Here is a 72,089-nt window from a genome sequence, read left to right on the forward strand (position 1 = left end):
CCCTGGATCAAGTCACATTATAGGAGAGCAGTGAATGACTTTAAGTGAATTATGCTCTGATGTCCTCCTCTTTATGCACCATGTGAAGTTCCACCCTTTATGGGGCACTTATCTGTAAGTGACTATATTTATTAAGGGGATGTTGTTAAATATGATCCAGACTTGATAACCCAGCAATTTCACTTTTAGATATGTTACCAAGTGAAACTCCTGTGCATTTTTAGCAGGAGTCATGTACACAATATTCACAGTACCACTATTCACAATAGCAAAAACCTCAAAATAATCCAAACATCCACCAAAGAGAGTAAATGAAGGAACTGCGTTATAGTCACACAATGGAAGTTTATTAAGGAATCAAAACAAATGAATTATAGCAACATACAATAGTATAAATGAATCTTAGAAATACAATGTTAAGTGAGGGAATAAGTCCTAAAATCACATACAAAATGATACCCATTTTTATAAAGTTGCAAACAATTAAAATAGGAGAGAGTAAAATTTTAGGAGTACATATAAAATGCTATACATATATATAAAAAGAAAACCAAGGTAATGAGGAGCATGTGATACAGGATGATGGTTACTTTTCTTGGAGGAGTCTGGATTGGGCTGGGTTGGGAGCATAGAGGTGGTATAGGTTATTGTCAAGGTCCTAGCTCTGGTCATCTGTGGTAGATTCACAGATGCTTATTACATCATTAAAACTCACTCACTCACTAGAAGTGGGAAGAAAAGAACAATGTCCAGTCTAACTCATAAAATCCCCTTAATGAGTGCCCTTGGGGAGATTTCTTTAAAAAATCAGATTTGAGAAACTGGAGCTTCTCCTGAAAAATCACAGTTTTCTATTATATTAACTCTAAGAATTCTCTTTTTCCTTTGGCTGCTAGAAGCCTGAGTCAAATTTACAGGCCATCTTCAGTAAGTATATAGGGCTTATGGTATACATTTCTATGTCTAATTTGAATCCTGATTTCATATTACCCTACCTTAGTTTCTTTTAGTTTTGATTTTTTTAATCTACTTATTTAAAAAAACCCATTCTATTGTATGCATTTCTATGAGCCTCTATAAATTCCCTTTAACTAGGCAGAAGATATAAATGAATGAAAATAGATTTATCTGTTATTGAAAAGTATCCAGCATCTATTGCTTGAGAATGAGGGTGACATTTGGCGATTAGTTGTGATGTTATTCCATAGGTATTGTGTTTGTTGTGTTTTGCAGTTGGTAGGAAGGGGAAGTGAGCAAATTTGTTAAGATCAGTCTGGGGGAAATGTGCTGGATAGGTTCTACTCAAATACATGTTTTTAAAATAATAACTTTAAGTACTGTCTACCGCACTATGAGAGTCCTATAACCTAGATATTACTAAGTACTTATATTTTAAGACAAGTGGAATAAATTAAATTCTAACTTCAGAAAATGGTGTGAAGTAATCAAGCCTTGACAAATTGGCAGAGATTGAGAAGTAGAATTGTTTCTTTCTCAAGCAGATATATAGTTACTGATAAAAGCCAGATCTCAGTTATTGGAAGTAACATTTCCTTGAGTCTGGATTGCTGGTCCATTGACAATAGCAATGTGAAATGTGACAATGCATTTGATTATCTGCAATGGATAACCTCCCACATTGGAGGCATAATCTAATCAGAAAACTGTATGGTTCAGAGCTGGTTTCCTTTCATGGTTCCCCCACAAAAGGTATTTAATGATCTAGACACAGAGCCACTTGATACAAAATTAAGAAAAGTAGCATTTCTTTCTCATTAGACTATATTTAAAAAGTATTTTAGATTAAAGATTCTAATAGGAGATGCTGTGTTTGAATTCCTTGAGAAATTTATAAGTTTCTGGAAAAAAATATATCTGTAAAAATTTTCTGATGATCAGCTATAATCTAGTCACTGAATGTGACATCTTCAAAATTATTAGTTAATAAAATTTCTCTTTGGTATGTGCTTATAACCTTTTTATATTTTGGAATCAAATAATTTAGCTGTTTCTTAAGATTCTCAGTATTTTGGCATGTGACCGAATTAATTAAATGGAATAATATTTCTAAAAAACAAGTGAAAGCACAATTTGCTTTTAAGTGAGCCAAATAATTTTGGAAGATAATTTCTTCAAAAGTAATTTTATTTAGGAAAAATTATAAGTTTAGATGTCTGTCTTCATCACCAAGACATATCAGAAACCCAATGCAGAAGAAAGCATTTCTCAAATTCAAGAATGTGTGAAACAAATTGCTGGCATTTCAAAGCACAGTTGACACAGATTGGTTAGTTTAGCTATGAACATGGTGCTAATTAGAGTGAAATCCACAAGTTCTGTCATTTAAAAGATCTAGCTGTGTTTCTTCATACTGCCATAGATAGCATCACACTTATCTATTAAGATAACAAGTATTTATTAAATACTTTTTATATGTGAAGCAAAGTGGCAGGTATTGTAGAGAATATGAATATGAATAAAATATAATTCCTGCCCTTAAGGAGCATATGACTCATTGATAGGGATAAGACAAACAGATGAGAATACTGCAAGGATGCAATGGTATAAGAGAAGTATAAGGTGGAAGGACTCTTTCAGTTTTGCTCATCAAACAGGGTCTTTATGTATTGGACAAGCATATGTCCTGGTTTGTGTGGGATACCTCCAGTTTACATCTATTGTCCAAGGATAACTATTAGTAGGCCCTCTTACACTCTTTAAAGCATTCCAGTTTGGAAGAAATATCACATGGTTATCCTATTTAGGGAGAAAACATTTAATATTGGTTTTGAAGATTGAATATAATTTCAACAAATGGAGTTCCATAGTATCGGGACACCAAAAATGAATTGGTCAGTTCATCCCGGAGATGGACAGACACCAGGGAAAACACCAAAGAAAAACCAGGGTTGTATTAAAGATGATTATTCATTTGTGGACAAAGTGAAGGAAGCAACACGCAAACACAGGGACATGAAATGCGTCATACCTGGAGAAGTGCAAGTAATCGATGCTAATGGATAATTGGCGAGAAATGAGCCTGAGGAAATTGTTCAAGGTTCTACAGGCCTTGAAGTAGTTACATACATGTAGTGTAACTGTGTGACTTTTTCTTTTGAGCAATAAAGATAGTAGTGGTGGGGTGTTATTGAAACACTTTAGATGGTGCTTTATTATTGGGGTTTTAATTTAAAAATTTGGTGGCGGCATGAACGGATAGATTGGAAGGGTACAAGCTTGGAGACATTATGACCAGTTAAAAGACCATCACAATAGTCATGATAAGAAAAAATCAAGGTCTGGACTAAGATAGTGACAATAGGAATGAAACTACATATCAAGGGATAAGACAGAAAATGTATTTCAAAAATAATGTCATTTAAATTTTGACCTACATATAATTCTGCTTTTAAAAATAATTTAAACAAAACTTCATGAATTATACAAACTTAACTTGATTTTCATGACCTTAGAAAAATAAACTCTCTTTTTACTGACCAGAATGGAATTAATCTTGCTATGTCAATGATGTTAGGAACTTTGTAATTCAATGCCTTGTTCTTCATTACCAAGCATGGCAAACAGAATACATTATAATCTCAGATGAACTCCTTAGTTAACATATGTCTGTCTATCTATACATGGAAAATGAAAGGTAATATAAAATTATGATTGTATATGTATAATTTAGGGTGAAAAGCACTGAGACATTTGCAATGAAAGCAGGAGTTTTAGAAATGAACTACTTGGGCAGTAGCCTCAGTTCTACTGTTTATTCTGTTTACAGCCATAGCCTAAGAATACAGGCTAATAAAGGGAAATGGACCTTTGAACAAAGCAGACTCTGATGGGAAAGGCCTTAGGGGTTTGTCTATTTCTTCTGCCTCCCACCTGATAAATAATCTTGTATAGTGCCTGGACAGAAGGAAGGAGTGAAATTGTATTTCCTTAACTACATAGAGGCCATAAAGTTTGGGATATGTTCTTTAGGTTGATCCTAAAGCTGCAATATTCTTTGAGCCCTGGATGACTCATAAAAGTGCACTAAAATCTTAGATTTGCACTCTCCTGGTCTGCCTTTAACCAAATGGCTTGATTGCTTTTTAAATTGCTTTTTCATGACCAGAGTACGACTAAGCAGCCATTTTCTTCTTTGTAGAATCTCAAAGAAATAGGCCATATCTATATGTGTAGCAAACGAATTACAGAATTGAAGCAATTACTGAATAATTGAAGAGAATAAACTTATTGTTCTGAAATATGTGAATATTTGAGAAAAGCAAGGCCCTGTTCTGCTGATTTATGTTATCTAAATGATTTCTGTTAATCTTTCATTTTGCTTGTTATGCACAGCTAAATGTCTGCTCGATGGCTTAATTTAGTTTTGCTTTCAAATCTCATTCCATGCTTTCCGACGATCTTTACTTTCTTGTGAGATATATATCCTTACAAATCGAAGATGCTATGATTTTTTTCCCAATGATCTTAGACTCCATCTAACCCTGTTATTGGATTCTTCCTTAACCTACCCCTCACTTTAATTATTCAGATATCCCAAGAATTAACTTAATATTTCACACTTATCTAATTCAAGTAATAAATAATATTAAATGGAAAAAATCCATTGAAGGAAATAAAAGCACAGAAAGTAGGAAAATGTATATTCTTTATTGAGTACCTATTATATGGATGGCTTTTTACATGAATTATCCAAAATAATCTTCATAGTGACTCTAGAAAATAGGTATCACTATCTCCATAATATACAATGAAATAACAGAGACTCCAGAATAGGGATTGGATCTAGGATTAGTATGTGTTGGTACTCTGTACTACCAAACACCAGGCTCTGCCCCAAGCAGGCTTTTGAACCTATGAGAGGTAATGGAGTTGATTTGAACAAGTAGATTGTGGAACTGGTCTTACCTAATCATCTTCTTGAAAGGTTTGCATTTTGTTATCATTCCCTGTATTCCAGCATATCCCCAACAGAAGCAGAATAACCCTTCAGTTTTGTAGTGGCAAATGTGGGAAGATTGGCATTTTGTGGAATGCCACTTGAGAAATGTTTGTCTAGCAGAATGGGTATGCAAAGAAACACTGGTTTTTCTTATTCCAAAAAGGAAAATAAGTAGAAATCACCTCAGGTCTCTCGGACTACTCCTTCCTTTCTTCATAAAACAGGATGTCTCATGTGTTGGATTGTCACTAGGTGTCTAATAACTGTTCACATAGAAATCGCCCTATAAATCACCAACATGCTATTGAGCTCTTTGAGGTAATTTAAAAATTAAATCCAGTCAGAAGCGCACTAATATATTAACATTTTTTTCTCTATTGTGTCTCAGAGTCAGATTAATTATCAATTCAGCACTGAAAAAGACATCGGGAAGTTGCCTAAATAAATAGTTGCTTGTTTTTTACTTCACGATAGATACACAAACATTTTGGAAGAAGCTTAGCTAATACACAGGGCCGTGAATATTAGTTTTAGAAAGAAATAGGTAGCACCAATTCTTTTTTTTTTTTTTTTTTTGAGACGGAGTCTCGCTCTGCTGCCCAAGCTGGGGTGCAGTGGCGCGATCTTGGCCCACTGCAAGCTCCGCCTCCCGGGTTCACGCCGTTCTCCTGCCTCAGCCTCCCAAGTAGCTGGGACTACAGGCGCCCTCCGCCACGCCTGGCTAATGTTTTGCATTTTTTAGTAGAGACGGGGGTTTCACTGTGTTTGCCAGGATGGTCTCGATCTTCTGACCTCATGACCCGCCCGCCTCAGCCTCCCAAAGTGCTGGGATTACAGGCGTGAGCCACTGCACCCGGCCGGTAGCACCAATTCTTAAACATGGCCAGAATCTCGGCTTTAAAACATATTGATTTTGGTCAGATTGAAGAGAGTTGATTAGATCATATATCAAGTTTATACTAAGCTTTATTTTTATTTGTATTTATTTTTATTATACTTTAAGTTCTAGGGTATATGTGCACAATGTGCAGGTTTGTTACATATGTATACATGTGCCATGTTGGTGTACTGTACCCATTAACTCGTCATTTATATTAGGTATATCTTCCAATGCTATCCCTCCCTGCTCCCCCAACTCCATGACAGGCCCTGGTGTGCGATGTTCCCCAGCCTGTGTCCAAGTGTTCTCATTGTTCAATCTCCACCTATGAGTGAGAACATGCGGTGCTTGGTTTTCTGTCCTTGTGATAGTTTGCTCAGAATGATGATTTCCAGCTTCATCCATGTCCCTACAAAGGACATAAACTCATCCTTTTTTATGGCTGCATAGTACTCCATGGTGATTATGTGCCACATTTTCTTGATCCAGTCTATGATTGATGGACATTTGGGTTGGTTCCAAGTCTTTGCTATTGTGAATAGTGTCACAATAAACATATGTGTGCATGTGTCTTTTTTATAGCAACATGATAATCCTTTGGGTATATATCCAGTAATGGGATGGCTGGGTCAAATGGTATTTCTAGTTCTAGATCCTTGAGGAATCGCCACACTGTCTTCCACAATGGTTGAACTAGTTTACAGTCCCACCAACAGTGTAAAAGTGTTCCTATTTCTCCGCATTCTCTCCAGCATCTGTTGTTTCCTGACTTTTTAATGACTGCCATTCTAACTGGTGTGAGATGATATCTTATTGTGGTTTTGATTTGCATTTCTCTGACGGCCACTGATGATGAGCATTTTTTCATGTGTCTGTTGGCTGCATAAATGTCTTCTTTTGAGAAGTATCTGTTCATACCCTTTGCCCACTTTTTGATGGGTCTCTTTTATTTTTTCTTGTAAATTTGTTTAAGTTCTTTGTAGATTCTGGATATTAGCCCTTTGTCAGATGGGTAGAGGGTAAAAATTTTCTCCCTTTCTGTAGGTTGCTTGTTCACTCTGATGGTGGTTTCTTTTGCTGTGTAGAAGCTCTATAGCTTAATTAGATCCCATTTGTCTATTTTGGCTTTTGTTGCCATTGCTTTTGGTGTTTTAGACATGAAGTCCTTGCCCATGCCTATGTCCTGAATGGTATTGCCTAGGTTTTCTTCTAGGGTTTTTATGGTTTTAGGTCTAACATTTAAGTCTCTAATCCATCTTGAATTAATTTTTGTATGAGGTGTAAGGAAGGGATCCAGTTTCAGCTTTCTACATATGGCTAGCCGGTTTTCCCAGCACCATTTATTAAATAGGGAATCCTTTCCCCATTTCTTGTTTTGTCAGGTTTGCCAAAGATCAGATGGTTGTAGATGTGTGGTGTTATTTCTGAGGGCTCTGTTCTGTTCCATTGATCTATATCTCTGTTTTGGTACCAGTACCATGCTGTTTTGGTTACTGTAGCCTTGTAGTATAGTTTGAAGTCAGGTAGCATGATGCCTCCAGATTTGTTCTTTTGGCTTAGGATTGTCTTGGCAATGCGGGTTCTTTTTGGGTTCCATATGAACTGTAAAGTAGTTTTTTCCAATTCTGTGAAGAAAGTCATTGGTAGCTTAACGGGGATGGCATTGAATCTATAAATTACCTTGGGCAGTATGGCCATTTTCACGATATTGATTCTTCCTATCCATAAGCACGGAATGTTCTTCCATTTGTTTGTGTCCTCTTTTATTTCATTGAGCAGTGGTTTGTAGTTCTCCTTGAAGAGGTCCTTTACATCCCTTGTAAGTTGTATTCCTAGATATTTTATTCTCTTTGAAGCACTTGCTAATGGGAGTTCATTCATGATTTGGCTCTCTGTCTGTTATTGGTATATAAGAATGCTTGTGATTTTTGCACATTGATTTTGTATCCTGAGACTTTGCTGAAGTTGCTTATCAGCTTAAGGAGATTTTGGGCTGAGATAGGGGTTTTCTAAATATACAATCATGTCATCTGCAACCAGGGATAATTTGACTTCCTCTTTTCCTGATTGAATACCCTTTATTTCTTTCTCTTGCCTGGTTGCCCTGGCCAGAACTTCCAACAGTGTGTTGAACAGAAGTGGTGAGAGAGGGCATCCCTGTCTTGTGCCAGTTTTCAAAGGGAATGCTTCCAGTTTTTGCCCATTCAGTATGATTTTGGCTGTGGGTTTGTCATAAATAGCTCTTATTATTTTGAGATACATCCCATCAATACCTAGTTTATTGAGAGAGTTTTTAGCAAGAAGGATTGTTGAATTTTGTCAAAGGCCTTTTCTGCATCTGTTGAGATAATCATGTGGTTTTTGTCTTTGGTTCTGTTTATATAATGTATTATGTTTATTGATTTGCGTATGTTGAACCAGCCTTGCTTCCCAGGGATGAATCCCACTTGATCGTGGTGGATAAGCTTTTGGAGGTGCTGCTGGATTCAGTTTGCTACTATTTTATTGAGGATTTTTGCATCAATGTTCATCAGGGATATTGGTCTAAAATTCTCTTTTTGAGTTGTGTCTCTGCCAGGCTTTGGTAACAGGGTGATACTGGCCTCATAAAATGAGTTAGGGAGGATTCCCTTTTTTTCCTGTGGATTGGAATAGTTTCAGAAGGAATGGTATCAGTTCCTCTTTGTATCTCTGGTAGAATTCAGCTGTGAATCCGTCTGGTCCTGGACTGTTTTTTGGTTGGTAGGCTATTAATTATTGCCTCAATTTCAGAGCCTGTTTTTGGTCTATTCAAAGATTCAACTTGTTCCTGGTTTAGTCTTGGAAGTGTGTATGTGTCCAGGAATTTATCCATTTCTTCTAGATTTTCTAGTTTATTTGCATAGAGGTGTTTCTAGTATTCTCTGATGGTAGTGTGTATTTCTGTGGGGTCAGTGGTGATATTCCCTTTATCATTTTTTATTGTGTCTATTTGATTCTTCTCTCTTTTCTTCTTTATTAGTCTTGCTAGTGGTCTATCAATTTTGTTGTTCTTTTCAAAAAACCAGCTCCTGGATTCATCGATTTTTAAAAGGGTTTTTTTGTGTCTCTATCTCCTTCAGTTCTGCTCTGGTCTTAGTTATTTCTTCCCTTATGCTAGTTTTTGAATGTGTTTGCTCTTGCTTTTCTAGTTCTTTTAATTGTGATGTTAGGGTGTCGATTTTAGATCTCTCCTGCTTTCTCTTGTGGGCACTTAGTGCCTTAAATTTCCCTCTCCACACTGCTTTAAATGTGTCCCAGAGATTCTGGTATGTTGTGTCTTTGTTCTCATTGGTTTCAAAGAACATCTTTATTTCTGCCTTCAATTCATTATGTACCCAGTAGTCATTCAGGAGCAGGTTGTTCAGTTTCCATGTAGTTGAGCAGTTTTGAGTGAGTTTCTTAATCCTGAGTTCTAGTTTGATTGCTCTGTGGTCTGAGAGACAGTTTGTTATAATTTCTGTTCTTTTACATTTGCTGAGGAGTGCTTTACATCCAACTATGTGGTCAATTTTGGAATAAGTGCGATGTGGTACTGAGAAGAATGTATATTCTGTTGATTTGGGGTGGAGAGTTCTGTAGATGTCTGTTAGGTCTGTTTGGTGTAGAGCTAGTTCAATTGCTGGATATTCTTGTTAACTTTTTGTCTCATTGATCTGTCTAATGTTGACAGCAGGGTGTTAAAGTCTCCCATTATTATTGTGTGGGAGTCTAAGTATTTTTGTAGGTCTCTAAGGACTTGCTTTATGAATCTGGGTGCTCCTGTATTGGGTGCATATGTATTTAGGATAATTAGCTCTTCTTGTTGAATTGATCCCTTTATCATTATGTAATGGCCTTCTTTGTCTCTTTTGATCTTTGTTGGTTTGAAGTCTGTTTTATCAGTGACTAGGATTGCAACCCCTGTTTTTTTATTCATTTGCTTGGTAGATCTTCCCCCATCCCTTTATTTTGAGCCTATGTGTGTCTCTGCATGTGAGATGGGCCTCCTGAATATAGCAAACTAATGGGTCTTGACTCTTTATCCAATTTGCCAGTCTGTGTCTTTTAATTGGGACATTTAGCCTGTTTACATTTAAGGTTAATATTGTTATGTGTGAATTTTATTCTGTCATTATGATGTTAGCTGGTTATTTTGCTCATTAGTTGATGCCATTTCTTCCTAGCATCAATGGTCTTTACAATTTGGCATGTTTTTGCAGTGGCTGGTACCGGTTGTTCCTTTCCATGCTTAGTGCTTCCTTCAGGAGCTCTTGTAAGGCAGGCCTGGTCGTGCCAAAATCTCTCAGCATTTGCTTGTCTGTAAAGGATTTTATTTCTCCTTCACTTATGAAGCTTAGTTTGGCTGGATATGAAATTCTGGGTTGAAAATTCTTTTCTTTAAGATCATTGAATATTGGCCCCCACTTTCTTCTTGCTTGTAGAGGTTCTGCTGAGAGATCCATTGTTAGTCTAATGGGCTTTCCTTTGTGGGTAACCCAGCCTTTCTCTCTGGTTGCCCTTAACATTTTTTTCCTTAATTTCAACTTTGGTGAATCTAACAACTATGTGTCTTGGAGTTGCTCTTCTCGAGGAGTATGTTTGTGGGATTCTCTTATTCTCTGTATTTTCTGAATTTGAATATTGGCCTGCCTTTCTAGATTGGGGAAGTTCTCCTGGATAATATCCTGAAAAGTGTTTTCCAACTTGGTTTCATTCTCCCAGTCAATTTCAGGTACACCAATCAGACATAGATTTGGTCTTTTCACATAGTCCCATATTTCTTGGAGGCTTTGTTTGTTTCTTTTTACTCTTTTTTCTCTGAACTTCTCTTCTCGCTTCAATTCATTCATTTGATCTTCAATCACTGATACCCTTTCTTCCACTTGACTGAATCAGCTATTGAAGCTTGTGCATGTGTCATGTAGTTCTTGTGCCATGGTTTTCAGCTCCGTCAGGTCATTTAAGGTCTTCTCTACTCTGTTTATTCTAGTTAGCCATTCATCTAATCTTCTTTCAAGGATGTTAGCTTCTTTGTGATGGGTTCAAACACCCTCCTTTAGCTTGGAGAAGTTTGTTATTACCATTTGTCTGAAGCCTTCTTCTCTCAACTTGTCAAAATCATTCTCCGTCCAGCTTTGTTCCATTGCTGGCAAGGAGCTGCGTTCCTTGGAGGAGAAGAGGCGCTCTGATTTTTAGAATTTTCAGCTTTTCTGCTCTGGTTTCTCCCCATCTTTGTGTTTTTATCTACCTTTGGTCTTTGATGATGGTGATGTACAGATGGGGTTTTGGTGTGTATGTCCTTTCTGTTTGTTAGTTTTCCTTCTAGCAGTCAGGACTGTCACCTGCAGATCTGTTGGAGTTTGCTGGAGGTCCACTCCCGACCCTGTTTGCCTGGGTATCACCAGTGGAGGCTGCAGAACAGCAAATATTGCAGAATGCCAAATGTTGCTGCCTGATCCTTCCTCTGGAAGCTTAGTCTCAGAGAGGCACCCAGCTGTATGAGGTGTCAGTCGGCACCTACTGAGAGGTGTCTCCCAGTTAGGCTACTCAGGGGTCAGGGAGCCACCTGAGGAGACAGTCTGTCTGTTTTTAGATCTCAAACTCTGTGCTGGGAGAACCACTACTCTCTTCAAAGCTGTCAAACAGGGATGTTTAAGTCTGCAGAAGTTTCTGCTGCCTTTTGTTCAGCTATGCCCTGCCCCCAAAGGTGGAGTCTACAGAGGCAGGCAGGTCTCCTTGAGCTGCAGTGGGGTCCACCCAGTTCGAGCTTCCTGGTGGCTTTTTTTACCCACTCAACCCTCAGCAATGGTAGATGCCCCTCCCCCAGCCTCACTGCCGCCTTACGGTTCGATCTCAGACTGCTGTGCTAGCAGTGAGCGATGTTCCATGGGCATGGGACCCTCTGAGCCAGGCGCAGGATATAATCTCCTGGTGTGCCGTTTGCTAAGACCATTGGAATAGCGCAGTATTAGGGTGGGAGTGTTCCTATTTTCCAGGTACCATCTGTCATGGCTTCCCTTGGTTAGGAAAGGGAATTCCCTGACCCCTTGCACTTCCTGGGTGAGGCAATGCCCCGCCCTGCTTCAGCTCACACTCCATGGGCTGTACCCACTGACCGACAAGCCCCAGTGAGTTGAACCTGGTACCTCAGTTGGAAATGCAGAAATCACCTGTCTTCTGTGTCACTCATACTGGGAGCTGTAGACTGGAGCTGTTCCTATTCGGCCATCTTGGAACCTCTCTTAAGCTTTATTTTTAAATATTTACTGAGTAGATTAATATTATAGAAGAGGAAACATATTGGGCATAAATAACACAGTGGCATTTGGAAGATGCTTGCCTTGGTGTATACATACATGATGTAGCCCAGCTATTTAAATCTTGTCCTGAACCTCAGTAGTTCTTGGGTCCATCTCAAATATTAGTTATTTTGACCTCGGTACTTTTTCTACAAAATAAATACAAGCGAAGTCAGCTCATCTCTGCTGGCAGTCTTTCCAGATGTAGTAGCCCTTGATTTACTATAGGTTTGAAAGTTACATATGATATTTATACCCTACATTAGCAAAACTCATTTGTTTTCTTGTATAATCTGCAGGATAGAGTTCCTGTACAATTAAAATAATTTAGACTTGAAAGTCTTTGCAACTTATGTATTAAGCATAAGGGAGGAAAAGAGCTGAAGATATTTGAAGATGGTCATGAAAAGTAAGGAGGCCAGAGGTGTGAGTTACTGAAGAAGAAGCTGTTATTACCATGGCTAGGAGTACAAGGTTAAAGCTAGGGTGAGCCAAAAGAGCCACCTTCAATTTCTATTCTGTAGATTTTACATTTTACTCTTCTTAGTCTAAAGAAGGTCTCAAGGAATAATAATAGCAAATATTACTGTGTACTATGTGCCAAGCGTCTTTCATGGGAACCATTCCCCACTTCACAGATCAAAATACTGAGGCATAGAAAGGTGAAATAAGCTATCAGAGATCACACAAATTAGTGGATTCACAATTAGAATTTAGGCTATTGATTCTATATCTTGTATTGGTAACCTCTACATATTGATTATGAAGAAGCATTTTCATGTTAGTTTCTCTTCTCAGTGCTCCTTACATGAGGGTTATCCTGTTAACAACTTCTTATCATTTCTGTTTTAAATCTTTAATTTTAGTTTTACTATAATATCCTTTTCTGCTTGTTTACCAGCTCACTTCCTTTTTCTTATTTGGTGACCATCAGGGAGAAGGTGTGGCCTTTTTTGGTCATAGGAGGGAGTGTGATCTGACACCAGAGGACTTCATATAACATTGCAGCATTAACATCTTCACTGGCAGGTTCATGGACTTTCCCCCTCCTGAATGGTAATGTATCTTCTTATCTGAATCAAGGATGCAGATATAATCTTACATAATCCTGTTTCTTTAGCTTTGTTCCCTATTTGGATTATCAAGGTTTAAATTTTATTATGGGAATGCAGTAAAAAAACTTACAAAGTCTTTGGAATTGTGCAACTTCTGGAAAACCATAATATATGCCTTAAGATTGACTTCTTTAGCACACTGATAATCGAGACAGATGCTGGTTCTGTCCAAGGGCAGAGGCTGTCCCCTGAATACACTTTTGATCAAGACCTAAAATATTTCACATAGTCCACCCACACTCTGAGGAATGCAGACCGATTATTCAAAATTTAGATGCTAGGAAAAAGGAAATAACACTCTGAAGCTTCTAATGAGAGTGTGTACAGTGATCCATCTGTAAATAAGGCTTGTGTACTGTATAATCGTTTGGATTTGGAAGGAAAAGAAGGATTATCTACAGGCCTTTCTTGCAGATGGTGCATGGCCCTCATGGGGAAATATTTGCATGCTACTCAGGTTATAACTTCATTGGGTCCACATTTTCATGACAGTAAGTGTTGAGCCATCTGAAAGCTCTGGTTAAAACCATAGCAAATTCTTTTAGAAAAAGGTATACTGTCACATCCACTTGATGATTTCCTTTTATTGGTAGTAAGCTTAATAAACCTGGAGACATGTTCATTTTATTACCTACTTCCCTCCCTTTTGAGAATTTTCTTAGTAAAGATTGTGTTCTTTATTTGCAGCATTTTAACAACTTGAAATGAACAATGCCTCATGTCTCTGCAGGGTGGATATAGCTCTAACTCTCCAAAGCTGCTGAGAATGTTGAAACCTGGGGTGCCTTTTGAAAGACATAAATTTGGACCCTGAAGTTGTAGTGGGGAGATGGGATAGGAGAAGTTCCTATAATCTTAAGTGGAAAGACTTGCAGTGTGGAAATTGCATCCCAAAAGGAAGTTGAAGAAAAGGAGAAACTTTTGTGGTAGAAAGATATCTGGGTTGGTGGTTAAGGTTCTGCTGTAATTAGTTGTGAGAAAGTCAGCCAGTTACTCTCTGTGAACCCTATTTTTAAAAAAATAATAATAATCTTCCTATTTCAGAAGTTTGATGCAAGAATCAAGTAGACTCGTTCTTTGTGAATCAAGTATTGAAATACATTCTCATTAAAGTGTGTGCATGGGATTGTGCTAAGCACTGCAGGGGGCGAGATACAAATAATACTTAGAATCTCATCTCAAGCTAGTAAGGCAATAAAATAAGCACCTCAATAAATAGAACTAGTAAATTGCAAAATCAGTAATTTGGAGACTGGTTTTCACCACTTGAGACATGGTGTCTCTAGAGCAGTGGCTCTCAAATCTGGCTGTTCATTAGAATTACCTGGGAGCTTTAAAAACAAATAATTGTCTAGGCCCCAGCCCCAGAAATTTTGACTTAATTAGTTGGAGATGACTCACCTTCCACTTTCCCCTACATTATCATTTTTAAAAATGTGCTTTACATGTGTTTTATTTGCATCAGAATTGCTTAAAGGGTTTATTAAACCTCAGATTGTTAGGCCTCACTCCTGTATATTATGATTCACTAGGTCTGAGGGCGGGGGCAAGAATGAACATTTCTCACAAGTTCTGTGATGCTGATTGTCTGCAGATCATACTTCAGAGTCAGTGCATTCGTTTCATTTTCCTGTTAATGCTGTGTATGCAATACATATATATATTTTTTCAGGCTGAAGGAAGCAGGTGGACACAAAAGTCCATTCTTTGGTACAATTTTATAGTTGAGAAAGTCAACACTGTGTGGCCAAATGAACACAACTGCATTTGATCAAAGAGATAGTTGGCTGACAGAAACAAATTTCTTCATACAAAGGTTGGTCGCTTGCAAATGTGCTAGTCTGAAATTATCCTCTAAGAAAGAAGACATTATTTAGGGGACACCTGGTAAACAATAACATGTTCAACAAAAGCACATTTTGAAAGAAAATTTTAGATTTGGAAGGAAATTCAGATTCCTTTTCTTTGTAAATATCTCTCTAAGCAACAGAATGAGTGATTCACCTTTCCAAATCCTTGGGTATCAGAATAGCTGAAGCAACATAGCATAATTTTCAGAAATAGACCCCTATTAAAGTTTCACAGCCCATGTAAGATGCCAGTAAGAAAATGTGCAAAATTGATCATCACATCTTTATTACTTATAGAGGCATAGAAGGGCACTCAAGGTTGATTTGAGTGTTAAAATGTATGAATTATCTATTTCCTGAAGAGTGTAAATCCTAAATGTCCATGAACATCAATTATAGGAGACTCTAGGGCTTCAGTCACCTTAAATTAGGAAAACGAGAAATTTACCTTGTCAATTTCTTCCTTACGGTGTACAGATGAGAACTGAGGCTTTGTAGGTGTATAGATGGAATAACATTCAGTGACTGGATAGAGCTCAAACTGTTCTATTTTATCACTTTTTTATTATAAATATATTTTATAATATAAGAGAATAGGCTGTTTGCCAGGGCGTCCTTTTCTGTTGTTATAACCCCACCAATCACGGATTGACTGGGAAAAAGGGGGTTTTGAATATCTACTAAAGTCAAAGGAAAATTTCGGTAGAAAGTTTATATCGAATAAACTTTTTTTATGCATAAAAAATAAAAACCAGCAGTGTGTCAACTTGCCCTTACAGTGGAATAGATAAAAACGAAGCAAGTTTTCATAGACTTCTGTTTCTGCATCTAGAGTTGGGCAGGTGAAATATCCACCGTCTTTCTTGACCTGAATCAAGCTCAGAGTGACAGTGTTTAAGGTAAGAATATTAAGGAAGACTGCAGATGGCTTAATAGGATAGAAATGGAGATCTAAATTACAAAGCAGGCATTATACTATATATTATATAGCCAATAATGTTCAGAAAGGCTTTTATAAGGACACACTTAAAATAAGACAGTAAGAGCATTATACAAATTATAAAACAAATACTAAGGTTGTATCGAAGGCTTGTTCAAATTTTATGTCTATCAAGTTTATGATGGAAAGGAACTTGCTACACCTAAGTTCTGTTTTTAAACAGGGACTTAAAACACTTGTAAACGTCTTTCTCAGAGCTGGATGGACTCTTACACTGAGTCAAATGAGTTGACATAGTGGTAGTACATGTGAAGTTTGGTACTCCTGAGTATTTAGGTTGGTGCAAAAGTAATTGCAGTTTTGCCATGAGTTTTAATACATCTTTATTCTGGAGTCTTTGAGACACCGTTCATTCTCTTCTGCATCTCTTTTTATGTCCCCTTGTTGTTGTCCAACATACAGGCTGCTCTTCTTTCGTGGGGTCATTCCCTTTTCTCTGAGTCCACACTCTTCTTCAGTTATTACAACATAACTTTAGCAACAACTTTGCTGTTAATGATTCCTGAACTTTATATTTCAGACCCAGATCACTTTCTTCAACCTAAAAGTACAACTGCTGCCTGGATAGTGCTTGGTTAGCTCTGTTTTGTGGGCACCTGAATTCAATGTCATAACCCTTAAAGCTTGTTATGTCTTCTGCGTTTCCTGTTTTGATTACGGGTGGCATGATTCTTGCTGCTCAAACCAAAACTTGAAAACCTTTTTAAAGGACTGTCGCTCCTCCACCTCCTTCAAATGGCCATTAGCTTCTGTTAGATTCCACTCAAATATATCTTGGAGTTGTTATCAGTATTTTTCTTTAAAAATGTTAATTTTGTTAAATTTTAAAAAGACAGAAAAGTTCAAAGAAGAAAAATAACAATTATTAAAAATAACAATAACAATAAAAAGAACAATTATCTTCTTCCCATTCTTACCACTTCCACCACTACCATTCTGGTTCCATCATCACCTGAATTATTCCAATATCACTGCTCTGCTTTCTGTTTCTACCTTGCTTCTTTGTGGTCTAGTCTCCATACAGCAGACAGAGCAGCACAGGCAGAGACTTTAAGGCAGGCTGTATTTGGCATCTTTCCAGACCACAAAAAGGGTCCAAAGGGATGGTGGTAGAAGATGAGGTCAGAGGAGTTGGGGGGTCAGGATAGAGAGCATGGGACAGTTGTAAAGGACCCTATAGACCAATGTAAGCAGTTTGGTTTTTTTGTCTGAGTGAGACAAGAAGTGGTGAGAGGATTTTTAAACAGGGAATAATTTGACCTGACTTATATTTTTGTATTTTTCTCAAGTAACTATAAACAACAACAACAAAAAAGATATAAGAAACAGTGACTGAAATTATTTCCTATAGTGCCTTTTGGCTATCAAAGAAGAATGTAAATAAAAAATATAGTTAAACAGAGATCCTCAGTAAGTGGAATAAAGCAATGCTCAACTTAGATTAGGGGATAGTTTTAAAGCAAAATAGCAATTTCCATTGTCCTGTAATGTGCAATAATGTCAGACTATTAAAGACACTAACCACCTAAAGTTTATGACAAATGGAAAATTAGGATAAAGGTTTATTTCTTTCAATTTAAAAGTTCTTGTAGCTTTGATGACACTATTGAATGTTTGTCTATCAAATGGTAAGTGAGCTTTATTTAAAACATCTCACCTAGATCAATGCTAACAGATATTATTGTACCATGTAATTAGATAAAAACTAAAAAAAACTGAGAAAGCATTCATAGAACATCAATAAAAATATGATTTATTTATATTATTTACATAAAAAGGTTAGGCCAAGAACACATATTAGAATAAAATTGTCTTTCCCAAAGGAAAATGAATAGACCTGTTATTTGTTGTCTTAATATGATTAATGTAGTAAAAATTGGCCTAAGAGTTTGAGTTATGAATTTTGATTGCTGTGTAGATTAAACTAGTAATTACCAAACTTAATTCAAATTTTCAAATCTTTTGGATTATGAAGACATAGCCTCAGATCAAAGTGGGTAAATATTTTGATTAAGCAGTTACTGTAATAATATCTTAAGCAATTTTCTCCAAATAGTATAGAACAATATTTGAGACTCTTATTTTTTTCTTATAATATACTGTCTTAAGTGATCCACTCAACACTATAACTCAGGAACATTTCTTTTTAAACATCATTTTGGGCTACCTTTAGAATAAAACAAGGCAAGACAGATGCATAAGTTCACTTCCTTGTCTTGTTTTGGCTGTGAAATAATGTGCTGCTTGATATTCAACCCACTATTTACATTTCAATCTTCGGGATCCCGTAAGACTCAACATTGACTCTCATTTCTCTAGGACTTTCTCATGCTAGTTCTAGAAAATAATTTACAGTAGGAGTTTCTGCCGACTAATAACTGCACTGTCAGTAGCAGATAGCATGAAGATGATCTGGCAAGTCTTTAAGTAGCCTACATTGGTCGTGTAGCAAAATGCCATTTGGTGCCATTCAAGTAAATTTTTATTTGAAGATCTGATTTTTCAACACTTTGTCCATTCACCTTACTGGTTTAGTGCTACTTCTGCCTATTGTCAAAAGGGTCCCTTGCTTTTTTATGTTGGTATGTTCAATTTACTGAATAGTTTTTGGCTTGTAATTTAACCATTTTTGGAAATAAAACAATAATATCTCCCTGTAGAAACAATATGAAACTAAGGAAACTCACTGGGCCTTAAAAAGTTTCCTCGATCCTCAACATTGTGTTCCCAGATGGATGTCACATTACTCATCCTGAATGTGTCGTTAGCTTCTCGAATCTGATTTATATATCTGTGGAAGTTGGGCATGTTCCCACTGCTACTGTGAATAGTAAGTTTTGAAAATTTAGCCAATAGCATCAAGCTGTTTGGTTATATAAGCAAGGATAAAAAGATACTTTGAAACAAATAAGCTATTTTATTATCACATTAAATATGTATGTTGTAACATAAAATATCTCAAAGTTTTACAATGTACATACACAAGGCTCTGAAGATGTCTCTTTATAGTACAGAACCTCATAAACTGTTCATGTGACCGGGAATATCCATCTTCCCTTTGTGGTCTGGGGAGATAACTGAGTGTAAGGCTGTGTATAATGCAAACAGTTCTTTCCTCAAGGCATTGCTCTCTGAAATAGTTCATTCTAATGGCTACTCTCATTTATGTAGTCACTGTACTGTTTTTGATGGATCGTGATGACGCTGAGAGATGCTCTGAGAAAGATAAGACACTGTGGCAGAGTGGTTTAACAAGTGTAGAAACTTCCTCTGCATCACAGAATGGATGCTGGATTCAGGCTATGATTCCGTGTTCAGATCAATCTGCATGTTTTGATTGATTTGTCCAATGGAACTGAAAATTACCCCCATCCCCACACATTAAAAACAAAAAGCTCCCCTTTTAAAAGAGTTATGTCTAGAAATACTGCTTTCTTTGTGTGTTTATATAGAACCTTGGCCTACCAAGGATATCAAACACTGTTTTTGTTTCTTTACAGCAATCTATGCATAAAAATGTTTTATAGGCATTTTAATTTATAGATCAGGTAAAATTTGACTCATCAACAGTTCAATAATGCTACTTTTAATTGGGCTTAAACTAAAAATTTTAGTTATAGATAATGGGAATAGGTAAACAGTATCATAAATTGCTTATGTCACCATATTTCCTGCTACTACTTGTTGCAAGTTATAATTACATGAAAGAGGACAATGTCTGTCTGTCTGATTTTGCTAAACCACTGGAAAAGGGTTAAATAGAATGAAAGTCATCACTTTCTCCTGAAAGTTGGACTCATTCTACTCATTTAATGAGTCGAATTCTATGATCATTCGTAGGTGGAGGTAAAGCAAGAATATAAACTGGAAAAAGTAAAAAAGAATACTGGATCCCATGTGTAAGAAAACACTCAAGAGAAAAATATTTATCTATTGATGCTTTTTCTAAATAATTTCTGACAACAATTTAACCAATTACTTACCTCCTTCCCTGGACCCCAGCTGCACCAACATAGTTGACTAAAGTTGAACAATTGTTTTGCTAAATAAACATTGTTAAAAAGTTAATGTTGGAGAAAAAAAGAAGTCACTCCAGTCAATTTCAATACTTTTATATACATATAAATGCATTTATAAACAATATATAGCATTGTTTTTTTCTGTGCTTTGAATGTACAAAAAAGCATACATAGCTTATTTTTCATCAGTATTAAGATTTGTGCTTGTCGATGTAGATTACTTTTAATCTTTCTCAAATGAAAAACAACTTTTTTAAAGAGTTAGTGCTGCTTTTCTGGAAATGAGGTGCCAAAATTCCTATCTCATTCTAACAGTAACTGTCTCATCATCTCTATAATAAAATAATTGCTCAGTGCAGTCAACTCATTGGGGAAAACAGTCAAACTATTTCAAAAAAGCAGATAAAAACTTGCAGCAGGCCTTGACATTCTGTACCAAGAACAAATCTGGGCCCCTCCTGCAGTTCCCACTTCTCCAGGACCCTGAGTTCTCTTGATCTTCTAACTTCCTACTGAGGCTTCATCACTCAGTATCTGTCATTGGTCTAATCTATTCCTTTTCCTTCTTTGCCCAACATTGCGGTTTAGATTTGCTTTACAACCTCATCACCATGGCAAGAGTGCTTCCCGTTCTGTCCTGTAATTTGGGACTCAGAGGAGGCCCAGAAACTCCTGGGCTTCTCCTGCTTCTGCTATTCCCACCCCTTTCCCTCTTTGAATTTGTAGCCAAATATATAAGTACCAGTGACAGTTTTGCAACAATTGATGCCAAGGTTATTTGGATGTGGAAATCTTAATATTTCTCTCTTTCTTATCAATTCCTCAATGGACAGTAACTTCGAGTGAGCATTTTTGCATGTGAAAATCAAACCAAGAGAAAGAAAGAAGCAGATAAATGAGATGTGTGTAAAGTACCTAACACAGTACTTATCATGTGGAAAACTCCCAACAAATGGAAGTTATGAGGATCTAAATATAATTAAATGGTAGAGCTTGTTTTCAAGTTTTGCTTATTTTTATATGTAGAGCTTGGATTTAGACTAGTAAAAATCAGGACATTTCTTTTGTTTAGGCTAATAAAGAACAGGGAACTGCTTTTTTACTCACTGCTCTTTTTTTCCTTCTTATTGGAAGTGATCCAGAGGCCTAAGAGTATTTCCATGCCAAGTTCAAGAAGACAGAGGGAAGAGAGGAGTGAGAGGCAGGGCACGAAGTGGGGAACGAATTGACTCTGCACCTGCAAATGCCTAGCAGGTACCATGGAGATGAAAGTCACTGATGACAGCTGCTGTATAGAAAAGAGAAAAAATTGTTGGACAAAGGACAGGGAAAATTTGTTCTTGATTTCTTTTAAAAAAATGTATGAGAGATGGAAAATATACTGTAAATATAATACTTTAACTCATATTCTATGGCTTATTTTTTAAAGAACAAATATTATCTGGAGCTAAGTATAAAAAAAGAATTCATTTTCATAACTATCACAAAATTTTGTTATAATTGCATACTTTCTGAGTGACCTTTAAGATATGATAATGTTTGAAGTTGGCTTTCCCACTGGATGAGCTGCAATTGTAAGGCAACAGTTATAATAGCTCAGGTCACAGGTGGAATAATTGAATGTCATTAACAATGACATTTGATTATGTTTCTTCATTTTTTCAGATTATATGTCAATTTCCATGTGAAATGAGAGACCATGGGGATTCATTATTGCTGGAGTTGATGGTATTGCAGTTTTACAACCATCTAATAAATTAGCATTTAATACTGAGAGATTTCATCTTAAACTTAGAGGATTGCTTTGTTTTAAAGAAGATCTTTGCAAGGAGAAGCAACGGAAATCAGTCAGAAAATGCAGGAGATAAAAATCCTATCCAAGAAAATGGATCTTGGATCTTTGCATTCACTTGATTTGTCAGAATATTATTCTGTGCTAAAAAATAAAAAGGATTAAATGTTAAAAATCACTGAGCTGCAATTCTCTTGAGTTCACCAATTTTGTACTCCTCTGTTTCCAGTTTCTTTTCACATACTTCATTCTGCGTCCTGATTAACCTTGTTCTTTTTGAGCTCATTTCTGATACCAAAAGAATTCATAAACATAAAGTTCTATAAGACTAAGAATTCTCTTAGAAGTACAGATTCACATGAACATCAAAGAAAAAAAATCACATTTTCCCCCCATTTGGTTTAATTATTATTTTATTAGGTCAGGCATGACTTAGGTTAGAACCTTTGTGGTGTTTCTTTTTTTTTTTTTTTTTTAATTCCATTTAGTTAAATGTTGACACAATATTTTTGGAATTCTATATATTTTGACTTTTCCATTAACCTAGGTCTATTTTGGAGGAGGGAAGGGGGTAGGTCATCATTTCTATTTAAAATTGGAATCAATTGCAAATGGCTAGAGTATGTGTGTGTATCTCTCTCTCTCTCTCTCTCTCTTTGTATGTATGCGCATGTGTTTGTGTGTGTGCGTGTTTTCATGTGTGTGTTGGCATTGAGTATACCAACAACTGGCTATAATGAGGGTTTGTAGTTCATCCTTAATGAAATGTATATAATTTCTAACTTTATAGAGGTAATTATAGAGTACTTGGCATTATTGTTAAATCTATTTCTTTGATATAGAACAATGCATTTCTCAATTCTTTACTAGTAATTCATTTCCTTTAGGAAAAAATAAAGGACAGAAATTAGTGTCATCAAAGGTGCAGATGAATATATAATGTGACATTTTACATTTTATTTATCAACATTTAGTCCTCTGAAAAGTGTCTAGGCCTGATTAATTTGCCATTAAATGAAAAATGGGCTGTTTTCAAAATAGCTACAACATTGTATTGCACTGACATGACTTCATGCTTGTCTTATCAACAGCAAGAGATTAGGAGGATTCATAGTGCACATGGAAATGTCGACTATGGTACTCTGATGTTTCAGTGAATGTTTGTTACTTGAATCGTTATTCAGTGGTTGCTTTTAGTTCAGGATTACATCTTTAACACATTTGATAAAAGCTCCTTGTGGTTGTTTGGGGGCTGTGGGATTTGATATATTTGGAATACTTGTCTGGTCATCCACATCTTTTATTTTTATGGCAAGTAGATTAGATTCAGGGCCATTATCACTCTGCCACTATATTCAAATCAGTTAATTATGTTGTTTTCAAAAGAATTTTAAAAGATAATATAAAGTTAGTTATGTTTATAGCTGTATGAATCCATGCTTTCAAGCATGTTGCTGTTTGATCCTGAGTGACTAACACCAAATAAAAGTGAAGGTGATTCTGAAGTAAAAGCATACTAGGTGTTATGAGTGGCCTAGGTGGCTACTTGGTAGATGCCTCTGAAACATTCACATCTGTGTCAGTGGGCATTTTTGAAGCAGCTGAAGGCTGGGATGGCATGATCAGAATATGTACTACAGTTGTACACTTTGGTGGCGGGAACATTGTTGTCTTCTTAGATATTTCTATAGCCCAACAGATATTAAGATGTAGAAGCCATTATATATGTTTAGAATTTTTCATTTTTTTTCATTTGAAATCCTATTTTTTTTAACAATTCAGGGAGAAGGGGAGAAAAACATTGACAAACTAAAGGAGTGACACTGATCCAAATATTGGTTATATATATGGTATTTTAGGCATATATAATATATAGTTTTCTGTAAATGAACGTTTATTGTACAAATCTTTCCTTGTGAAGGTAAAGTAATAGATCTATTTGAAACAAAAACATGGCTAACATTTTGCCACAGTTTCTTTCAATTTATCTAATTTGTGGCAGCACCATTTGAACGTAAGTTGCAGATATCATGAACCTCCACCTGTAAATACTTTAACATCTGACTTATATACCATAATATCATTGTCACACTTTAGATGATAAATAACTCAACAATATTATCTAATATACATTTATATTCACATTTTTGTAATTGTCCCCAGAATGTTTTTGAGAACTGAAGCAAATGTTTTCATATATTTTGTCAAGTGAATCAAGTTCTGATATCAAAATGTCATAATTATATTTTCTTGAAATAGTCATTGGCCATTGAATAGGTTTGAGTTTCCATGGCCCCAAGCTGCCAACTGAACCCACTAGAGTAATTTGCTGGAATGAGAAATGCTAACTGCCAAAACTAAAGAATGTTAATCAGCAACCAGGCTGACCGTGATTTCCAACGTGCTAATCACTTGGAAAAATTGCCTCTCCTTGGCTCAGTCTATAGATAATTACTAATTGAAAAGCAGCTAGAATGAGAAGGTATATTAGCATGTTAATAGGTCTTTGTGCCCAAAGGCTTTGGATTATAAATTATGAAGACTGCATTAGCCAGATGGGCAGGATTAATTAGCATGCTAGTATTACCTGGCATCCTATGGTGGTTGAGAGTAAACAGTGACCATAATCATTTCAGCATAGTTTGCTATTAAATCGCTTGCTTTTGGTAGCTAGGAATAGAATTTTATTCTGTAGTTAGAACACTAACCAAGAATCAGTAATTCTGGATGCTAATAACTAGCAAAGCATTTAGTCCTTTTGTGCTTTGGCTAAAATCAATCTTCCTGTGCTCGATTTCCATCTCTAATAAATGAGAGCTTTATGACAGAGAAAAAAGAACTAGCACTGGAATTCCAGAGGCTTATATTCTAATCTTGATATTGGAGAACTCATTTAATCTCTTCATGCCTCAGTTTCCTCATCTGTAACATAAAGAGGCTTAACTAGAAATTCTTTAACATCCTTTCCCGCTTTGAGATTTTATGGAACAATGTAGACTCCTGCCCAGTAACAGATCTGGAGAGGAGAAATAGGCTAAAAGCCAATAGGTTTCACAAGAGCAACTGAAACCAAATGAAGATAATACCTATAAAGAAACATATCAAGGATGACTTTATATTTCCCAAATCATGCAGACTGCCATATTGACTTCCTATCTGGATACCTTCCAAGGTAAGTAGGTGATTGTTTTGTTTATTCTTTTCTAGAACTGACTGATACACAGGTACTGTAAGAATCCTGGAAGTGGAAAAAGATTCCAATCTCAGCTCATCAGGGAGTACTGAATGCTCTCTTAAGCTCAATAGGAAGAAGTGAGGCTACTTTCAGGTTTCTCTATCCCAATGGCTTCAATTGTACTAAGGTAAAAACTATTTGACAGAGTATAATTTTTCTGCAATTGTGACATGAACAGTCCAGTTTGTGTCAAAAGAATATTTCCCTCAATGAGTATGTGGCTTTCATTAGAGATATTTCTAATATTAAACATAATAACTAACATTTAATGAGCACTTACTATTTGACATAGAACTAAGTGCTTTCCAAGGATTATTATTATTATAATGAATCCTCACAAATATTATGACATTGGATTCTCAATAGCCTCACCTAATAGACATTCAACTAAGGTAAGGGACAGAGCTGGGATTTTAACCCCGGGGCATGCTCTGTTTTTTTCTGGTGCTGTGTCTCAAGTTACAGAGGCTTGAAGTCTTTTCTAAGTAATACCTACAGCTCCTTGTCTCCCAGAAGAGACCTGTTTTTAGGGAATCCTTAAAGCTTTTGTCTTCCCTTCTTGTGACTACTTCTATTGCTTGCAGCATATTCCTCAGCAACTTCTTGGTTTTCTGGGCAGAGTGTTGGAAATTATGTAGTAGGATGGATTTAAGAGTTGGAGGGTTGATTACTGATATGATTTGGCTCTGTGTCCCCATCCAAATCTCATCTTGAATTGTAATCCCCAGGTGTTTAGGGAAGGACCAGCTGGGAGGTAATTGGATCACGGTGGTGGTTTCCCCCATGCTATTCTCATGATAGTGATTGAGTTCTCAAGAGAGCTGATGGTTTTATAAGGGGGGGTGGGAGGGGGCGGCTCTTCCCCCTTCACTTCCTCACTCCCTCCTGCCATCTTGTGAAGAAGGTATCTGCTTCCCCTTCGCCTTCCACCATGATTGTAAATTTCTTGTAAGAGGCCTCCCCAGCCATGCAGAACTGTGAGTCAATTAAACCTCTTTCCTTTATAAATTACCCAGTCTCAGATGGTATTCTACAGCAATGTGAAAGCTGACTAATACCGTTACCAAGGTCTATTCTAGTTCTGAGCATCTTCAACCCACCTGGCACTCATAGCATAGATTTGGGTTGTGATAAGCAGTACTTTAGTGCTGGCAGTTAGCCTCATTTCAGCATGATGCCCCTCACCTGTCACTTTGACGGTTACCATTTAGTTGGTGGAATTGATAAAGCATGTTCCAAAATAAGGTGTGTTGACGTGTTAACTTCTATAGAAAGTCACAATGAGAAAAGAGACATCTCTGCTTATGACCGTTGTTTGGTCAGAAGCTCAACGCCATCCTCCTGCCATGTATTGTTGGCTGCCCAGGGTACCTTTCCCTCCACCTGGTTGAACAATGACTCACTAGGCAGCATGACACTTAAGTAGCAGAACTCCGTTAAGGTTTCAGTTTTAAAGACTTTTTTCTTCTCAATCAAAATTTAATCATCTAAAAGACTGAAGGAAACTTAACAATTATATTTAAAGAACTATTTTGTTATTATATTAGTGGTATGTCTATAAAATACACAGTACTGCACTGTTCATTTTCAAAGTGCCCTGGGATCTGACCCCAAAATGGCTCTGCTTCCATTGCTCTATAACACTGATAACCTGATTAATTATTAGTGGTAATAGTAATACTAATAATTAACATTTATCAAATATCTCCTGTGTGTCAGGCACTGAGCCAACTATTTCACAGGTGTTATGTCCACTATGTCACTCAACCTTCTAACAACCTGATTAAATACTAATATTATCCTCATTTTTAAAAAAAGAATTTCTTTTTGAAAGAAAACTAAATTATCAAAGCACTATACACACATGCTGAACACTGAAGAACTTTCAGTGAAAAGCACCCTTTCATGCTGCTGCTGCTCTACCCTAGTTCCACCCCCATCCCCAGAAGAAACCCTCTTAATTATTTCTAATTCTTTGGGTATTTATCTTCAAAACTCTAGATATATGCTAATACTTCTGCTTAATGAATTTACTTGACTCTCTCGTACCATTCTGTTTATACGAAATGTCCAGAATATGCAAATCCAGAGACGGAAAGCAGATTCCTGGTTGCCAGGGGGCTGGGATGTGGGGGAATGAAGAGTGACTGCCTGTCTACTCAATGGGTGTGAGGTTCCTTTTAGAGGAGATGAAAATGCTCTAAAATTAGATAATGGCAATGGTTATACAACATTGTGAATGCACTAAAAGCTACTGAATTGTACTATTTTAAATGGTTAAAATAGTGAATTTTATGTGATGTCAATTTTTCTTCCATAAAACATGAGATGTCTGTCTGGTTAGAAAGTCACCTACATTACTGTTTTACTTATCAATGTTTCATGTTTATGTTTTTATTTTTAATTATTTTTACCCAGTTTTTATTTTATTCATTTTTAACCTGATTTTTAACCACAAAGCAACAAATAAATGTCAGTACTATTTTTATATTTAATGTATGTGTTTATAACTAAAACATAATTGTACATATTTTGGGGTACAATGTGATGTTTCAATGCATGTATACATAGTATAATAATCAAATCAGAGTGATTATTATACCCATCACTATAAACATTTATTTCTTTGTGATGACAACATTCAAAATCTTCTCACTACCTTGAAATATACACTACATTGTTATTTGCTATAGTCACCCTACTGTGTAATAGAACACCAAAACTTATCTCTCCTGTCTAACTGTAAGTTTGTACCAGTTGGCCAACCTCTCCTGGTATTCCTTCCTGCTTTTCCTCCTCAACCACTGGTAACCATTATTCTCTGTCTGTCTATGAAATCAACTTTTTTAGATTCCACATAAGAGTGAGATCATGTGGTTTTGTCTCTCTGTGTCTGGCTTATTTCACTAACACAATTACCTCCAGGTTCATTCATGTGGCCACAGATGACAGGATTTCATTCTGTTTTATGATTGAATAGTGTTTCTTTTTAGGGTTGAGGACATCGAGGTAAAAGAGGCCGACTTTCCAAGATCACATAAATAGTAAACCTTGGATTTAATCCTATGTAATCTAACTCCACAGACCACACATGTAACTGCTCTTCAACACTTCCCTCCAAGGTATCAATTTTGGTGGCTGGAATTATGTATGTGAAAAAGCAATTAGACCTTTTGAATAATCTTTCAGTTGTCTAGAGACAGAAAATTCCTCTCGTACATGTGAACTTTTACTTTAAAAATGCTATTGCATTATAACACCATGATCACCCAAATTATCATTAGACATTATATGCCTTACTACACATGCAAATAGGAGTGTACTAACGATTGAAGAAATGCTATTAGGGATTTACGAAAGTAGAACCAATCCAGTTTGGTGCATGAAGGGTTACAATAGCTTTTTTCTGATGCATCTTTAAAAATGTGATTTTGGAATTAAGCAGTTCCCGGTTACTGTTAGATTTATGCATGACCCTTGACTGCTAATAGTATGAGCCAAGTGTATTCTATTAGTGATCTTAACAGCAAAGCGAGGATGTACAATTGATTGCTGGTGTTGATTTATATGTCTAATAAGCAGCTGGAAGTAAAGCATCTCTGTTCCGTTTCCAAAAATGATAGAAATGGCTTGCTTTTATCATTGCTAAGAAACAGTGGGAGAGAAGAGATTCACCCTTCCCTCCCAGAGCCAGTGAATCAGTGCTAGGAAATGATGTCAAATATCATCAAAGGCCCAATGTATTTAAGCAAGGAGGAGAAAATGGTGTCTCAGAAGGGGAATGTTTTTCTCAAAAGCTTCCAGTACCTTTGTTTTGATACTGGGACTGTTTTGTTGTCTGTTTCAATATTTTTGTTTAACATTCAGTAATTCCAGCAAACATTTATTCAGCGTTAGACTCCTACAGTGAAACCACTGAGCTAGGCTTGGTGGGAACAACAACGGGTAATGAAGACATAGATACTCTTGAGAAATTTATGTCAGATTGGCAGGCGAGGTGTACATACAACATGGAACTCCCAGGATTGTTTGATTCATGATAGAATTTAACCAAGGTCTGCACTCCAATGCAGATGACAAGTGCTAGGAGACTCTATAAACAGTTTTTCTTTTGCCATAATCATATAACATTGTTTCTGTCTTGATTTTCCCCACATTACCCAAAATACCTTCCCTCAGCACATCCGTTTTCAAACACAAATACTCCTTTTGAAATGTGTTTTTGGCATTTCTTTTTAATAGCATGGACATGGATGATGTTTGGGTCCACTTTTACTAGCTTTTGGACCTTCACTGAGTTATTTAATTTCATTAAGTCTCAGCTTTTTTATTTGTAAAATGAAGAAAATAATACTAGTTACCTCATACAGTTTTTATGTGAATTAGAAGAGATAGTGTAAGGCACTTAGCACATTGCCTAATACGTGATACTTAGTGATAGCTTTTATTATTACTACATTAAACAAATTGCTAAACATAAAAAAAAAGATTACTTCTGACTCCCCAACTCAGCATCTGATATCGTTTTTGTGTGTTCCAGTCTTTGATTATATATGGAAATTCTTAAACATAGTTGCAATTTCTCCATTAACTCAAAACGTTGATCTTGCCGATGGCAAGGTTTTATCTAATGTACTTCCTCAGCCCTGTGCGCACAGTGGGAATTTAATAATTATTTGTTGACAAAGTAAGTCCTCTTGTGACTCTGTCTTCAGTTACCTAGAGCTCTCTCCTGACTTTCTCAGACAAATTTCCTGAGGGGTTGCTTGCACCTTTGAACTCCCAGACATTTCATAAACTGAGATTGGCCTTTGGCAGCCATCACTGTCCAAAGCAGCACTTATCGAAGTCATGGTCCCTTCCTTGTTCCTAATTCTGAAGGACAATTTCAGTCTTTACCTTTTTATTGACCTTGGAGGCACTTGGAGTGCTGTTAACTCTTCCCCCTCCTCCTGGAAATACACTCTCTGGGTTTTCCTGTCCTGTCTCTATCCCCTAGTTTTACCTTCTCCACTTTTACAGCCAAAGTGACTGTTATGAGTTAAATTTGTTCCTCAGGATTTATATGTTGGAGTTCTAAGTCCCAGTAACTCAGAATGTGACTGTTTAGAGATAAGGTCTTTTTATTTATAAGATAATTTTGAGGTAATGTGGCTAAAACAAGGTCATTAGAGTGAGCCCTAATCCCCTGTGACTGGTGTCACATTAGAAGAGGAGATTGGGACACAGACACAGGGAGAAGATGACTAGTCCCAGCGAAGGAGAGAGGTGCTGCTTTTCTTGGTACTTATGGCTCCTTCTGTCTGAAACACTCTTGCCCTCCCTCCTCGCCTTCCCCCACACCTTCTCTTGGCTAACTCTGTGGATCCTTCGGGTCTCAGTTTGGAGGTGCTTGGAGGGCTCTCCTGAGCTCTGCTGTGTTCTTGTAATTCCCTATATTTACTTCTATCTGGTGCTTATTGCACGGCTTATTGCCTGGCTAATTATTTGTCTTTCCTTCCTGGGCCATAAACTCCTTGAAGGCAGGGAAAACATTCTCTTCACTTATATTCCCTAGAGATGGACAGGATACTTGATGTACAGTAGGGTCTCGAGATGTGTTGGATGAATCAATGAGATTTTATTGCTTAGCAGAAGAAAAAATTATTTTCCTAATTGTGGTTGTGGTTTAATAACACAAAGACTTGGTTAAGAATACAAATGTTAAAGTTACTTTAATTCTGTAGATCTGCCTGATTTTGAAAATTGTCCATTACAGAAGAAACTTATTCTTGGTGCATAAATGAGCCACTTCCTCTACTTCTCTTGAAGATAAAATTCTCAGCCTCTGACACTTTTGTTCTGTGAAGTACCCACTGCTGCAAGAAAAATTCAAGACAGATAGCATATATGTGTGGAAGATAATTTTATTATCTTTAATTATATTTTATGCCTGTTTTTCATCTATGTAAAACCCAATTAGAAAAGAATCAGATATAAATGTGTTATTTTGGAAGCAATCAACTCGCCTTATGAAGCTACATAAATAAGAAAGCATTAGAGAAATGGGTCCAAAAAGAGTTTGGTTTTCATATGGTAAACCTAATTGTTATTCTTAGTATCTTGAGGAACCAGCAAACAACAATTGCTGACTTAGAACATGTATTTTTTGTGTGTGTGCTGGTGAAAAGAGAGTGGGTGACTTTGTGCTTAAGACAACTCTAGAAGTGTCCTTTTGTGGATGCCAATTCTGCAAAACTATTTGGGACTCTGGATATGTAACTCTTTCAAAACCTGGGTATTAGAAGTTTGGCACTGCACGCCTTTCAGAGGAGAAGGCTCTGCGTTCGGTATAACTGCATGGCTCTAAAGAACGGCAATGAGCAAAGAATGAGAAATAATTTAATCCACTATTGATTAACATGTTTGTTGTTAAAAGCTAATTTTCTGTAACAGAAGAGATGCAGCCCAGGGTTTCTGGAGACTTTTAAAAATACCTCCAGGCACAGTCAATGTTTACATTTTCTAAAGTATCCCACACACTGAAGAGATTTGTAAGCATCCAACTAAAGAGAATCAAAATTAGAACTTAGCAAAAATGTACAGATCACTGGTATATATTAAATTTTAATTAGAAAAATGGAGACTCCTACAAGTAAATTTCATTGTATTAGAGGTTATCTCACATTTTTTGAAGTAATAATAAAGAAAATCAGGGAAAAACATATCTTTTCAGTTTGAAATTAACAACAAAAACCAAAGAACCAACCTCTAAAAGCTCTTTTAAAAACTCTATTTTTAAAAAATATCTGCCTAGGTGAGTTTTTTTGATCCATCTTGTTGGCCATGCTTGACTGATGGATGGTACCTGTAAAAACTGATGCACTCTTTGGTGTATGCGTGTTCTCAGAGCAGAGTTATATCAGGGCTCGATGCTAAAGCATGCTGTAGTTACTATTATCAAATGCTGAATCTCATTTTAGCTATTATAAAAGACTCCTAGTATTAAAACACTGGGTTTATAGATGATAGATGAAAAATGCGTTTTTCAAACCATGGCCTTTGTGGTAGAACATGACTTGCTTACTACGGAAATATCTCCAGCTGCCTAGAAATGTTGCCTAGCAACCCCTGGAAACACAGAAAAGCTAATATCTCTGAGTTGCTTGTGAGTAAAGGGATTATTAAAAATATCAGTTAGAGAAAAGGGACTGCAAAGTTTGTTATTGGGCCTGACAACAACTGCTCCTTCCGAGTTTGATAGCATCTCTGTGCCCTCTTTCTCATGGAATTTCAGATGTTTCTATGTGTTTCGCATGAATTATCTAGTTTCTAAGTCTCAACAGTGCAGCGAAGAGGGTGACTTGTAGAGGTCATGCCTGTGCTGTCAGAGGACTCAGCCCCGTTCCCCCAGCCCTCAACTGGAAACTGTTCTTTGCCTTGGTGAGCAGCAGCCAGCCAGCCACGGCAGCTTTGATAGCTGTCGGCTTCCTTCAGACCCAGCAATTTCCGGGTGGCTGGGAATGATTTGTAGTTGCTGCTGCCCTGACTGTTCTGTTTATTGGCCAAGGCTGGGTGGGGCAGCTTGCTCTGGAAGAGCACCCTGAATACCCGTCCTCTGATCGGATGCCCTGGCTCTGCCCATAGACTCCACTGAAGGGATGGCACAAAGTCTCTTACCTCTACACCAGGCAGACCTGTGTTCTGTGTTGTAAGCAAAGTAAGACGGCAGACTAGGTTCAGGCTCGACTCTCTTCAAAGTCTCTGCTATTCTTTTTCTCACGGGATTCAAAAATTATTTAGCTGGGCAAATGCATTCTGTGTCTTAGTCAGTTTGGGCTGCTGTACAAAATACCATAAATTGGGTGACTCATAAATAATAGAAATTTCTCACAGTTTTGGAGGCTGGGAATTTCAAGATCAAGGTGCTGGCAGAACCGATGTTTGTCTTCTGGTCCATAGAGGGTCACATTCCTTTAAAACCTCTGTATGGTGACAGGGGTGAATGAGTTCCTTTGGCCTTGTTTATATAGGCACTAATCCTACTCCTGAGGGTAGAGCCTTCCAAAGGCCTCAGCTTCTAATACCTCCTGATACTATCACCTTGTGAATTAGGATTTCAACATGAATTTTTGGGGAAAACAAACATTCAGAATATAGCAATGGGTTCTTGATTCATGTGACAGAAAGTGAATCATTCTGAATTAAGTAAGTGAGTGATATTCAAGCTGAAACTGATAATAGCTTTAAGTGTGAACATAGTTTCCTGGTCAGTCTTGAAAAGCCAATCTCCATCAGAATCTGAACTACTCTTAAGAACTGTAATAGCAATAGTAACCAGCTCATACTTCAAATTTCTACAGTGTTATAGTCTATAGAATATTTGGACATTTGCATTCTCATGTGATCTGACTGCTTGCTTGCAAGGATTACTGTTAGCTCCATTTTATAGCAGTAGAAGTTGATGTTCAAAGAGGTAAGATGACTTGTGACAGCAAAGGTAGAGAGATTCCAAACTCCGAAGCTTGGGCCAAATCAACATCTTTGCTGTGGTTCCAACCACAGTCAGTACAGGACTTTTTGATGTATGCAGAACCAAGTGAGATAGTTTCTCCCACTAGCCCATTAGCAGGTGCTGCTAATGGGTTCCAATCCAGGGCTTTGATCTTGAACTTCTCAGCTACCAACAGGAGTAGTGTGAGAAGTAGGAAGTGATATTCTAGAAGTAGGAAGTGATATTCAAAGTAGGTAAGATGATATTCATTTTCTAGAAGTAGGAAGTGATATTCAAAGAGGTAAGATGACTTTTTCAACGTCATTAGTATGTCATTTCTTGAACTAGGGATTTCTGATTTCCAGGCCACTGTTATTGTTAGTAAGCATTTAAGATGAGGTTCACCTATCATAGAAAGTAGAGACTTGAACAGTATAAACATCCACAAATTGGAGGCATGGACCTCCTTCCTATGGTAAAGCTAGATATGATCTACTTGACTTGCCCCAGTGACCCCGTACCTTTCATGGAATGTGCACATATGCCATAGTGACCACCTTTCAGTCATAGCACAACTCCTGGGAACTGAAGCCTGCTTGCTCTAGACCCACCAATTAGAACTCCTTGAGGAACATCTGTTAGGGCAATGCCCTGAACCATATGAAAGACAGAGGTACCATAAGTCCCTTACTCTCTTTCTTGCTCCCTACCCACTGATTGAGTGTGCATGTCCTGAAAGCTCCCCTTTCCCATTGGCCCTACAAGATGTGCTGCCCTCTTCCATCTGGGATTTGTAGGTAAGAAACTGCTTCTGCTATTTTATGTTTTGCTGTGCTGCTTCCTCTGTCTCGCCTGACCAATACACCTGAACCTAACTTCTTTCCTGGCCAGGACTCTCTTAGAGAGTGGCTATCCACAGGTCAGACAAGAGTCCCACAAGGGTGTCTGCTAGAATGAAGATTTTCCTGTGTGAGAGACACCTCGTCATGGGTTGAACATTTGGGTATTAGGCTATCTATGAGAATAAAGAAGTACCCCGTGAAAGCACACTGTAAGTATCCATGACCATCTACCCTGGAGTCCTGTGAGTGCAGCACTGGAATTTGTACCACTTTCCAGAGGGAGACCTCAAGACCAAATTAGAGGAAAATATAACAATTGTGTACTAGAAATTTGCTGAGAGAGTAGATTTTTAAATGCGTTCACGCACACACATACGGGATATGTAGTTTGCAGACTTCAAGCCCCAGTAGTATAAAATATAGCATAATTGGGCAGATGTGAAGCTGAGAAAGATGAGTAAATAACTAGCACAAATGCTCATGAGACAAATTGGCCTGTAGTTTTCATTCTCATAGTGAATTTCTTCATTTCTTTTAAACATCTCTTTATTTTACCATATATTTAAGGTATACAGCATGATGTTTTGATATATATAGTAAAATGGTTACTATAGTGAAGCAAATTAACATATCCATCATCTCACAAAGTTACCCTTTTTACACACCTGTTAGGATGGCTGTTACTAAAAAGTCAAAAGATAAATGTTGTTGAGGCTGTGGAGAAAAGGGAACAGTTGTACATTGTTGATGGGAATGTAGCTTGGTGCAACCATTATGAAAAACAGTATGGAGGTCTCTAAATAAATTAAAAACAAAAGTACCATATGGCCCAGCAATCACCTTCTGGCCATATACTTGACGGGAATAAGATCACCACCTTGTCAAGATATATGCACTCACATGTTCTTGTAGGGCTCTCACCTCAGTACTTTGCTGCCTCCAGGACATGGCTGTGAAGGAACACATGTGGCTGACTGTTTGGAATAGAGTCCCTCATTTTAAGGGTTTATTTGAGCTCAATTGTTTTAAATAATTAGGGTGGATTATATATTAATTTACTTGTATTCAACTGTAATAACATCAAGACCTGGACTGTATTACATTTCTTCTCCTGTTCAATACTTCTCTTAACTAAAGTGGGTCCCTTCCTCCCCACCCATATATCTCTATCTAGCTATATACCTATATCTAGCTATATTTCTCCACTGATATGCAAGACCTTGACATAGACCCATACATATATGACAAAGAGATTATATTTTATCGCTTTCTAGTCACCTATAGTAGGAGCCTTCTGTTAGCCTGCTTATCAGCTTTGGCTCACTCAGTCATGGACTCATTATAGTCTCAGGAAACCCTCAGCGCAAATAACTTTTACTAGATCGTCATAGCCCAGGATTTATAACACTGTGGTCGAAGGACACTGGCATCATTATCATCTGAAGATCTTTTTATCTTTCAGACTTCTGAGTATACACCTCAACCTAGTGAGCCCTAACCTTATGGAATGTGAAATCCTCCAATCTGCTTTCTTATCAAACTGCCCAGGGAACTCCAGAGCAAACTGAAGTTTGAGAATCACAAAGGGGCATCTTATACCTCTTCAAAAAATTAATTGCATGCATACGCAGGCTTCCTCCCTTCTCCACTTCACGTCTTCCCTCTTTTCTGCTCCATGGTACCTGGAGGAGAAACCTTAAAGACCTTCCTCACTTTTTCTCCATTTGTCTCTTGCTTTTTGTTGTTACCAGTTCTTGCTACTGCCTCCTTCTCATAGGAAGAACCACAGTTGTGCAGGGAAGAGCTATTTGCTCCTTGAATGTTTGAAAAGATTACATGGCACTTATGTATCTTTCAACTTGGTAATTGTCCAAAATGGTCACTGAAGAGGCACTGTGCATACTTTACATGCTGCTGAATTTCAATTCCACAGACATCATCAGTCATTCCCCCTTCTGGGCTGGATGTTTGTATCTCTATCAGTGAGAGTCACCAGACCCCGAATAGGAACATTCACTGAAGAAGGTGTTCTTGTCGGCGTTGGTAGAATGACAAAATGAGTATAGGCCTGCAGCACTTTGAGACTCCATCAAACTGGCCTCTCAATCTCTCCCCACTCATTTCATTTTTGTTTTTGCCTTATTTTACACCCCAACTGCCATAGGCACTACCCTTACCCGTTCTTGAATCAATGCTTTTTTGCAAGCTTCCTCCAACTCTTCTGATATCCATGGTAACCCGGCCATATCTAGCACAGTGCCACAAAGAGGTCAGCTCATGTGACCCCTTGGGAGGGCTTGACTTTATCCTTACAATCTTTGTGTGTGGCTGTTTACACAGAAACTGACAGAGCTCTGAAGAAAGAAGTAGGCAAGTTATAGTGTGCAGGGCCTTGCTCCTCTGCTGCCATTTGAGTTCAATCACTTTGTACTTCATCTCTGATTTCACTTAAAATCCTTACATGCCTTGCAGGGTTTAGTTGGCTGTTCACAAATACCTGGCATACACCTTTTTCCCTCTACTCATCCACACAAACATTTCCTGGAGTGTGTTTTTGCAGTTCCTCTAGAGACTCCTGGTGGACGGAAGTGGAGTGGGGAATGGTACTGAGGTTAACTTGGGTCAAATTGCATATTCTCTTCCTTTTGGAATATCCCAGTAAGGAGTCATTTAGGAGAAAAATATGGTTAATTTAGCCCAATTCAAAATTATTTCATCACAAAACACTAACATGGGGTTCTTTGGAACATAATCCTATAGAATTCCCTGGGGGATTTTGTCATGTAACTGCAGACTAACCCTAATCTTGTTTGTATTCTTTCCTCCTTAGATAAACTACTGGGCATTGGTACTCTATTAGAACAAAGATAGGAAAAAAAAGATTAGATGGACTTTGCTTAGAAAGGACTAACAAACTTTTTCAAATGCCTTTCAAAATGACTATTCCTTCCTTATCTCACCCTGATATTGTAGGTTATTTCTCATGCTGTATGAACTACTTTTCCTAACCATCACCCCTCTTGTGTTCTTAAACATTCTCTCTACTCCAACCACCTGCTGCTTCGTGTACTATCTGTTTGCTCACTTCTGTGACCTTCTTTATTCATTTTCCCGTGCTTACACTGCCCCCTCTTCACCTCTGTCTCTTTCATGAAACTTTCTTGGCTGACACCTCCCCTTCTCTGTGCTCAATTAACCAAAGAATTCATTCAACATATGCCAATTATGTGAAGGACTGGGTTGGGCTCTCAAGATACAGTAATACTGAAGGCAGACCTGGGCTCTGTTACTATGGAAATGGGATTCTCTAGCTTCTGAACCCCACCTCACTTTACTTCCATTACCCTTACAGTAATTGCTTTTACTCATTACCTCTTTTTATAATTTTAATTTTGAAACATTTTCAAATGTACAGAAAAGTTAAATAGTATAAATGACTCAAATATATCCTTCCCCCAGAGACTCCATTTTAGCCTCCTTTATAACAATGGGATATGATCTGGGACAGGACCTTACACCCAGCTGTAATGTGGCTGAAATTTCAAACCTGAAGCAATTCTTTAGTTTTTTTACTTTCCATGATGTTGAAGAGTTATGAAGATTAAAGGCCAATTTGGGTCTGTTTAATGTTTCCTTATGATAACACCCAGAATTTTTGGCCAGAATTTCACAGAAGTGATGCTGTGTTCTTACTTCATCCTCTCTTGGCAGCTGTTTGCCTACTTGTCTCATTGTTGGAGAAGTTAACACTGATTCCTTAGTTAACATGATGTCTGACATTTTTTTTTTTTTTTTTCTGCTGCAAACCTATCTATCTTTCCCTTTGTAACAATAGGTATTTTGTGGAGAGTCACTTGGAGACTGTGTAAAATCTACTTATCCCAATTTTATCTACCAGTTTTAGCCTCCATTGATGTTTCCTGCCTCAGTTAATTGTTAGCATAACAGTTTGCCAAATGCCATTATTAGTTGCCATTCAGTAGTATGCAAAGATGTATGTATGTGTATATGTACATATGTATTGATATAAGTGTGTACTTAGAGACTTACATCGATGAGTTATGATCCATTACAATGATTATTTATTTTGATGTTCAAGTTGTCCCCGATTTGACCAGTGACAGCCTCCTAAACCTGATATACCAAGATGTGCACAAGCACGTCTTCTTTCCTTGCCCCTAAGCACCCTGGAATCAGCCATTTATCTAAGATGTCCTGTTTTTGTTTTTTTAAATGGAGAAGTGGCATTCAAAAGTCAAGATCTGTGTGCTTGGTATGCTTTATTGCTATTGAGATGTTGCTGCCCCTAGGCCCTCTCAGTGGTCCGAGAAAGGAAATCTATGCAAGTATATACATACAGGCATACACACCTACATAATATATACATATCTGCGCACATAATGTGTCATACGCATGTGTATATACTCATTTTCATCTCTCTATATCTCTGTATCTAGCTATACACTGAAAACCATGAGTTCGTCCAGACAAACTTTAATTCCAATCTAATGCTGCAGGGGTTGTTTCTCCTTCCCCCTTCTCAAATTTGTACCTCATGTTCTCTGACAGTGAAAAGCCTAGTTATCATTATTCTTGATATTTTTACTTATCTACTCAATTCTCCAATAAGTAATTTCCTGACCTTGCTGGGGTGCTGCCCTGCTCTGACCCCTTCCTTGTGTGGTCCCTGGCTGTTCACACTGGGATGCCTTACTGCCAGGGATAGTGGAGGGAGGGCAGCCCCATCACCTGTGTGTGGTGTGTGTGTGTGTGAAAAATAAGACTTAAAAAATCATAATTTGACAAGTTATGAAATGCCTCTCCCACCTCTTTTTCTTATACTTCTCTATGTATTGAAAAATAAACTTGTTACTTTCCTTTAAAATAAACCAAATGAACCAGTAAAGATGATAATTTTGAGCAAACATATTTTATCAACTTTCGAGTTTACCTTCTTGGCTTAACACCAAAGGACTTGAAGTCATTTACACACATTTTGTTCTTACCCCAGGACTCCAAGCTCCTTGAGGACAGAGGCTGGCTTCTGTTTGTTCTTGAGTCAATGGGACACTTTGCACCAGTGTCTGAAGTGGAATGTGTGTCCAATTTGTTATATTGATTATATTTCTCCTATCAGAACTGACCAGCTGTTTTGCAGAATTGATTGCACTTACTCATTATTCCAACATTTCATACAAGTAGCTTCAACCCACAGATATATCTCACCTGCAATGTATATTAAGAAGCTTGTGGGAAAAGCAGAGGTCACAAGTTTATTCACTAGAAAATCTTTTGCAAACTGAATAATGTCCTTAAAAAGGAAATAGGAAGAAAAAATGGTATGAACAAAACAAAGGAGGCATTATGGAGATGCTTGTTTTATAAAATTAATGAAGATGTTTACTTTTCCTAACACATGAAATACTGTGCAGCAAATAGATTCTGTTTGAAATGGAAATGGTCAATTGATTGTACAAAATGTTTACATTGAAAGTTATAAAATGCAATGATGGACAATTGTAAAAAGTGTTGTAAGCTTAGTGATAGACTTGTTTTAGGTATAATTTGGCTTGAGAATATATGTTTCACACTGTTGGGATTGTGTCTGGTGTGTAGCGGTCTTCACCGGGCTTTGAGTACATGTTTGCATTACATGCAAGTTACAGGGGCTTCAAGGCCCTGCTACAGAATTTCCCCTCCGCCAATAGTTCTCATGACTGTGTATGTAAATCTCTCATTCTCATTGCCATTGCCATCTTCTTAACATGACTTCAGAACGAATCTTCCTTGAAGTGTTTCTCCATTAACACTGGGTGTTTTTGCCCCTCTTCTGGCCTAATACATTAGTTTTTGGACGAATTTAATTTGTTGTCTATTTCAGATAGATTAAAAAAGACAATTGACATCAGACAGCACATCAGGCAAGGTTAAAAATGCAATTTCTGGTTCATTAAACTCAACAGAAGAGGTCAATCTTTAATAATTGTATTATCTACTAAGCTAGGTTCTCAGAAGACTTCTGGTAGACTTGCTTGTGCCAAAATGTGCACATTTGAGAAAATATGACCTCATTATGCTTTTAAAATACACACACACACACACACACACACACACACACACACACCACAAATCAATTTGAGATTTACTTTAAGAGATCCACTTAGAAATAATAATTTTGGTCTAATTAAGGCTTGAATTAATTTTCTTCTTTTTACTGGCATTAGCAGGAGTGCCTAGAATTGAAGATGGAGGCCAATCTGGCCTGTGGGTTTATAAAAGATGTATTTATTTCATGGTTTTGATGATTATGAGAGCAAGCAACACATTCCAAGTCCTGCTTATAGGAATAGGCTTTCACAGAAAATTATATGACGTGTCTCTCCAAAATATAGCACTGCTTCCCATTCTTTCCCAATTGAGCTTTCTCTGATTACTAAGGCAAGTCACATCTTATAATAAACAGTGGGGGCCATTAGCCATAGAAGGGGAGAAGTAAGGCTGTTTGTCCTGCCTTATTTATTTATTTATTTTTTGGGCAGAGCTAGCTGAGGTTTTATTTTGAAAACACACACACACACACACACACACACACACACACACACACAAACAAACAAAGCAATTGAATTGTTTTGTAGCTGGAAGCATGGGCAAGGGGGTTCCCCAGGCAGTAAACTCCCCCCACAGTGGGCTGAGGGCTAGGGCTGAGCCTCAGGTGGGTCTCCTGTTCCCTGTGCTCCGCGCAGAGCGGCCTCCCTCCAAGGCTCTGGGGCAGCCGCAGGAGGGGTAGGCTGGAGGGGCTGCCGCAGCTGTTCACTTGGGCAGGACATCAGAGGACTCCGACACCAGCTTCCCATCGCGGGTCTCGATCTTCTTCACAACCACGACCCTGGTGGAACTGGTTTGGCTGAAGGAGCTGGAGCCTGCAACAGAGCCAAAACTGGAGCCCAGGCCGTAGCTGAGGCTGGGAGTTGTGAGGTCCCCATAGGCCGAGCTCAGCTCGCCTGCATAGCTGCTGGTGGTCTTCATATGGATACTCACGTTCTGCATCCCAGACTCCAGCTGGTTCTCCTCGCCCTGCAGCAGGTTTCTGTAGGTGGCGATCTCGATGTTCAGGGCCAGCTTGATGTTCATCAGCTCCTGGTGCTCGCGCAGCTGCCGCTCCAAGTCCTGCTTGGCCTGCTGCAGGGTACCCTCCAGCTCGGACAGCTTGGTGTTGGCATCTTTAACGGCCAGCTCCCTGGCTGTTCAGCAACTGTGATGGCGGCCTCCAGAGAAGCCCTCTGGCCTTTGAGGCCCTCAATCTCAGCCTAGAGTTGGCTGATGTTCTGGTTCATCTCGGAGATCTCAGTCTTTGTGCGCCGCAGGTCATCCCCATGCTTCCCAGCCAGCATCTGCAGCTCCTCATACTTGATCGGGTATATGCTCTCAGCCTCAGCCCTGCTTCACTTGGTGACCTCCTCGTACTGCACCTTGACCTCCGCGATGATGCTGTCCATGTCCAGGAAGCGGCTGTTGTCCATGGACAGCACCACAGACGTGTCCCAGATCCGGATCTCCTCTTCATACAGCTGCCTGAGGAAGTTGATCTCATCAGTCAGCCTTTCCAGGCGAGACTCCAGCTCTAACTTGTTCACATAAGCTTCATCCACATCCTTATTGATGAGGACAAATTCATTCTCCATCTCTATATGCTTATTGATCTCATCCTTGTACTTGTTCTTGAAGTCCTCCACCAGCCCCTGCATGATGCCCAGCTCTGCCTCCAGCTTCAGCTTCTCCTGATCCAGAGTCTCCAGCTGCTGCCTAAGGTTGTTGATATAGCTCTGGAACATGTTGTTCATGTTGCTCCAAGCCCTCTTCTGCTGCTGCAGGAGGCTCCACTTGGTCTCCAGCATCTTGTTCTGCTGCTCCAGGAACTGTACCTTGTCGATGAAGGAAGCAAACTTGTTGTTGAGGGTCTTGATCTGCTCCTTCTCCTGTGTGCACACTGCCTGGATGTTGGGGTCCACCTTCAGGTTAAGGGGGCTCAGCAGGCTCTGGTTGACTGTGATGGCCGTGATGTCTCCCATGCTGTTGGCCCCACCATAACCTCCACCCAGGCCATGCTGGAAGCTGCTGCTGCCCACTTGGGAGAAGCTCGAGGAGCTGATGAGGGCACTGGGCTCACTCTTGTAGGAGTGGCTGCTGAAGGCCCCTGGCAGAGAGGTGACACCTTGTAGGACTTCTGGGTCAACCTGATGGACATAGTGGAGGCAGGAGTGGAGGCAGGCGGGCTGAACCAGGCAGAGATTCCAGAAGGGGCGGATAAGCTGCTTCTTGGTCCAGTTATTTCTTTTAGTATTCCTAACTTCCCTCCTGGTTCCTAACATGCTGGCATACACAGCCTGGGCTGATGAGCATTTAAAGTTCCTTATCTGGATTAGCGTCTACTCCAAAAATATGTGTCTACTCCAATGTCCAGTGATTATACATCAGAAATATGGTGAACAGCAATATTAATTTCGTTGGGAAAAGCGTCTTCCTTCAGAGTAAAAAAAATTCAGATTGGGAATCTTGGCTCAGCTACTTCCTAGGTGAGTTTGTATTGATTGACTGAATCTGCCTACTAGGAAATAAGCAAGTTTTTTTTTTTTTTTTTTTTTTTTACTTCTTTGAGTCACAGGTTCTTGTCAATCAATTAAGGGCAATACTACCATGCAGAATAGTTGTGATCACGTGAGATAATGTCTACAAAGTGCTTCACACGGTACCTGATACGGAGTAAGCATTCAGAAATGATAGAAATTATTGTAATTACATAATACATTTGTGGAAGAGGAAGAATTCCAGCTTTTATTATCTACTCATATCCCATTCTCCAAATGAGACTGCAGAATTTCTAAGTCAAAGGACAATACAGATTATTACAGTGGAAAAAATAAGCTCGTATATCAAAATACAGGATGTTAACTGGGCACAGTGGTATGCACCATAGTCGTAGCTACTTGGGAGGCTGAGGCAGGAGGATCACTTGAGCCCAGGAGTTGGAGACTATAGTGTGTTATGACTGCATCTGTGAATAGCCACTGCCTTCCAGCCAGGGCAACAAAGGAAGACCCGTCTCTAAAATAAATACATACATACATTCATATGTACATAAAAAGGGGAAAAAAACACCCTAAGAAGTTAGTGGTATCAATTAACCATCTTAAAAGAGGACCAGAAATGTGGAAGGATGCAGGCTAATAGGTGGATTTAGGATATTTACTGCCTGTGTCTCCTACTTACTCTAGATGGCCAGTAGAGCTGCTCTTCCCTTTCAATTTTAGTATCACCTCTTCTGGGCCTTCCTTGAATCTTCCATAGGGGATTCTTTTGGATTATCATTTTATGGCTTAATTGACCTTCATTATTAAAAGAGAAAATGGAAACAAAACAATTCTGAACAGAGGCCATCAGTGTGCTATTCAAAGCATCATGTTTTCATAATCAACTTACTCATTTGCTCTAAAGTTCTTTGTAGTTTGAGTTCTGAGATATCTAACAGGATGAAGTTTGTTAGAGAATGAAATTCTCTATTTCATTTTATAACAGAATGACATTTTATAACAGAATGGCATTTCATAACAGAATGAAAACAACCAAAATGATCATTTCAACAAGCTTCCTCTAATTGCCTTTAGAGAACGTGGCTTCCTCTGCTTGCTTGAACATCTAAATAAAGGACAAAACATTTGTAATTTTAATATTAAGAATATACTCAGGGCATGTAATTTTGGTCAGACTGACACCTGATAATTTCAGAAATGGTCAGAGCATATCCTTATGGTTTCACAGTTTAAAACTTTTTTTCTTAAAAGTTTGTTGAATAGAAATCTTAGACACAGTAAATGATAATGTTAAAAACAAATAAGTTATTAGAAAAGGTTATGAATCAGTGTAGTCTACCCAAGGTCATATCTGTTAGTAGGCCTACTGGGGGCTCAGGAGGTATTTAGAATGCACCCAATTGTTCTCAGAAGGCCAGATGTCTCCTATGTCCTGTGAGTCTCCAAGTTCTCCTTTAAACCACATATCTAGCTACTCAGAATGGGGTGTGCTTTGCAGACATCACACAAAGGTGTAATTGGCCAGTAAGTACATTGTTGTCCCTCTCTCTCATCATTCCATTGTCCTTGTATTCTCTTCTCTTCCTTAAAGAAAAAAAATATACATAATTGTGATCAATACTGTACTCATTCACATAATAGAAGCATATAGTACTCAGACAGAGAATATATGATATATGTCCTGGAGTTGTAAAAGGAAGAGGAAAATCAGAGAAATGTGGTGTCCTGGAATCCAAGAGGAGAAAGCATTTTGAGAAGATGGTAGTCAATAATGTCTACTAGAACAGACAGGCCTTGAAAACTAAGGGTTAAGAAAAAGCTACTGGATTTGGTGAGGTCATTGGTCAGCCTTGACAGATTTCAGAATAAAAGTTGTTTGGGAAGCCTGGTTTTATTTTATTTTTATTTATGAATGTGGGGTGGGAGGGGCTGGTTATGACAGGAATTTTAAGGTGTGTGTGTGTGAGAGCATGAAAACACTGTATTTAGAATATCCTTTAAAGAACTTTGTGAAAGAAAGGCTACACTGAGGATGGTGGCTGGAGAGAGATGTGGTAGCATCAGTGAAACACAGCTTTTCAGCCAGTAACACCTGAATACCTTTGAAGACCTGGAGGATCAAACCTGTGTAAGAAGAAGTTGAGGAGACAGGACTGGGCAGATACAAGAACTAGATCCTCTAGGAGTAAGGAGTGACTCTTACTTTATATTTTTACTTTGTAAACATTCAAAATATCAGCATTTATTAGAAAAAGTCAAGAATGGTGATATAGTCTTTGTAAAATGGTAGCAGGTATGCAAAGGACCCTTACCTACAACTTGATGACTAAAAATGAATGCTGACAGTACTGAGCAGAAACTAGTCTACAAAGTTTGCCTGTCAGGAACACATTTTAAACAGAAGCTAAGCTATTGTTCCTAGTAATAGGAAGAACTTGTTAAAGTTTCAGGTTAGAATAGTTCTCTGAGGGTGGAGCCTATTATGGATAGTCTACGTCAACCTGTCGTGTTCTGCTGCCCAAATATGGTAAATTCTCCCATTGGAACGTAGAACTGAAAAACGGTGTCATAAATAACAATTCCAGGCTGTCAGCGTGGAGTGATCACTGCTCCCACCCTCCTGGTTCTACTCTTATTCTAAAGGCCAAATAAATGCTGAGAGTATTTATGTTCTATTCAGATTAACAAATTGAGATTTTGGCCTTTTTCTCTAGTTGCCTGTTCCTTTACTCAAAATTAATTTGTTACAAGGCACAGTGAGTTAATTAGTATGATTAGCTCCCTTGTCTTCATGCTTGCATTTTTAAGGACTTCGAAGTCAAGGTACTGCTTACACAGATGATTATTTGCAGATAGTTAATGCTTGAGTTATTGTCTTGGGATGGCCATTATCATATTATTAGCATGCCTTTTATATTTCTTGATTTTTAAAGAAATGTTTCATTTTTATATTCTAGTTTAGAACTTTCATTGTCAGTAAATATTACCAATGAGCTTCCGTTCTGTCAACATTTTTGTGTCACATATTTTCAAAATATGAGATTTCAAATTCCAAAATAATTTGTTTCTATAAGTTTAGGGAAGTGATGGTAGTAAGCATTTCATTAATAAAGTTGTTGTTATAATGAATAATCAATGTGTATTCAGTGTGTACCTGTTGATAATTTGAAGCAGAACAAAAGAGGGGGAAAAGAAAAAGAATGCACCACTAGGGGCCACTCTGATCTTAAAGCTTGAACCAATGAATGACAATTGCAACAATGACAATGGTGGTGACATTGATAGACACTTTATTTATGATAAAATGGAGGTAGTTTGTGTGAATATAATATTCTAAATTTAGGACATGAAATTTTAAGCTTGATGAGATTTTGTCTGAACATGATTTTTTTTCAGATGCTTTGCAAATACTTTGTATTAGTTGATGTTACTAAATCATTTATGAAATTAGCAAATGTGGAAGTATTGCTAACTTTTGTAAAGGAGAAAGGTGTGGTTTGATGATCCTAGGTTAGAGAGTCATCAATTTAACATTGACATCAACTTTCACTATCATAGTAATAAAGCTATTGAACTATTCTTCTCTGGCTTGGTTATCCAGAAGAGATATCTCTTTCTCAGGAGTGTCATAAAAGATACTTGGTTAAAGTGTGAATAGTGTCCTGATTACAGTAATTGTTAAATATTATTATATAAAGCGAGGTAATGATAGTAAGAGTAAGTGAAATGCATGAATGAAGCAGTTACCTGGTGATCAAACTACAAATAAAACATCAGTCCTGTGTGGTAATTAAAAATTATCTCTTCACAGAGTATTTCCAGATAAAGTAGTCAAAGACTGTTTTCCCGAATTGTTGATATTTGGCTTTCAATAGTTACTGGTTCACAAAAAGCCACTTGATTACCAATCTAATTGACCTAGGATAGCAGTGAGAGAGCTGTAAGGGGCTCTCTGTTCTTCACCTAGAAGACCTTACTGAACAAAATCTAGCAGATCCTTGAAATTGTTAGCAAAGCATAAGGATATGTACATATGTGTAGGTTCAGCAATACACATATATCTCATTGGAACTTCAAAGACACTCATGATCAAAAAAGGGTTATATCTACTCTTCTAGGGTATTTGATAGTGGCAATGGCTAACATCATATCCAAGGGCTTGATTGAAGGTAAAAATCAGTGAGAATGAACATCGAAAGCAACTTTCAGTGGGAAAAGTGACAAAGGGTCAACCTAAGGTCTCAACAGGAACTTTGGTTGTCCTATGTAAAGCAATAAAGGCATTCCTTAGGACAACCTATACATATATGAGGGCCAACAATTTTTTGTTTGTTTAGGTTTTTAAGTTCTATTTTAAAAATCACATCTTCCCTCAAGTGCTGCAAACAAAAAATAATTCCAATCCTTTTACTTTCAAAATTGTGGTCCCTTTCTCTCTACCTTTCCCGAAACCAAAGGCCTGCGTGTGATCTTTGAACGAACTCACCCAACCTAGCAAAGTCATGATGCATTATTCCATGATGGGTGGGCCAGTGGGAGGGCAACCGTTACAGAATAATTTTTTTTGGACTAGAAAGGTTTCCTAAGAGAATGAAGACAGAAGTTAAGAATATTGAAGAACTGGAAGAATTCATGCACTCGGTTAAAATGAAGAGACACTGCCTCCTGGAGGCCTGTATTGGGATGGCCGTGGTACAGTGTGAGGAAACAAGTAGGGAGTAGGTTACATTCCCAGCCTAGATGGAATCAAAGCTTACTCCAGCCATGGCTGAGAGTGTGTCTGGAGACATAGCTAAGAGAGAATTTATATTTTCTGACTGACTAACTGACTGACTGACAGTGAAAAATGAATTATTTTCACACTGGGGTAACTAAAATTTGGGGCAGTCATCTTTATTCAGATCTGAATAAAACACCGATTCACGACGGGCTTCAGGTTGCTTAGTCAATCAGTTATGTGGCCAAAACTGCTGCGTCTGAGTCTCTTCTTCTCAACTGGGCAGTTCCTTTTGGTTGTTTTTATTAGGTCTCAGTGTTACCTCCCCTGTGTTCTTCTTCTGTTATGTGTTCCAACAGGACAGAATTATTGGATCTGTACCGTCTTTGGAACGTAATTATTTTCCTGTCTCACATGCTGCATTGATATATCCAGGTTTCCAAACATATGTGTAGTTACAATTACAGTGTGAATTTAAACTACTTAAATCCTATTTTAATCCACCAAAGATTAAAAATGTTAATAACAACAGCACATGAAGATTGTATTTTGGATTATAATTTAAGAGAGTGTACCTTTGATGGTTAATACTGCGTGTCACCTTGATTGAATTGAAGGATTCAATCAAGGATTAAATTATTGATCCTGGGTGTGTCTGTGAGGGTGTTGCCAAAGGAGATTAACATTTGAGTCAGTGGGCTAAGAAAGGCAGACCCACCCTTAATCTGGGTGGGCACAAATCTAATTAGCTGCCAGCACAGCTAGAATATAAGCAGGCAGAAAAATGTGAAAAGAGAGACTGGCCTAGCCTCCCAGCCTGTAGCTTTCTCCTATGCTGGATTCTTCCTGTCCTCAAACATTAAACTCCAAGTTTTTCAGTTTGGGAACTCGGACTGGCTCTTTTTGCTCCTCAGCCTGCAGATGGCCTATTGTGGGACCTTGTGATCATGTGAGTTAATACTTAATAAACTCGCTGTTATATATATGTCTATTCCATTAGCTCTGTCCCTCTAGAGAACCCTAATATAGTACCCACTTAGACTATTAAATAATTAGTCATCTTAAGGAAAAGAAAATAGCAACACATACTTAAATTGAGTTGTACTATTCTAAGCACTTTACATGTATTTGTTGATTTTTATCACCATAACAGACCTTATGAAAGAGATACTATGGAATAATAGACTTTATATATAATCTGATCTTATTTTAAAAAAGAGAAGCAAATGCCTTGACATGTTTTTGGAAATAGTACCTTTAGTTTGGGCTGCTGTGTTTCTTATTTGGAGTCTTGACTTAAGGCCCCTGGATTTGCAACTGTCAGCTAACAGCTGACAACTCTCTCACCTGGTATGTCAGTCAGATCTACAAAATAACAATAATTTGCAAATAGCTCTTTAAAGAGTTAGGCTTTTAGGACACAAAATTCTTCAGCTGGTATGGCATTTGTCTGATGAGTAAGGAGAGATGACTTGAGATGCTAAATGAGAAAAAATGTGCTGAGTCCAGAAGTAAATATAATAAGTTATAAAAGAAAAATTGACCTTGTAGTAAATGGTCTTAGAAATGTTTAACGGGGATCACAGGATAACTTGTTTAAAAAATGTGACATATGCAATGGATTCCCAAAAGGTCTGTATACACATATGGAGAGAGAATGGCCATATGGGATGAAGAGGGAGGGGATGCAGGTAGTGAAGGCTTGGACTCAGGAGGCTAACAATGTCAGAGAACTACTAGTACAGCACTTGTAGGCTAATTGTTGGGTGGGGGAGGCAGAGAATGCAAGGAACTCAACACAGTATTTGGTATAGTAACAGGCCCTGTATGCTTGAGCTACGGTATTGATCATTTTATTCAATTAGTCAGAATCTTTTTAAGTAAGGTTTCTACTTTACCATTTTTTAAAGATGTGAAGAAATCAGAGCGTGACCTGAGACAAAAACACAATATTTATTCATCAAGTCATTTGTTCAACCTACTTTTTGCCACACATTTTGTTTGGCATTGGGGATACAAGAATAAACCCTCACGAGGCTTATATATGGAGTTCATGGAGTTGGCACGAACTGAGATTAAACAACTGTAGGAGGAGATTTGGTTTGGAGTAAGGAGAAGACTAGACCTCAGTTTTGAAGATGTTTAGTTTGAGGAGTTTTTTCTTTTTTTTTTTTTGAGATGGAGTCTCACTCTTTTTCCCAGGCTGGAGTGCAGTGGCACAATCTCGGCTCACTGCAACCTCTGCCTCCCGGATTCAAGTGATCTCCTGTCTCAGCTTCCAAAATGGCTGGGACTACAGGCATACACCATCATGCCTGGCTAACTTTTGTTTTTGTTTTTTTTTTTTTTTTGAGATGGAGTCTCGCTCTGTCATCCAGGCTGGAGTGCAGTGGCTCGATCTCGGCTCACTGCAAGCTCCACCTCCCAGGTTCACGCCATTCTCCTGACTCAGCCTCCCGAGTAGCTGGGACTACAGGCGCCTGCCACCATGCCCAACTAATTTTTTTGTATTTTTAGTAGAGACGGGGTTTCACAGTGTTAGCCAGGATGGTCTCGATCTCCTGACCTCATGATCTGACCGCCTCAGCCTCCCAAAGTGCTGGGATTAACTTTTGTATTTTTTAGTAGAGACAAGGTTTCACCATATCGGCCAGGCTGGTCTTGAACTCCTGACCTCAGGTGATCCGCCCGCCTCGGTCTCCCAAAGTGTTGGGATTACAGGCATGAGACACTGTGCCTGGCCAGTTTGAGGTTTTAGTTAGATATCTAAGTGAAGATGCTGAGCAGAGAGTTAGGTACATGAAAAAAGAGTTTAGGAAGAAGCCTAGGCAGGAGATATACATTTGGGAGTTTTGGTAATCACTAGTGTCATTCACCAAATATTTCCATTTCATCTTCTAATATGGTTTTATGTTAGAATTGTATTTTCCTACTCATTATGGCCCTCTGACTTGCTCTGTCCAACTAAAATCAAGTGGAAATAATACGTGTTACTTCTGGATGGAACCTTTAGTAATTAATGCACAATGTCACATTCTTATCTCTGTCACAGCAGCTGGCAGTACTCTTTATGGTAGCTTCTCTATGAGCTGTGTCCCAGAGAAAGGACAACATGGGATAGAACACCCAGGCAAACTACAACTGAAAGGGAGCATGAGTGAGAAACCTTTCTTAAGCTACTGGGACTGGGGGTTGGTTGTTGTTAACCCAGGAAGACTTAGACTGTTCTGACTTGAATGGGGATCATGATAGATGGATAGAGGGATGAAGCTAGAGATATAGACAGATAATAGGAAAGAGAAGTTCCAGGGCAAGGGAGCCTGGGAGTTTTCCAACATTAAAAGGTTGGGGAGTAAAGGAACCAGCCAAGACTGAGAGGAAGCTTTTGAGACGTGGTGTCCTGAAAGTCAAGTGAAGAAAGTGCTTCAAGAAGGAAATAACATTTAACCATGTCAAAGGCTGCTAAGTCAAGCAAGATGAGGAATCTGAATTTCCACTGTGGAGATCATTGGGAAGCTTGGCAGGAGCAGTTTTGATGGAGCAATCAGGCAAAAGCATACTCCGAGTGGGTTTAAGTGAGAACAGGAAGAGAGAAATTGGACAGAGCAAGTCTATTCATTTGTTTCAAAGTGTGGAAATGGGGTCATACCAGGACAGGAAAGTGGGATTGTGAGTGCCTTAAAAATGTTATAGATATATTGCATGTCGAGTACAGATGGGAAAATAAAACATGTAGGAGGAAGGGGCAATTGTGGGAGTTATATCCTTGAGCAGGAGAGATGGAATTAGATTTAAGTGTTCAAATGGAGGGGTCAGCTTTGTTTGGAAATGGGTGGTCATGAATTTAAAATGAGATTAATCAGTGCAATTATGTGTTTTCCTTCAGACACATTCAGCTGTGTGGGTGCAGGTGTGGAGTAGATGAAGTGCTGGATTCAACTAGGCTTGAAAGTGATGACTTGATTACCATTTTCAAGTACAGTCGTCCCTCAGTATCCATGGTGGATTGGTGCCAAACCCCCATACCCCCCACCCCTCCAGGATGCCAAAATCCTCTATTTCAAAATGGCATAGTAAAGACAGGTTGGTGGTGCGTGCATATAATCCCAGCTACTTGGGAGGCTGAAGTAGGAGGATCACCCGAGAGTTCAAGGCCAGCCTGGGCAACATAGTGAGACCCCATGTCTAAAAAAAAAAAATTAAAAAATGGCATAGTATTTGCATATAACTTACATACACCTTTGTGTATACTTTAGATAATTTCTAGATTAGTTATACCTAATGCAATGTGAATACCACGTAAACAGTTATACTGTATTGTTTAGGGACAATGACAAGAAAAATCTATATGTGTTCAGTACAAATATGTTTTCTTCCTAAATATTTTTCATCTATGGTTGGTTGAATCCATGGATATGGAACTCAGATATAGAGGGCTGACTGTATGTTAGCTGTTGTTCTCAATGTTTTTGGGAAATCAAATGAGAGAAATGGCCTTTATTTAAAAAAAATAAAAAAGAACAACCCTGAGAGATTTAAGAGAAGACCCATTCCTGGTCAAAGAACCAATAACAAAACAAGGATGAAATTTTTATTTCTGAAGAAGGTTTTTGTTTTGTTTTGTTTTTGGCGGATTTTCAATAAGAGTAGATTCTCTCTGGCTAGAGAGTCCCTTCAATAAGGAAAAGTAAGTAATTAGACTTACTGATCCAAACACCTGTTGATTCTGATCTTTTGACAGTAACCAATAGCTCTGACTTTGTGTCTTTTATCCTCTCCCCAGAATATTTAATCATTTTTTGTCACTAGCTTTGTAAAAGGGCACTAAGTAAACAAGATAACAATATAAGCAAGCGGTTTTTGAGCCCAACTCATGCTAGTTATTGGCACACATTGAATATGGCATCTGGATGGGAAATCCATACTGAGATTAAGGCAATGAAGTGAGAAAATGAAAAATTCATCCAGGAAGTGAATGTCCGTGGCCAAATTACCAATGTTTATATATGTATATAAAACAACTTAGCATCAATTTGTTGTAGTAGTTATAACAGGCCTTGGCAAGGAGTTTTAGGCCAGAAGAGGATTTAAGTTTATTATAAACTAGACTGTTGTGATGTTCAATGTGTTAGGGTTTCATCTGGAACACTGAATCAGTGTTCTGATGAGGGGAAGGAGACGTGACTAAAATTAGCAAACTTGGGTCTAGTTGGCTGCACCAAAGCAGAAGTCAGCTGTGTCACACCTGTTCTGCATGACTGACTGTTTATATAAGATAATATCAGGCAGAGAATGCTGGGAGAACATTACCAAAATCATGCAAGGCCTAGTGTTTCAAATGTGTCTGTGAAAATGGCTGATTTATGACAAGGAATATGCTCATAATAGGATATTGAAATAAATAACCCAGATATCAATTTTATGCATAGTATGTTCTCAGCTGTTTTTTTTTTTTTAAGGTATAGGAAAACGGGCTAGAAGGAAATGAATGTTAATTGTGTCTTTTTGTGATTGAAGCCTGGAGCATTAAACCTTGAGACAAAATATTGAGGCAAATCTTGGTCAGGCACTTAGGAGTACTGAAAGCAAAAACTATTTCTGGGTTTGTTTCCTTTTTGATTGCCTGTTTTGTTTGTGTTATAATTTGTATAATATGTGACCTGATAATAGGGATTTAATATATGGCTATTGCTTTTTATACCATATTAAAGCTGGAAGAATATACTTTTAGACATGCGTACTGTGAATTCTGTTTTAGGAAACTCAGAGATATGTTTATACATATAAGATATTTATTGAACAACTGCTATGTGTCACTCTTATTAGGCACTGGACATTTCAGATACAGTCCCAACCTCATGGAGCTTGCAGAATAAAATGGAGAGTATATTAGTTTTCTGTTGCTGCATAATTAGCAGCTTAACACAACACACATTAATTATCACACAGTTTCTGTGGGCAGGATGCAGGGCATGGCTTACTGGGTCCTCGGCTCAGGGCTTCACATGGTTGCAATCAAAGTGTTGCCAGGCTGCATCCTTATCCAATGGCTCAACTGGGGAAAAATCTGCTTTGAAGCTCACTTGCGGTATTGATAGAATTCACCTCCCTGTGGCATGATTGAGGGCTCTGGCTTCTTGCTGGCTGTTGGCTGGAGGCTACTCGCAGTTCCTAGAGGCCACCTTCAGTTCCTTGCCATGCGGCTTTCCCAACATGACCCTTTAATTATTCAGAGCTAGCTTAGAAGAGAGAATCACTAGTGAGTCTGTTACTGAGAGAGCTGTATATAATATAATGTAATCACAAGAGTGATGTTCTATTGTCTTTGCATATTCTGCTGGTTAGAAGAAAGCCACAGTTCTATATACAGTTAGCCACTGCTATGGGCAAATGGGGCTTATTCTGCTGGGAATGCTCTGAGAGGTCTCATAAAATACACCTTAGAATGGAATGCAGCTCTCATTCAGGGTTGGTCAAGGGTTGCCCCATGGGGGAGAATTCTGACTTCAAGGCATGTAGATGGCTCAGAATGACTGAGCAGGTTCCCAAAGGCATCTCTCATGGGGGCAGCAGTGAAACCCTGGGTGAAAGTGATAGCTACCTAGAGCAGCTGAGGTCAGGTATTACCAGGTTACAGGTTTGCAGTGCTGGTTCCCACAGCAATGGCTGGAGTAAAAAGGCAGATTGAGAGGGTGTGTGGTGGGACTAAGAAGTGTTTGATGTACACAAGGTGGTGAGAGGCAGATCTAGAGGCTAAGTCTGTCTGACTCTATTGCCATCAGCTGCTACATGACCATTCTCCTGCACTTTGTTTAACAAATTCACTTTTTTTCATAAGTACTATATTTCTTCTCTGCACTGAAATTCTTAATTTAACTCTCATTGCTTTGGGTAAAACTATTTACAGCAGTGCTTCTCAAAATGTAATGTGCATACAAATCACCTGGGGATCTTGTTAAATTGCTGATTCTGATTCAGTACATCAGGTGTGGTCTTATAGGCTGCATGTCTAACAAGCTCCCAGGTGATGCCAATGCTGCTCGTCTGCAGACCACACTTTAAGTAGCAAGGTAGCTAGGGAAAATATAAATGAAAATGTATAGTAAGGTAAAAAATAAGTGAAAAATATAAATGTGTAATTAGGTTGTATATCTGAATGAACTGAATAAAAGACAGGCATGGCGATGCCTTCTGGGGTTGCAATCTCAACAGAGCTTTTGACAAACGTATTTGCTTTCCCTGTGGTCAGAGGTTTACTAAACCCTCTAAGTGTATTTTGAATGATGATTTGAATAATATTTTTATATAAAACCCTCTCCCAGAATGGTTCAAAGTGCTCTTTGAGGGCACTAATTCTTTTTACATAGGTAGTATTATAATAATATAGTAGTAATGTGAAAACTCAAATATGTAGTTCTTACAAAACATCATTTTATTGCTCTGCATGTACATCCTCATTAAAAATTTCATTCCCTAAACCAAAATAACAGTATCATTAGGGTACAGTGAACTTATTGGAGTTTTGTCTCTGCTTCCTAAAGGGAAAAACATTGAGTTTCAAAGTCCTGCATCATCTGCTAAGAAGTTTTGTTCTGGGAACACTGTATTTACTACTGACTGATCCAATTTGATTAGATTTTCATTCATGGTATTTCTTCCAAAGAAGAAAAAAATGAAGTAATCTCAGGGATCCTATATTTATGTAGTTCTCTAAAAGACATGATTAACTTCTGCAATATGGTTTCTCAAGAAGCACTTTGAAAGAAAATATGTGAAAGCATACCTCTAAGGTTTCAAGCTAAATTGAGATTTGATATGGTAATATACTGCAGATAAGGAACTGACTTAAACCATGAAGACTTAACAAACCCAATAATGGTTTAAAAATTATTTAGATGCTTTTATTATTTTAGGCTTTCTATTTATTCACTCCATGTTCAACAAACATCTATTGAGCATCCATTGCAAGCATTGACATAGTCCTGGTTATGCAGTGAGGAACAAAATAGAGTTCTTGATCTCATGGAAGTTACACCAGGGGAGAAGGCAGACGTTAAGCAAATAGTCATACAAATGCACACATCGTTACTTACGCGGTGAGTGTTATGAAATGAACTGCAGAGTTCTAGAGGAAGGAGTGTGCTCCTCACATTTGAGGAATTAAAGAAGCCCAGGGTGCTGGAGCAGGGCACCAATAAGGAAGACATGGGAAAATGCTTATATAGCACACCCAATGTATCAGGAGGAGCCATCAATCAATTCAATTCCTTACTACCACCTTGTGAGGCCAGTGTCAGTATTATTCTCATTTTATAGGTCAGAGGCATAGAAGGTATGCCGATTGCCCAGTGTTTCCTGGGTAGTGTGTTTCAACACAAGATATCTGGCTTAGAGTCTTCCTCCTCTGCCCTGCATTGCCTCTCTGCAGGGGAAAGGCAGCAGGGCTCAGCAGATCACATACATTGGCAGCTTGCTCTTTTCTCCTCTCTCTGTGTGTAATAATATGCAACTTCAAAGCTTTAGGTGTTATGTGAAAGAACAGGAGGTTAGTTGACTTAATTAGATAAAATAACCATGAAATAAAATAGTAATAGTTCATTACCTCATAAGACAACATATAGAGCTGATAAGTAAGCACCCATAATGCATAACCATGTTATCATTTCAAAAGATCTCTCCATGAGGGATATGTGGAAGAAAATAACCATAAACTGTTTTCACATCTCAGCATGGGTGAGTCAGGTCTTCATTTTCTGACTGGGATAGTAACATGCTCTGATGGTGAATATTACGTGTCAATTTGATCAGATTGAAGGATGCAAAGTATTGTTCCTGGGTGTATCTGTGAGGGTGGTGCCAAAGGAGATTAACATTTGAGTCAGTGGACTGGGAGAGACAGATCTATCCTCAATCTGGGTGGGCACCATCTAGTCAGCTGCCACTGTGGCTAGAATAAAGTAGGCAGGAAAAGATGGAAGGGCAGACTTGCTGGGTCTTCCGGTCTTCATCTTTCTCCTGTGCTGAATGCTTCCTGCCCTGGAACATCAGACTCCAAGTTCTTCAGCTTTTGAACTCTCGGACTTAGACCAGTGGTTTGCCAAGGGCTCTAGGGCCTTTGGTCACAGACTGAAAGCTGCAGTGGCAGCTTCTCTACTTTTGAGGTTTTGGGACTTGGACTGATCCACTACTGGCTTCCTTGCCCTCAACCTGCAGACAGCCTATCTTGGGACTTTACCTTGTGATCGTGTGAGTTCATTCTCTTTAATAAACTTCCTTTCATATATACATATAGCCTATTAGTTCTGTCCCTTTAGAGAACCCCGACTAATACACATGCCCTTTCTATAATTCCTTGAAGATGTGTAAGTGATACAACCCATTGAGGAGACTTTTTTTTTTGTTTTGTATTTTCTTTTTTCTTTCTTTCTTTTCTTTTCTTTTGAGAGGGAGTCTTGCTCTGTCGCCCAGGCTGGACTGCAGCAGCGCGATCTCGGCTCACTGCAAGCTCCGCCTCCCGTGTTCACGCCATTCTCCTGCCTCAGTCTCCGAGTGACTGGGACTACAAGCGCCTGCCACCACGACCGGCTAATTTTTTGTATTTTTAGTAGAGACGGGGTTTCACCGTGTTAGCCAGGATGGTCTCCATCTCTTGACTTCATGATCCGCCCACCTCGGCCTCCCAAAGTGCTGAGATTACAGGCATGAGCCATCGCGCCTGGCCTTTTTTGTATTTTCTAAGGCAGGAAAATGATGTGGTAAATGTTTAGATGTTATAGCAGGATTCTAAGAAATGAAATTTTGAGTAATTTTCCTTTTGTCACTCAGAGTAGTTTAGTTTTGCTATAGATTTACCTTAAGCTTTGAATAATAAGTGCCTATTAACTTAAAAATATTTATTGCAATTTTGATTTAATTTCCTACTTAAACCGGATAAATTTCCCAGCACTGAAAGCAAGCAGTTGGATAGATTTTTGCTGTCATAGTTTAGTAAGTGGCAATGCTGTGGAAGGGAACAAAACAGGTGCAGGGATGCTAATCACACCAAGGAATCCAGATGCCTCCATGCAGTTAGCTATCCGATGAGCAACTCAGAAAAGACAGATATGAAGTTCTTACATTTCATGATCTAGGCTTTTCGGAGCTTTACCTTTTGTGACTGGCTTTTATCAAATGGCCTGGTTAATAGTAGGCAGAAAAAGATAAGAAAAAGCATAAACTAACCACAAGCTGGATAATACATCTTTGAGAAACTAAAAGTTGGGTGTTTGGAGCATTGATTGTTATAGAATCATAGGAATGTTAGAAATACTGTCACCTGACTTTTTCCCTTTTAAAGATGAAAAGCAAGGCTGAGACATAAGTGAATTTTCCAAGATCATATATCAAGCTGGTAGCAGAGCACGAGATAGAACCACACTCTCCTAACTCATAGGCAGTGACCTCAGCATTGAGATTAGGGGTGTGCGTCTATGTGTGTGCAACAATGTACTTTAGGTTTCCTAAGACAAAGTTCATGAAACTAGAAACACAATACGCAGTTCTCCAGGAAACATACATATCCAGAGCACATAGAAAATCCCAAACTTAGAGTGCACATGGCTTCTGAAGCAAAGATAAGTTAATATATGGGGATAATGTTTGAGCTACTATGGTCTTGAAATTAATAAAACACCTTCACTCTTGGTAAGGCAGCAAACGATGGTCCTTTTTGATTTAATCAGTTATTTTTAAAGACTAAAACACCTTACAGATAGTCTACATTTTGAAAAATGTTAGGGTACTTTAATGAATTTATTATTCCTTTGTCCACTCTTGGCCATGTAGAACCAGGTATGATCTCCTACTAGCATACTCCTGTGAGAAGCCCTCTCAGAACCTTTCCAGAACTGTAGCTACCCAGGGGCTGTGGTGGGAGAGGTCTGCCCAGGGCACAGAGAGCATAGCTGCTGCTGTGAGCTTGGACTTTTAAACCATGTCAATGGGAAAATACCACTCCCTGCTGGGGCTGACCACACCAATTCCTGCTCTCCCCTTAATGCCAAGGCTCCAAGAGACTGTTCCACCAGGTCCAAAGGCAGAGGAAGAGGGAGGGGAGCTGCAGAAGCTGCAAGTAGATAATATTTGCTTCTTTACGGATCTTCAAATTGGCATCTAGGAATACAAGAAAACCATCTAAGCAGTGAATAGTACTAATACAAGAAATAAGATTTTCTGTTACAAGTTAAATATTAATAAAAGGAATAAAACCATAATCAAATAGCTTTCCTTTATTCAATAGAAAATCAAGTATAAAATACAATGGAGAAAAACCACTTTTACAGTAACAATAAAGACTATGAAATATCTAGAAATACATTTTACCTCAAACATATAAAACCTATATAAAGAAAAATAAAGCTTTCCTGAATTATGAAAGAAGACTTGAATAAATGGTGGGGCATGCCATACTCTTGGTTGTAAAGATTTTACTTTTCCCTGAGTGAGCTTGTGTTTATAATACAATTCCAATAAAAATTCAATAGGATTGAATACATACACACATATTTCAAAATTTGACTTTGGACATGATACATAAGGCCTTTGGACTTTGGTATGAGAATAAACTGGTCAATGTTTCTTGAATACAGTTTGAAAACGTGAATAATCTTAAAATGTTCAGATCTCTTAATATTTCCAGTTTTGATACTAGATACATAATTGGAAGTGTTAATAAAACTCCATGTTTAAGAATGTTTGTCAAAGCTTTCTAAAGAAAATTGGCCTGGGCAACATAGTGAGACCTTGTCTTTACTAAAAATGAAAAAAAAAAAAAATTAGCTATGTGTGGTGGTGTGGTACATGCCTGTAGTCCCAAGCTACTTGGGAGGCTGAAGTGGAATGATGACTTGAGTCCAGGAGTTAGAGGCTGCAGTGGGCCATGATTGCACCACTGTACCCTAGCCTGTGCGACAGAGTGAGACCCCTTCCATTAAAAAAAAAAATCGAAGTTGGCAAAATCAGTGAGGCAACTGGCTCAAACACATTTTGACACAAACATGAGGTAGAGTATTATGCAGCTCTTAAAACCTCTATTTAAATACTAATTAATGACATGAAACCATAAATAAATTTAAAATTACATAAAGTTTCTTAATTAAAAATATAAGTCTATTGTATACATACTTATAGGCAAAGAACACATGTAAGTGAAGAAAATTTATTGAAATGCTTCCAGTAGTTATCTTAGGATGGTGAAATCGTAAAATAGATGCGGGTCCAACTTCTAACTGTGAGATTCTGGTTAAATTTTGGTGTTATTCCAAGTCTTAGTTCCTTCATATATAAAATGAAGAAAATAACAATACAGTTGCTGTGAGGGCTAAATTTGCTAATATATGCAAAACGTTTAGCATAGTGCTTAGCATATACCAAGTATTTAATAAATAGTATTTATATCAATAACTAATGTTATATAATTTCAGATTTCATAAATTTTAGACCTTACAGATTTATTAATTTTATAATCAGAAAAAGATGATGAATATTTTACATTTCAAAAAGAGGAGGTTCAGAAATTTAAGGCACAGTGAAAACCAAGTGCAAAAAAGACATGAGAAGTGGCCAGGCTCGGTGGCTCACGCCTGCAATCCCAGCACTTTGGGAGGCCGAGGCAGGCGGATCGTGAGGTCAGGAGATCGAGACCATCCTGGCTAACACAGTGAAACCCCGTCTCTACTAAAAATATAAAAAATTAGCCAGGCGTGGTGGCGGGCGCCTGTAGTCCCAGCTACTTGGGAGGCTGAGGCAGGAGAATCACTTGAACCCAGGAGGCGGAGCTTGCAGTGAACCAAGATCGCGCCACTGCACTCCAGCCTGGGCAACAGAGTGAGACTCCGTCTCAAAAAAAAAAAAAAAAAGAACATGGGAAGTGAGCAGAGAACACAAAATATACCGCATGGAGTAAGACGAATTTGGCCTTAAGTAGTCCAATTTATAAAGGAAATTATAGTTTAACAGTTATTGAATGTGTTCTCTGTGCTAGGACTTTTAAGTATTATGTACATGTTATATACATCATTTGGCTCTTGGTATCACCCTGTGAGGAAGGTACTATTATTACCATTTTACAGATGAGGAAAGTAAGGTACAGAAAGTTGAAGTAATTCATTCAAAGTTGTAGAGCAAGCAAGCAGCAGAGCTAGGCTATGAAGCAATCTGGATCAGTCTAACCACTCCACTGGACTGCCTTCTCACGTGATGAGTTCTACATGATACAGGTAAGATAAAAGAAAATGAATTGCTTAAGATAAGCACAACAATTTCTGATAGTGAGGTATGAAACATTGCCCCTGAATGGCCTCATGAAGATGACACTGCTCAATTTAATGATGAACATTCTCCAGGTGTCCTTACAACAGAAACACTGACAGGTTTCATAACACTGTTTATTACGGTGTCTCTCAATGTGAGTTAGTGACCTTACATTAAAGCACAATCATTAAAAATCTTTATCTTGGAGAAAGGCCCATGAGTAGAGAGCAGACTTGATAGCTTAATGGAGGGAGACTGGCATACTGAAAAATCTTTAAAATAACTCTCTTTTGTGCTGAAAAATCTTTAAAATAATTTTGAGGAATTGAAGAATGATTGAGGGCTTTACCACAGACTTGAAACTCAAACAAGGACTTCTAAAAAGGTAAGAAATCTCATAAAACACAGGAATAAGATCACAATTAGTTTCTACTCTTCTTTGAAGGTTAGATATGAAAAAAATCAAAAAATGTAAGATTTTGACTAGGGTAACAAAAAGATTATATACAGTTGTGATACTGAAAGTGACCTTTTTGGTTTGCAATTGGGAAAACGGTATTCATTAATTTGGTGTAGCGTATTGAATAATTCAGTTGTCATATATAGAGTTTAAGTTTGTCATAGATTGGACTCTCCAGAAGCAGATGTTGAGACAGAGTTTCGGTGCAAGGTGTTTATTAGGGATCAAGACCTATGAAAGGGATGGGGAGCAAGCAGAATTGTCCATGTTGGGACACAGTGGCCTGACATTTATATTCGTGCCTTGCTTAATTACTGGACGCAAGCTGCTCTGAAAAGGGTGTAATCTGGAGTGAAGCATCTCTCTCCAGCTGAGGCTGATTCTGAAGGAGCTGACACCTGGAGGCCGTCTGCTGCATGCGTTCCCCACAAGTGGGCCACAAGCCCTTCCTTTAAGGGTTCCCTTAATCTCTTAGCAGATATTTTGAGCATGGGTGCCTGTTCAAACCAAAGATTCCTGCTGGCTATACTAGTGTATGGTCAGTTTCCAGGGGAATTAGCAGGTAAGCACTGAAAGAACAATGCTTAGAACAGAGATTGGCAAATGATAAACAACTCATGGGTCAAATCCAGCCAGTGACCCATTTTTGCATGGCCCATGAGCTAGAAATGTTTGTTACATTTTTAAAGGATTGCAAAAAACATACAAAGATACCTCAAGGAATATGTGACAGACTGTATGTGACCTACAAAGCCTAAAACATTTACTATTTAGCCCTTTATAGGAAAAATTTTCCAGATCCTGCCCTAGAATCAAGACCAGTCTTAGTTTCAAGTAAATATTCTATGCCAAGTTTTTGCAACTTGAGAAATGAGAACTAGAAGTTATTTTTTACTGTACTCTTTAAAAGGAAGTAATTGGTCTGATCACTGATTGTGGCAGGAGATACTTCTTAGATGGATAATCAGAGCATGAGGACCTGCCCAGATGAGGCCTCTTGAATTGGATCCCTAGTTACTTGGGGCTTTCTGTTCTCCTGCTCTGGAATATGATGGTAGATCAAGTATTTTTAAAGCATATTTCTTTTAACATTTTCAACTATAGCTGCTATTTCTCTTTAGGTTATTTTATTAAAGCAACCAAGCGTTTGATACCATGACTACAACTTCACTGAACAAGAACCTCAATCTTGTAAAAATGTTATTTGCTCCATGGTAGAATGTCACTGATACGACTTTGAGCTTCATATCAGTTTCATTGAACTTCAACTCGTTTAAGCAGAAAGGATCCTGCTGAAATCCCTGTTGCTTGACAACCCCCTAAGTGCATGCTGGATGTTGACGGTTACTTTAGAGAGGACTCCTTAGTTGATCATTTGGTTCAGTGATCCGTGTTATAATTTTTTTCTCTTTTCATGCTTTATTACCCATTTAAAATACTTTCATTAGACCAGAGAGCTGTGTATATTTTGTTCTTAGATTTTTTGTTCAGCGAGACACTATTTCCTTTTAGAGTACATTTCACATAAAGGAAAATGAAATGAGCATGGTAAATTTTATTTATAAACTGGCATTTTCTGCCAGCTGGATTTCAAGAGCATTCACAGACTTACACATTTATGTATTACCTACGTGAAAGTGTAGGTGCCAGAAAACAAGCCAGTATGAGCTTTCAAAATAGGAGAAAATTTACTTTATATAAAAGGTTCATCCAGCTGTCTGAACAGTTGTATAAAAAGGTCAGCTTCTGTAGGAAGCAGAGTGTGTAGAGGTGGATGAAGTAGTTCAGATGTTTCAACTTTAAATCCTGTATAAGGATGACAGACAAGATGAAGGCAAGAGACAAAAGAATAAATAATGTTTTGAATGTTTCACGGAAGAATAAGCTTCTTCCTGCTTGTTGAACATAAAATGATTGGAAAGAAAGATTTTGTTACTGAGCTATGGTCAACTATGGAAGGAGAGGATGATTCCAGTGCTCACATTCATTGCAAATGGCTATCATGCATCCTCTATTGTTTTCTTAGAGCCAAAAATAAACAAATGGCAGATTATGAGTTCTAAAACAAAGAAAATCCTAGTAGATTAAGAGTTCATTATTAGCAGAGCTATCTGGCCAGGGGTTTTGTTTCTTTTTCCCTTTTTTTTTTTTTTTTTTTTTTTTTGAGATGGAGTTTCGCTCTTGTTGCCTAGTCTGGAGTGCAATGGCGCGATCTCGGCTCACCACAACCTCCGCCTCCCAGGTTCAAGCGATTCTCCTGCCTCAGCCTCCTGAGTAGCTGGGATTACAAGTATGTACCACCACACCCAGCTAATTTTGTATTTTTAGTAGAGACGGGGCTTCTCCATGTTGGTCAGCCTGGTCTCAAACTCCTGACCTCAGGTGATCCTCCTGCCTTGGCCTCCCAAAGTGCTGGGATTACAGGCTTGAGCCTCTGCACTTGGTCTTTTGTTTCTTAAAATTTGCATATAATTTTTAAAATGTACCTTGCATTGACTTGAAGAAATTTTTAATTTTCCTCTTTTGTGTAAACAACTCAATTATTTGTGATAAATGGGTCAGGGAAAACATAGGTAACAAATCCAAGAAAAGAAAATTATTGGTCTTTAATGGATAATCTTCAACAATCTTTAATAGACCTCTGGCACCAACCTGTGGATCCTGGCTGCTGACAACAGTTAAATATACTGTGACTTGTTTTTTTCATTCTCTGTTAAAAACATATTGATAAAGAATAAAATGGCTAGAAGAATAGTGACAGGGGGCCTGGATAATTAATCAACTAACTTGGTAACCAGTCTTCAAAATTTGAGAATTCATTATGCAGTGAGTTGTTAGTTTTTAAAATATTATCTGTTGTGTAAGTAATAATCTAATTTTAGATCCTAATCCAGTCTTTACTTCCAGAACAAGTTTATACTTTGGTAACACAAATTCAGTCTTACCTAAGGAGAAGCTATTGTCTCAAACCGCTTATTTCATGAAAATGCAGATTAATTTTAGATTGCCCAGGGAAACAACTACTGCCATTCTTCTTCTGTTAATACTTTAGTGTATGGGGCCTGTTGGGAGAGGGTGGAGGTGGGGGAGTGCATCAGAAAAAATAGCTAATGCATGCTGAACCTAATACCTAGGTGATGGGTTGATAGCTGCAGCAAACCACCATAGTACATGTTTACCTATGTAACAAACCTGCACATTCTGCACATATACCCTGGAACTTAAAATTGAAACAAAAGAAAAAAATACTTTAGTGTAGAACTCAATATATATATTGAGGCATTTTCTATGTATAGTGCATTGTCTACCAAAGAGATAATGAAGTTTAGGTGCCTACAAACATGGGCATTCTTAAGAGTATCTGCCAATCCCTGCATGGGTTTTGCATGTGTTTGCATGTATTTATCAATAAGATAAACAAAGCTTATTGTGTGTCTTTCTGGCATTTCTTCACTTTTTTTTGAAAAATTTTAATTTTACTTTCTGTGGGTACATAGGTATATATATTTATGGCATACAGGAGACGTTTTGATATAGGCATGCAATGAATAATAATCACATAATGTAAATTGAGGTACCCATCCCAAGTATTTATCCTTTGTGTTACAAATAATCCAATTATATTCTTTTAGTTATTTTTAAACATACATCAAATTATTGACTATAGTCACTCTGTTGTGCTATCAAATACTAGGTTTTATTTATTTTTATTTTTGAGACAAGAGTCTTGCTCTGTTGCCCAGACAGGAAGGCAGTGGCATGATCTCAGCTCACTGCAGTCTCTGCCTCCTGGGTTCAAGCAATTTCTGGCTAGTTTTTGTATTTTTAGTAGAGATGGAGTTTCACCACGTTGGCCAGGCTGGTCTGGAACTCCTGACCTCAAGTGATCCACCTGCCTTGGCCTCCCAAAGTGCTAGGATTACAGGCATGAGCCACTGTGCCCAGCCTATTCATTCTTTCTATTTTTCTGTGCCCATTAACCATCCCCTCCTCCACTGTATGCTCCCACTGCTTTTCTCAGCCTCTGGTAACCATCCTTCTGCTATCTCCATGAGCTCAGTTGTTTTGATTTTTCCCTACAAATAAGTAAGGACATGTGGTGTTTGTCTTTCTGTGCCTGGCATATGTCACTTAGCATAATGACCTCCCGTTCTATCCATGTTGTTGCAAATGACAGGATTTCATTCTCTTATGACTCACTAGTACTCCATTGTGTATACACCACATTTTCTTTATCCACTCATCTGTTGATGGACATTTTAAGTTGCTTCCAAATCTTGGATATTGTGAAGAGTGCTGCAACAAACTTAGGACTGCAGATTATCTCTTCCATATACTGATTTCCTTTCTTTTGGGCCCATACCCAGCAGTAGGACTGCTGGATTACATGGGAACCATATTTTTAGTTTATTGAGCAACCTCCAAACTGTTTTCCATAGTGGTTGTAGTAATTTCCATTACCACCACCATTTGTACATCAGTTGTGTGAGAGTTCCCTTTTCTCCACATGCTTGCCAGCAATTGTTATTGCCTGCCTTTTGGATAAAAGTCATTTTAACAGGGTTGAGATAATATCTCATTGTAGTTTTTATTTGCATTTCTCTGATGATCAGTGATGTTGAGAACCTTTTCATATGTCTGTTTACCATTTGTATGTCTTCTTTTGAGAAATATCTATTCAAATCTTTTGCCCATTTTTTGATTGGATTATTAGGTGTTTTCCTATGGAGTTATTTGAACTCCTTATATATTCTGGTTATTAATCCTTTGTCAGAGGGGTAGTTTGCTAATATTTTCTCCCATTCTGTAGGTTTTCTCTTCACTTTGTTGATGGTTTCCTTTGCTGTGCAGAAGCTTTTAACTTGATGTGATCCCATTTGCCCTATTTTTTGCTTTGCTCATCTGTGCTTGTGAAGTATTACTCAATAAATTTTTGTTCACTTCAATGTCCTGGAGACTTTCTCCACTGTTTTCTTGTAGTGGTTTTATAGTTTGAGGTCTTAGATTTAATTTTTAATCCATTTTTATTTAATTTTTGTATATGGCAGGAGGTAAGAGTCTAGTTTCATTCTTCTGCATATGGATATCCAGTTTTCTCAGCACCATTTATTGAAGAGACTATTTTTTCCCCCCTTGTATGTTCTTGGCAACTTTGCCAAAAATGAGTTCACTGTAGGTGTGTGGATTTGTTTCTGGGTTCTCTATTTTGTTCCATTGGTCTATGTGTCTATTTATATACCAGTACTATGCTGTTTTGTTTGCTCTAGCTTTATAGTGTAATTTGAAGTGAGGTAAAGTGATTCCTCCAGTTTGTTTTTTGTTTTTGTTTTGTGTATGGGTTTAAGGTAGATTTGGCTCTTCTGGGTCTTTTCTGGTTTCACATAATTTTAGGATTGTTTTTTCTATTTCTATAAAGAATGTCATTGGTATTTTGATAGAGACTGCAATGAATCTATATATCACTTTGAGTAGTATGTGTCAGACCTCTGAGCCCAAGCTAAGCCATCATAACCCCTGTGATCTGCATGTATATATACATCCAGATGGCCTGAAGTAACTGAAGAACCACCAAAGAAGTGAAGCAGCCAGTTCTTGCCTTAACTGATGACATTCCACCATTGTGATTTGTTCCTACCCCATCCTAACCAATCAATCGACCTTGTGACATCCCTCCCCTGGACAATGAGTCTCATGATCTCCCCACCCTGTACCTTGTGACCCCTGCCCCTGCCCACAAGAGACAACCACCTTTAACTGTAATTTCCCACTACCTACCCAAATCCTATAAAACTGCCCCACCCCTATTTCCCTTTGCTGACTCCTTTCTCAGACTCAGCCCACTTGCACCCAAGTGAATAAACAACCTTGTTGCTCACACAAAGCCTGTTTGGTGGTCTCTTTACATGAATGCATGTAACAGTATGGACATTTTAACAATATTGATGCTTCAAATCCATGAACATGGAATATATTTCCTTTTTTTTTTTTTTTTGGTGTTCTCTTCAATTTCTTGCATTGAAGTTTTATAGTTTTTATTGTAGAGATCTTTGACTTCTTTGATTAATTTTAATCCTAGGTATCTTATTTTATGTGTAGCTATTAAAAATGGATTACTTTCTTGATTTTTTTTCAGATAGTTACATGTTGGCATGTAGAAATGCTACTGATTTTTGTATGTTGATTTTGTAGCCTGCAACTTTACTGACTTTGTTTATCAGTTCTAATAGATTTTTGGCGGCGGAGTCTTTAGGTTTTTCCAAGTACAAAAACATATCATCTGCAAACAAGGATAATTTGATTTCTTCCACTCCAATTTGGATGCCCTTTCCTTCTTTCTCTTGTATGATTCCTCTAGCTAGGACTTCCAGTACTATGTTGAATAACAGTGGTGAAAGTGGGCATCCTTGTCGTGTTTCAGATCTTAGAGGAAAGGCTTTCAGTTCTTCTCCATTTAATATGAAACTAGCTGTGGGTCTGCCATATAGGGCTTTTATTATGTTGAGGTATGTTCTTTCTCTGCACAGTATTTTGAGTTTCTTTTTTATCATGAAGAGATGAATTTTATCAAATGCTTTTTCAGCATCCATTTAAATGATCATATGGTCTTTGTTCTTCATTCTGTTGATATGATGTATCACATTGACTGATTTGTGTTTGTTGAACCATCCTTGCATAATGGGGTAAATCCAACTTGGTCATGATGAATGGCCCTTTTATGGAGTTATGGAATTGGGTTTGCTAATATTTTGTTGAGGATTTTTGCATCATTGTTCATCATTGATACTGGCCTGTAATTTTCTATTTTTTTGATGAGTCTTTGTGTGGTTTTCATATCAGGGTAATAATGTACTTATAGAATCAGTTTGGAAGTATTCTTTCCTCCTCTATTTTTTGGAATAGTTTGAGTAGGACTGGTATTGGTTCTTTCTTAAACGTTTGGTAGAATTTAGCAGTGAAGCCATTGAGTCCTGGGCTTTTCTTTACCAGGAGACTTTTTATTATGGCTTTGATCTCATTACTTACTATTGGTGTATTCAGGTTTTGGGTTTCTTCATGGTTCAATCTTGGTAGGTTGTATGTGTCTAAGAATTTGTACATTTCTTCTAGGTTTTCCAATTTATTGGCATATAGTTGCACATAGTAGCCACTAATGATCCTTTGAATTTCTAGAGTATCCATCTTAATGTCTCCTTTTTCATCTCTGATTTTATCTATTTGGATCTTCTCTCTCTTTTTTCTGTCAGGCTAAAGGTTGGTCAATTTTGTTTAACTCTTGAAAAAAACTTTTTGTTTCATTAATCTTTTGCATTGTTTTCTTCATTTCTGTATCTGCTGTGATTCTTACTATTCTACTAATTTTGAATTTGTTTTTCTCTTCTTTTTCTAGTTCTTTTAGATGTATCATTAGGTTGTTTATTTGAAGTTTGTCTTCTTATTTGGTGTAGGCACTTATAGCTATAAACTTTCCTCTTAGTATGTTTTTGCTGTATCCCGTAGGTCTTGGTATGTTGTGTTTCCATTATCATTTGTTTCAAGACATTTTTCCATTTCCTTATTAATTAATTCATTAACCTACAGGTCATTCAGGAGTATATTGTTTAATTGTCATGTATTTGTATAGTTTCCAAATTTCCTCTTGCTATTGATTTCTAGTTTTATTCCATTGTGGTTAGAGAAGATGATTGATAATACTTCAATTTCTTTTGAATGTTTTAAGACTTGTTTTGTGATTTAATATATGGTCTATCCTTGAGAATGATCTATGTGCTGAGGAGAAGAATGTGTATTATGGAGCCATGGGATGAACTGTTCTGTAAATATTTATTAGGTCCATTTGTTCTATAGTGCAGATTAAGTCTGATGTTTCTTTGTTGGTTTTCAGTCTGAAAGATCTATCTGTCCAATGCTGAAAGTAGGTTGTTGAAGTCTCCAGCTATGTATGTATTGGGACTTATTTCTCTTTATAGCTCTAATAATATTTGCTTTATATAGCTGGATTCTCTAGTGTTGGGGATGTATATATTTAAAATTATTATAACCTTTTGCTGAATTTACCCCTTTATCATTATTCAGTGACCTTTGTGTCTCTTCTTACAGTTTTCGTCTTCAAATCTATTTTGTCTAATACAAGTATTCCAGGTCTTTTTTCATTTTCATTGGCATGAAATACGTTTTTCCATCCCTTCATTTTCAGTCTATGTATGTCTTTATCAGTGAAATGTGTTTCTGATAGGCAACAGATTTAGGGGTCTTTTTAAAATCCATTCAGCTAGTCTATGCCTTTTGATTGAAAAATTTAGTCCATTTACATTCAATGTTATTATTTTTTAGTAAGGACTTACTTCTATCATTTTGTTATTTTTTTTCTTGTTCTTTTGTGGTCTTTTCTTTTTATTTTACTCCCTGTCTTCCTTTTAGTGAAGGTGATTTTCTCTGGTGATACGGCTTAGCTTCTTGCTTTTTATTTTTTGTGTATTTGCTGTATGTTTTATGGTTTGAGGTCACCATGAGGCTTGACAATACTATCTTATAACCCGTTATTTTAAACTGATAATGACTTAACACTCTTTGTGTAAGCAAACAACCAACCAAAGAGAAAATTAATAAGACAGTACGCCTTAACTTTGTGCCCCCTACTTGTTAACATTTTGTTGTCTCCATTTATATCTGATTGTACTGTTTATGTCTTGAAAAATTATAGTTATTAGTTTTTAGTGGTTCCTTGTTTAGTCTTTTACTTAAGAGTGGGTCCCAGCACTTTGGGAGGGTAAGGTGGGTGAATCACCTTAGGTCAGAAGCTTAATACCAGCCTGGTTAACAGGGTGAAACACTATCTCTACTAAAAAAAAAAAAAAAAAAATACAAAAAATTATCTGGGTGTGGTGGTGGGCAGCTGTAATAGCAGCTACTTGGGAGGTTGAGGCAGGAGAATGACTTGAACCTGGGAGGTGGAGGTTGCAGTGAGCTGATACTCACTCTAGACTGGTTGACAGAGTGAGATGCCATCTCAAAACAAAAAACAAAAAACAGAGTAGTTTATACAACATAGTTACAGTATTATAATATTCTGTGTTCTTCTGTCTGCTTACTATTACCAGTGAGTTTTGTACCTTCAGATGATTTCTTATTGATCATTAACATTCTTTTCTTCCTAATTGAAGTATTTCCTTTAGAATTTCTTGTAGGACAGGCCTGATGTTGATGAAATCCCTCAACTTTTTTTTTTTTTTTCCTCAGAAAGTCTTTATTTCTCCATATTTGAAGGATATTTTTGCCAGATACACTATTCTAGGGTAAAATTCTTTTTCCTTCAGAATTTCAAATATGTCATTCCACTCTCTCATGGCCTATAATATTTCCTGTGAAAAATCTGCTGCCAGATATACTGGAGCCCTGTTGTATGTGATTTGTTTCTTTTCTCTTGTTGCTTTTAGGATTCTTTCTTTATCCGTGATCTTTGGGAGTTTGATTATTAAATGCCTTGAGGTAGTCTTTGGGTTAAATCTACTTGGTGTTCTGTAACCTTCTTGTACTTGGATATTGATATCTGTTATTATCCCTTTGAATAAACTTTCTACCCCTATTGCTTTCTCTACCTCTTTAAGGCCAATAACTCTCAGATTCGCCCTTTTGAGCCTATATTCTAGATCCTGCAGGCATGCTTTATTGTTTTTTACTCTTTTGTTTTGTCTCCTCTGTATTTTCAAATAGCTGTTTTCAAGCTCACTAATTATTTCTTCGGCTTGACCAGTTCTGCTATTAAAAGACTGTGATGCATTCTTCTGTATGCCAATTGCATTTTTCAGCTCCAGAATTTCTGCTTGATTCTTTTAAATTATTTTAATCTCTTTGTTAAATTTATCTGATACAATTATGAATTCCTTCTCTGTGTTATCTTGAATTTCTTTGAGTGTCCTCAACACAGCTATTTTGAATTCTCTGTTTCAAAGGTCACGTATCTCTGTTTCTCCAGGATTCGTCCCTGATGACTTACTTAGTTCATCTGGAGAGATTATAGTTTCTTGGATAGTGTTGATGCTTACAGATATTCTTTGGTGTCTGAGCATTGAAGATCTAGTTATTTATTGTTGTCTTCTTAGTCTGGACTTGTTTTGCTTGTCCTTCATGGGAAGGCTTTCCAGATATTCAAAAGGACTTAGGTCTTGGGATATAAACTGCATCTGCTTTAGAGGGCACGCCAATCTCATTAATGCTGTGGTTCTTGCAGACTCATAGAGGTACTGCCTTGATAGTCTTGGACAAGATCCAAAAGAATTCTCTAGAATACCAGGCAAAGACTGTTCTTTTCTGTTAATTTCTTCCAAATGGACAGTCTCTTTTTCTGTTCAGAGCCATCTGGAGCTGCTGGTGGTATGACAAAGCGCACCCTGTGTCCACCACCACTAGGACTGCACTGGGTCAAACCTGAAGCCAGAACAGCACTGGGACTCACCTGAGGCCTGCTGTAACCACTCCCTGCCTATGACCTATACTTGGTCAAGGTCCCGAGGCTCTACAATCAGCAAGTGGCAAAGCAAGCCTGGCCTGTGTCCTTCCCTTTATGTTGGT

The 72,089-nt window shown here is 37.9% G+C and overlaps 1 long non-coding RNA gene and 1 pseudogene across 1 annotated transcript; one reads left to right on the forward strand and one right to left on the reverse strand.

Moving 5' to 3' along the window:
* The first annotated feature begins 15,906 nt into the window (after positions 1 to 15,906).
* LOC111524456 lies at positions 15,907 to 21,949 on the forward strand. The gene is made up of 3 exons (XR_002725794.1): positions 15,907 to 16,003; positions 21,258 to 21,377; positions 21,789 to 21,949. It is a non-coding gene; the product is annotated as an uncharacterized LOC111524456 (long non-coding RNA).
* A 19,126-nt stretch (positions 21,950 to 41,075) lies between these two features.
* On the reverse strand, positions 41,076 to 42,752 carry LOC111524439 (annotated as a pseudogene).
* Between the last annotated feature and the right edge of the window lie 29,337 nt (positions 42,753 to 72,089).

The sequence above is a fragment of the Piliocolobus tephrosceles genome, chromosome 6 (genome assembly GCF_002776525.5).
Source record: "Piliocolobus tephrosceles isolate RC106 chromosome 6, ASM277652v3, whole genome shotgun sequence".
NCBI lineage: Eukaryota > Metazoa > Chordata > Mammalia > Primates > Cercopithecidae > Piliocolobus > Piliocolobus tephrosceles.